General features: G+C 38.9%; 1 protein-coding gene across 1 annotated transcript; it reads right to left on the reverse strand.

The window, feature by feature from the left end:
• Positions 1 to 13,477: 13,477 nt before the first annotated feature.
• On the reverse strand, positions 13,478 to 25,497 carry LOC145028873 (structural maintenance of chromosomes protein 3-like). Its single transcript, XM_078977585.1, has 28 exons — positions 25,462 to 25,497; positions 25,283 to 25,358; positions 25,165 to 25,203; positions 25,013 to 25,080; positions 24,853 to 24,924; positions 24,680 to 24,759; positions 24,490 to 24,568; positions 24,287 to 24,404; positions 24,032 to 24,207; positions 23,677 to 23,922; positions 23,391 to 23,512; positions 23,129 to 23,273; positions 22,271 to 22,443; positions 22,092 to 22,191; positions 21,273 to 21,409; positions 20,998 to 21,202; positions 18,077 to 18,164; positions 17,839 to 17,988; positions 17,280 to 17,431; positions 17,002 to 17,193; positions 16,740 to 16,923; positions 16,377 to 16,447; positions 16,141 to 16,292; positions 15,671 to 15,839; positions 15,311 to 15,457; positions 15,134 to 15,229; positions 14,100 to 14,274; positions 13,478 to 13,774 (listed from the first exon to the last, which is right to left on the reverse strand). The coding sequence occupies exons 1-28, from the start codon at positions 25,474 to 25,476 to the stop codon at positions 13,584 to 13,586; spliced, it is 3,618 nt and encodes a 1,205-aa protein (XP_078833711.1). The 5' UTR covers positions 25,477 to 25,497; the 3' UTR covers positions 13,478 to 13,583.
• Between the last annotated feature and the right edge of the window lie 46,592 nt (positions 25,498 to 72,089).

The following is a 72,089-nucleotide window of genomic DNA, read 5'->3' on the forward strand; positions in this document are numbered from 1 at the left end:
GATACGATCACGCCTTTACCTTGCCACAGTCTCCTGAAGTACCTGAAAAATTTAAACCACAACTGTAAGCCCGAAAGCTTAGTGAGATACCCCTAAAATACCAACCACATATACCATACACATAGCATGTCATATCATAACAGAACACAGAACAACCATGCACTTCGGGTCTACTGTGTGACTGATCCGCCGCACCGGCCTACAGTCCACCTGGTCCACCCTCCAAGTCTAGCCATATACATCGAGTCTACAATGTGATTGGTCCGCCTGCACCGGTCCTTCAATCCACCTGATCCACTCTCTGAGTTTACAGTATGACTGGTCCGCCCGCACCGGGCCTTCAGTCGGCCTGGTCCACTCTCCGAGCCTCGGCACGTCTGGTCCGCCCTCTCGGGGCCTTCAGCCTATCCGGACCGCTCGATGGGCCTTCGGGATAACTGGTCCGCCCTGGGTATGTTGGCTTACAACACAAAGATGGACCCGCATCAACCTAACCCCAATCCGACAACCATGTGCACATAAACATATAATCATATAACAATCCACCTCCAATAAAACCGATCTAGCAGATCACATAACATAACATAACATATCATCATCCTAACAAGGATACCGACCTAACCGGTCACTAGCATATCATCATCCTATATACCAGGATACCGACCTAACCAGGTCTCTAACATATACCATCCTGACTACCAGGATGCAACATAGCAAAGCAATAACATAACAACAATACCCGGATTAAAATCCGATAAAGGGCCGGCCTTGGTGCCTTAGACCCTGTTGATATAGTGAGGATAACTCACCTCGCAACTGCTGACTGAAAAGATAAGATCACGCTGCTCTAACCTCTGACACGAACTCCACCACTGATAATACCAAAAGACTGAACTCAATAAATACCAATAATTACCAAAATACCCCTGGAAGTCAACTGGCCAACTCTTGGTCAAAGTCAAAGTCCTCAGTCAAAGTCAACCTTCCTGACTGACTCTACTCACCGAGTCAACCGTCTGACTCGTCGAGTCCCTATACTCAGAATCTCCCAATCCACGACTCAACTCGCCAAGTCGCCCCAAGACTCGCCGAGTCCAACCAACTCTGAGTCACTCCCTACTCAACTCACCGAGTCGTCCCTCGACTCACCGATTCACCGCTCAACCAAAAAGGTTAGGACCTTACGACCAGACTCGCCGAGTCCAAGGCAATCTTCAACAGACTCGCCGAGTTGTTCTTCCAACTCATCGAGTTCCTGCCTATCTTCATCCAACTCGCCGAGTACATCCATGTGACTCGCTGAGTACCTCTAGTTCTTAATCCATATAGTGGCTTTCTAAGCCATGCAGGGACTCCCAACCATAGATCTACTCTCCTACAACCCATCCATCACATAAAGTGTCAAACTTTACGTGAATCCAAAGAGATCTAAGCATAAAACACTCTTGGGCTAGGGTTTGGGACAAGAAGGCTTCACTAACAACTCAAGGACAGGGGCTTTATGCACTTTTGGGTCATCTTTATTCCAGATCTGAGGTAGCAACCTCAGATCCCACCTCCAACCCGAAATAACTCTAAATAAGCTCCCAAAAACTCTACAATGATAGATCTAGATGCTCAAAAGTTCCAGCAATGAATTATTACCTCAAAAGGAAGCTCCAACTGAAGAATGAACCAAATCTCTGCAAAGCCCCTTGCTCCAACCTTCTTAATCTTCAAAGATCTCTTCACCAAGCACTTATCTAGGTTCCAAATGCTCTCCAATGCTCTCACAAACGGATTTAGGGTTTATGGACTTCAAAAGGGGCTAAGGGGACTGAGGGGAGGGCATTAAGTCCTTTAAATAGGGTGCAACCCCGAAGATTAGGGTTTTTCTCTCTTCAGCACCAACTCGCCAAGTCCAGCCGCCGACTCGCCGAGTTGGCCACTTTACATGCGACCAGAATCACGACTCTACTCGCCGAGTCCACCCATGGACTCACCGAGTTGACCATCCTTATTTACAATTTGAACCCTGAACTTCCACTCCTGAACTCGGGATGTTACACAAGCAACTGCAGCCCTCTGCTTATTAAAATATGTCCTAGTAACGAGTCCCGGTACTGGAAAGCTCGACCAACTCGTTCCCCTGCCGTTGTTACAGCTGTTGAAGCTGTTGTGGCAGCCGTCTCAACAATGTCTATATAGCGCTCATCAAGGTATTCAACCATGGCAGTCTTGATAGACCCAAACATCTCCGGAATCTGACCCCAGACAAATCACGATCACCTCCTCCCAGATGATCTCACTGACACGATCCACTGATAATGCTAGCCTATCCTGGCTGCCAGGTCCCGATCCTAACTCGAATCCGCTCTCAAGACGTCTTGTAACCACCATTCTGGTAACACACCAGAAAGGTCTTTGATAACCCATATAATGACAAAGAGCCAATTCCCAACCAAACCCTAGGGGTTGTGACTTCCTTGCTACGCGTATGAGTCCTGTGCTTTCAGTAGTACGGGCCCATACTACCTTCCACACCTACCCATATTTGTCTCAAGTATCATCACAATGCCCTAACAATATACTTAAACATAGCGAGCGCTTAATCCTCACTCCTAGAGGAACGCTAAATATCTCATAATTGGCCTCCAGACCTCACACAACCCACCCATCCATGAAACTTCCACCAACCCTGCAGCACTAGTGTATGCTAGCCATACATAACACTGGACCCCATAGGCTTTTGAATATTCAATCCTACCCTAAGCCCTAATCAATAAGAATAGAACATAAGGCCAAATCAAACATTCCCAGGCTATAAGATCTTAATTATACACAGCCGTGATGCATACATAAGTAACTACAATAATGATGTCAATCTCATATAAGGAAACCCTAGGCTAGCATGCATCATGTAATCAGGCAATTCTATCATGCAATTGCTAAAGATCCCTAGCCTAGTACTAGCATGTTGTTCTAACATATCACATAATAAAATAAATGTATGGTATTTTGGGGTCTACTTATTGGCTCTAGCTGATCGTACACCCAATATCCTCCTGTACTTATTTTGAAAACCATTTAATAAATTCATTTTAAAATCCTTTCCTTGATTTGAGATTGGATTCACACGAGTGTTCCTCCAATTCACTCAAACCAAGGCTCTGATACCAACTTGTAACACCCATAAAATTCAAGCCAAATTAAATTTTTTTAATACATTTTAAAACCATAAAGTTATTATAGTTTGTTTTCAAAATAGTTTAGACATCAGAGTATCCCCAGAATTGATTCATAAAACCATAAAATATGAGGAGCTGTACGATCACGCCTTTGCCTTCCTGCGATCATCTGATGTAACTAAAACAATAAACTAAAACTGTAAGCCCGAGAGCTTAGTGAGTTACCCCTTAATACCAACACCATACCAACATAACCATATCATATAACCAATACATAACGACATGCATCATGAGCCTTCAACATGACTGGACCACCTCACAGGGCCTACATCCTATCTGGACCGCTTCCGAACCTTCGGCATGACTAGACCGCCTCGCAGGGCCTATAGTATATCCGAATCGCTCGCAGGGTATGTTGGCCTACAGCACAAAGCAGGACCGCCTCAACCCAACCCCCAATCAAACAAACATGTGAACATAATTATCATACACTAGCATACATATATAACAATCAAATCGATCTAATATATCATATAGCACATCAACATCCTATACCCAGGACACCGACCTAACCAGGTCACTAAGCATAAACATAACCTCATCCTAACTATCAGGATTCAGATCGAACAGATCAACAAGCATAGTGTCATCCTATCTACCAGGAGGCAGAACTAACAGATCACTATTTCTATCAAACAATAGGCATAATGAGCCTTCAGCCTAACTGGACTGCCTCGCAGGCCTTCAGCCTATCTGGACCGCCCTGGGTACGTTGGCCTTCAGCATAAAGCAGGACCGCCTCAACCCACACATACACATACATATGCCAACATACTCATAACACATAATCAATCAATAACAAGAACATATCATACATATCATACCAACATACTATAACCAAGATGTAATCAATAAACGTATCATGCCATAACCAAATACAATTCATAAGGGCCGACCTTGGTGCCTTAGACCCTATTGATATAGTGAGGATGACTCACCTAGCACTGCTGAAGTCCCGCGGATGAAACTCCAACTGCTGGTTGACAGATTCCCAAACTGCCAACATCAAACAACACCCAATTAATAATTGGGTTCAAAGCCCAAAGTCCAACTCACACTACAAAACCCAATAGTCAAGTAATGGGCCAAAGCCCAACACATGGACCAATTTTCCAAATTGGGACCAGACCTCTACATGGTCTTTCTTTATGGCCCATCACATTATTCCAATCCAATTCCCATGATCCAATATCACATAATCATGAAGGCCCAATTATGGCCCAACTTTCCAAGTTGGGCCTAAGTCCTCACATGGGCCTTACCCTAAAGCCCATCTAATTACTTTGGTCCATTAACTTGCTCTTGGATGGCCCACCAACAGTCCAATTGCAAAAGCCCAACAGGAAGGCCCAACTCAAAGCCTGAGTGATATTAAGGCTTTCACATGAAATGATAATTTGGGTTAAGTGTTTCTTACTTAACCCATTAACGACTTAATTTACTAAGGAATTAATTTATTAAGTCCAATATTGCTTTTAGGTTAATTTTGTCAATGATTATTATTTAATATTTCAAGTTATTAAATAATCTCGTGTGTGTCCCAATAAATTCTCAAAATTAGGGTCTTATGCCATTAGGGTTTTCCAAACCCTAATTAAGGTTTTCCAACCCCATACTAGCCCATTAGTCCATTGGTTGGGATTTTAGGTCACATTGGGCCTTATTGGGCCCATTAGGGTTCCATTGGGCCACTAGGGTTTCTTTGGGCCCATTAGGGTTTCATTGGTCCCATATTGTCCAAACATCCCCCAACCGAGGTCCAAACGCAATCAAAGCACACCGCCATCCGACACGGCGGCCGGTGGCGGCAGGAGGCAGCAACCACCACCTTACGGTGGTGGTGACAGATTTTCTTTTCCATTATTCCATTTTGTTACAATTTACAACACCATCCAATTAACACCCACTCACACATACTAATAAACACATACTAAGTACATACACACATAGCCGCACTGTGGTGGCAGGTGGTGGTAAACGGCGACAACCACCATGGCTGGCGACCATGGTGGTTCCCATACAATTTCCGACCTACAGAAGACGCGCACATATACACATTTACACGACTTCTGTTGTGAAATAACCCACCCGCCCACCTGGCGGCGATGGTAGCACAAGGAATCCGGTAGCAGCGGCGGTTGACAGGTCCTAACAGCCGCGAAGAAGAAAGTGGATGGAGCCACAGCAGCGGCGAAACGTCGGAACAGAGACGGAGAAGGGAAAGAAAAGCACGGCTGGGAAGTGACGGCGGTGGAATGCTTGAACTCGTTTTCAACCCGCCCACCTGGCGGCGATGGTAGCACAAGGAATCCGGTAGCAGCGACGGTTGACAGGTCCTAACAGCCGCGAAAAAGAAAGTGGACGGAGCCACAGCAGCGGCGAAACGTCGGAACAGAGACGGAGAAGGGAAAGAAAAGCATGGCTGGGAAGTGACGGCGGTGGAATGCTTGAACTCGTCTGACAGAGATGTCGCTCATTCAACCCATCACAACCCCGTCGTCCCAACATCTTCGAATCGTTAGACTCCCTCTCGTCAGCAGCAAACGTGGTGGGAGTCTAGTGGTCGCTATCACCGGCGGTCAACAGCTCTCGGGGCTCAAAATGTCTAGCAGCTACGCTGTGGCGGTACCCGGTCGTTATGGTGGTCGAATGACAATGGAATAGTGGCAGTAATTGCCCAAGCCGGCAGATGGTGCGATCGTTGGTGGTTCTCGATCTCTCCGCTGATGGTGGTGAGGGGTGGCGTAAGGAGTCAGTGCGGCGGCTGGAAGAGGGAGGCACAAGGATGGAGGGTGATGGCTACTCATATCTTTCGGCTTAGGGTTTGAGAGAGGATTGCGATGGGTTATATACCCGACTCCTAAACTCCAACCCATAATAACAACAATGACCCTCCCTTCTATATTTTCTTTCAAAAAAACCCTAATATTTACCCTTTTCACCCTTCCTGCAGAAAACCCTTACAAAGCAGATCCAAAACTTACCAATCAGTCCCTCCTCAACAAAATATTCTCATATAAGGTCCATCATTTACTCCTTAGTCCCTGCTTCCGTAAATCCTTACAAATTAAGTCCCAAAATTACACTTTAACCCTCGGAAATCAAAATTATATCATTTGGCCTTCCGAAACCAACACCACACTAATTATTATTTAATTTGTGGACAATAATAATATAAAATAATAATAAAATTACTTCTCGGGGTTCTGGATTTTTATTAAATTATTTTATTTTAAACGGGATGTTACAAATTGTTTATGAAAATTTTTGCTTTTCTTTTATTTAGTTTTTCTCCTTTTTCACTTCATTAATGTATTTGTTTGTTGCTCAAATTGGTGATACATAAACATCTTATGCATGATAAGTCCACCAACAAGTTAAACTAGTGTCATACCCGTCCGGTGGACAAGTTGACAAATGTATAAACAATATATTGATTTATCTTATTTTTATAGCATATATCTTTCATTCGTTCCTATATTAGCAATGATTATCTTTCTATCTCTTGAAATAATATCTATTATTATGTTGAATACATAACAAAAGGTCATTCTTACTAAAAAATACAGACATTGTTCATGAAGATCATCAAATGAGTTTTTCTTCGCACCTGGTTGAAGTAAGAAATAAGAAATAAAACTCATAATAGATATGAATGTTTCCGGTAAAAACATGTTTTTGCCTTGCAAAATATGTACACTAAATTTATGACAAGTTATATACCCTAATAAAAATGAGGGTAATATCATGCTACCACAACCACAGTTAACACATATTTTAATGTTATGATAAGTATTCTCATTTTAGAAAATGCTACTTTATATTTTTTACTTTTATACTTTCTATATGTTATAAAATCAGGTAACATGTACCGGAACCGTTTCGGTTCCAAAATTAAAAGAACAGATGTAACCGATATCCAGTTTCAGTTCCAACAATCCAATACTAATGACTAAAATTTTCCTATAGAAAACAATAGCGAAAAACATCAAGATTCAAAATAAAAAAGCATGATAACCTAATAATAACAATTTTTCGAGCTACATCTGGCAATGGAGCGGGTTTTGACCCTGATCCGATCCAAACCCTTAAGAATTATATGGGTTTGGAGCATAGTTTTTGATTCGTTTACCCGTTAACGATCCGTACCCGCTAACCCTTTTATTAAAAAGCTCGGATATGGATCATCACCGATCCGCTCCGTTTATAACCTGCCCCGTACAAATTTTATAATTATATATTTATCTTTTATACTGCCTAAAATTTACTTTTAATTCCAAATGAAAGCCCAAAAAGAAAAGGACAAAGACTAAACTGTTTTTACATAGGACTCGAGGACTCGACTTCTAAACTTACAGTCTTCTACCAAGAGTCATGATGTCATTTCATTTATACTTCATCAAGAAATCATAAATTTCATTTATAAATCAACAAATTCATTTATCAAATAGAAGAAAGTTTGCAATTGATAATCTCTATCAATGCAATCAACGTTCAAAAACCAATCGGAAGTTACCATAGCAATGATTTTATTTCCAATCAAAAGTCCTCGAGTACGTAATATGTTTTCTAAATCAACATTTGTTTTATTATAAATGTTATTTTATGATTTAAGTAAAATGTGTTTGATTATTCAAAAAACCTATGGCTTATGTGGTGGGTTTGGGTATGTGCTGATTCGGTGGATAAGGGTATGGGTTTGATTATTCAAAACCATGTGGGTTACGAAACGGGTTTGGATCAGATATTGAAATTTGTTAAAAGGGTTTGGATCAAGGTCGATTCGCTCCAAACCCGCCCCATTGCCAGGTCTAGTCGAGCATCATTCTTTCTAAATTTTCAATTGACACTTAACATAAATTCATTTAAATAAACAGAAAACTCGAAAATAAGAGCAAGATCAAAGTGGTTGAATGTGAATCATATATGCTATTGTTGCAAAAGTATATTGTTGGAATCTAAGAATTTTGATAAAGTACACTGCTATTTTTTTTGAAATTTTGATAGTGTACCTTATTATTATTAAACAAAAGAATGTGATAAAAGTTCTCCAAACACACCACTTGTAAATCGATTTTACTTTCTTATATAACATTGTGCTTTCATTTGTTCCAATTATAGCATTGTATTATGAAATTCAATATTTTTTTTTTTACTTATATCGTTCATTTGTTCCAATTATATAAACACCTACAAACTTATTTTTTGATCTATTGTGAAGGTAAGAAACACTCATCGCCTGAAATAAAAGCGTGAACAATAGCAAAAACAAATCAACTATAAGATAAATAAACTATGTTAAAAAATTGGCGAATGAAGAATTTGAAAGTACAATGCTATAAGACATACGTTTTCAAATTACATTGCCTTTATAAGAAATTTTGACAATACAATATTGTAATAAACAGAAAAGAAAGTAGAATGTTATAATGGGTATATTTTTCAATTTACAACAGAAACTTCAACCGGAATACCCTCATAATTCACAAAACTTGTTTGTCATCTACTTGTCTTGCTATTTGATTACATCTGAAGCAAATAGTCCATTTCAATTATCGCTCCTTTGATGTTTATTAGAGACAAAAATTCTGAAATAGAAAGTTCACCAAGATCTCTTTCAAATTATTTATATTTAAAAAAATTAAAGTTAATTCCAGTTTTACTGTCATAGGTGCTGGGGTCCACTCATTAGTGGTTGGATTCTCCTTGCATGAAGCATGATGCATATTGTCCAATTCATGGCCTAACTCAATAGTAAAGTGCTATAATTGCTAGATTTTATAGGTAGAATGTCTTGATATTAGAGAAATTGAAAGTGCAGTAAATCAAAATACACGTAATTCCATTTGCCTATAAGGAAAATGGAGACAAAAGTTTTTGGTTTTTACTATACACTGTTGATACACTTAAATTGCAAAAGGATAAGCATTTTAGATTCATTTATGCCCCTTTTATCTTTTATTTTTTCTGTTCCATAACTCATTTTTATGTTATTTTTGATATATATATATATATATATATATATATATATATATATATATATATAGAGAGAGAGAGAGAGAGAGAGAGAGAGAGAGAGAGAGAGAGAGAGAGAGAATGAAACATACCTACCATCGAAATTGAAGTTTCTTGATTGAAATTGAGCCAATCTTCTAGTTGTTATTCTTCTTCTCCATGGTTGATATCAACACCAAATAAAATTGAGGGGAAAGTGATATTTAACGTTATATAATTCAATTGGTCAAGTAAAACTGTAGTAAACCACAGGGAATGTTGGAGGAGGAATGAGGTACCTTATAGGTGAATTTGAGGTAAATAAACGAACCATAAAGAAACATTAGATGGGTTTGCGAATTCATTGCAGAAACACTACATGGTATATTGTAGCCTTTTTCTACCATCCACCATACAATATTGGATAGAAAATGAGAACATAAAGCATTACTTCTACTATAACAGAGAATACATGTTAAAAAAAACCCTTTAATTATTATCCTCTTGTTGTGTCAAGGAGTGAAACCAGTGAAGCAATGTTGCAAATATTGTTATTTTTGGTGTTAACAAAAGGCAGAAATAATCACTACAATTAACAAACACAGTTTCAGTAATCAATTTATTCTAAACCACAATAGTGGTCAATTTGTCAATTTGTCATTTAAAAGAAAGTACAATATTGTCAATTAACAAACATGTTGGGTAATTGATTCCATCTATTCAAAGAAAATAGAAGACACGAAAGGTAATTGGTTGGTCAATTTTGAGACCGTTTGAAGCATTTAATAATTTTTTTTTTTAATCACAGTTGCAGGTATTGAAGAAGACGGGTGAAGAAGACGACCAAAAAGGAAACCCGGTGATTGTCTCTTTTATTCTTATTATACCCTTTCACTTTTATTTAAATTAAATTAAACCCTCTACTATATAAAACTATATATGTTTATATAATTTTAAAAATTAATAATATGTTTATTTGAATTTTTAATTAGTAAATTGATTACTTAAGTTTTAAATTATGTTTTTTTTATTTAACTTAATGATAAAAAATTACAAAAATAAAAATATAAAATGATGTGGAGTGGTAACCATTTCCAATGGGTTGTTGGTGAAGTTAACGTGACGCAAATGTGGCAACACTTTTTCGGTGGGTTGGGTGTGACCACTCCCCACAGCCTGAACGTGGTGGAGAAGAAAAAGAACGCGTGAGGAGGAACTGAAAACGGCTACGATTAACCGTAAAGTTGAGTTATTACGGCTGTGATTGAAAGTTGGGGAGTTTGAACGGCTGTGATGAAGGCGACGGTTTTTAGACTCGCCCCGTCAATAGTATTAATAATTGTCAATTTACTCTCCACTTTTATGTTGACATATTACTATGTTGTCCTTATAAAGTGTAAACTATTTCCACGCTGAAATGCATACACTATATATAAAGAAGTACTTATCACATTATAAAGATACAATTACACACCTCCACACTATAAATTCAGAAGGTGGCATATAGTTCCTGCATTCCACATTATAGCAGCCTACTTTCGCTTGTTTTTATTGCAACATCACACTTTTATTATTTTTTTTCTTAATGAGGTATTGTGCTTTCAAAAAACTACCAACTATTATAGTGTAGTTTCAAAATTTTCCTCATTCATGTCTTATAAAATCAGTTCATTGATAACTTCAAAATTTTCATCACTAAATTCGAAAGAACATATTATATCACAATACACTCAATTCTTGCTACAATATTTTTTTGAAATTAATGAGTTTAATTGCAATTTTGATTGTTGTAGTTTGAAATAGACAAAATGACATAAATGATCCATGTGTGACAAAAAATTACATAAGTTGTACCTATGTAACACAATTACACAAACAATTACAATCTAAGACAAAATTACAGAAATGGTCCTAATGTAGAAAATAAATGAAGTTACAATTTTTTCTTCTGTGTACAAGAAAGTTATAGAAATGGTCCCCATGTAAGAAAGTTACATAAATGCACCCTATATAAGACAAGATTATGAAAATTGTCGTTGTATGTAAGACATTTACAAAAATGGTCTCGCCGCATGGAGGCTTAAATGCTCGTTCTCTTCTATTTTTAAATGAAATTGGACAACATGCTATGCGGTCAACTATAGGAGTACGTCCAAGATGAAGAACGGGATTACGACATCAGAGAGCATCGTTGATTTGGACATGGAAGACTAGAAAGATACGAGAGGAGTGGATAGAAGACAATAAAAAACATCACTCCTCCATTACTAGCAGCTGCTTCATCTTCATACAGTGACAACCTCTCCGATGAGATCTTAAAAGGTATTCTGGTGATATGCTCCGATTGATTCAGGGGTAAAAGAATAAATCGAGATGCACCTGTTATGTGTTCAAGAACTGATCATAACCTAAATCAAAAATCAAAGTTGCAGGTGGTTGAGGAAGATGGTGATGGACTACGAAAAGAACCAAACCTACCAGAGCGTTGTGAAACCGGAGCCGGAGCCTTGTGAAGGGTTTCTGCAAAAGAAGAATTTCTCAATGGAGATAACTGAGAGCATTTCGCCTGAGGATTTACAGCTGACTGTTAAGATCTGTGTTGATAGTCCGAGGTCGAGTTATGGAGGAATTAGAACGACGGGTTTCTTGTGAAGGAACAGGCGTTGCTGTAATCGGATTGCTGGAAATACCATTTAGCTCATGTTTAGTTTTTGTTTATGTGTTTCTGATTGAGTTATGATCGATGTTTATGTAAGGATTCAGAAAAGTGGATCCGGATCGATGGGAGGAAGTACAAGTGAAGAGGAGTGAGTGAGAGAAAGAGAGAGGTGGACCCCTCTTTTTTTTTTTTTTTTTTTTAAATAATTAAAATAACTATTAAATTTAAAAAATTGAAAGAAAAATGAAAAATAAATACCCTAATGGTATTATAGTCATTTCACTATTTGGAGGGACCAAAAACGCAACGAAACTAGCTCAAAAGGACCATCAATCCAAAAAAGTCGTGGTTTGGACTAAAACCCCAAAAAAATGCATACCACAGGGACCATTTTTGCAATTTTGTCTAATTATAATTGAAACAGTAATTCGAGAATAAATGGAATTGATCTTCAAACCCGGCAATCATGTACTAATTCATCAAATCAAACCTTGAGTATGAAAAGTCTAGTATCATCAAGAAGCGATCAAGAAGTAATGCCTTTCAGGCTAAACCCGACTGAATCGCTATTCCTCTAAAGATATCAACTCTTTAGGCCTCAGAACTCTATAAGTCGAGCTAATCAATTACTTCTTCAAACTTGAAATACTACTGATAACATCAAGTGTTAGGCTAGAAAGCCTAATGAGATCAAGTTTTGGATATAAACAAAATAAAGAAAATTTCAATGCAATGTATAAATCTCATGATAATGCATGTGTTGAAGTCATGATATATACAATGAAACTTGTCACACCCATCTTCATGATAATGCATGTATTGAAGTCATGATATCTAATGAAACTTGTAACACCAATATTATTCTGAGTTTACACACTCTACCTCTCATATCCTCCATTACCATATGGGAGGAGAAACCCATGACCAACGGAGGAAGGACTTGTCTGAAAACCCCAAGTGAAAAGGTCACACAAGGAAATCATCCGTGTGATGCATACAAAGCAAGCCATTTTATTGTCATTTATGGTATGAATGAGAATTCAAGTGCATGATATGCGTATATATGTGCGCGCATATATATGTATACATGTCTAGTAGTACGATTATGTTAGATAAAAGATAAAATCGAATAAAAAACACAAAGAGAAATTGAATATGGCTGATTAGGTTGTTCAACCAGCCTTGGCTTGCTAAGGTTGGTCTGTCCGTTTAACACATGTAAATTCTTATTGGATGCTTAATGTTTATTTTTGAAGAAAACTTCTCTAGTAGTAAACCAAACTTTATTTTTATTCAGAAAAACAAAATCCACCAAAATTCTTAAATCTTTTCATTTACAGATAAAGACTAATATCGCCACATTTTCTCAAAATTTGTAAATTTTATTTGTAGTTTGTTTTGGAATGATATAATTTTACATCTATATTCTTATAATATTAAGAAAACAAAAAATTAATAATATATGAATTTTTTATAATTAGAAGGTCGGGTCAGGTTGCTAATTGAACCAAGGAAAAACTGAAATTGGGTTGGGATTAAACATTGTATATATGTGGATGAGAAAGAGGGTAACTTCTTAATGAAAGATTGGGTGGGGTTAAGTTGTGAATAAAGATAATCTATGGTTTAAAAACTATTTTTGTGAGATTACAAGTTTATGAATGATATAAAGAAACAAAATGTGAAATTTTGCTTGGCCTACCTCATTTAGTATTATGTGATTGGTCATGCTCAATGAAATCCAACGCTTCTTCCACGGTGACAACATTTACACGACTAACATGGTTTTTGTGTGTCACACAATATATCTTGCTAGCAATTCTCACGAGTTCGGGCCTGAATGTTGTTGTAATGAATTGTGTATTTGCCATATCTGCCACACGACGAACCATATCTACAAACAAGTTGTCAAGAATAGAAACAATATAAAAACTAGGAAAAAAGTCAAGGTCCATAATCTTTTCAACTTGCTATCATTAAGGACAGATGGTTTTGTACTGTGTTTGTCATGCATTGGACTCGGACTTGTGAATGTGACAATTACTGCAATATTTTTTCCGCCCAAAAAGGTGGAACAGGGTGGCACAAAGACTCGCTATCAATTTCTCGTCTAGGCAAAACACGTGAATCCATATCTTCATTACCAAAAATAGCCTTCCAAATCTATTTCAGGCCTGTCCAATGCATATAAGCAAATTTTCAAATACTAGAAAGGATACTTCCGACTGCTGTTCGGTACTGAGGGTCTAGTGCAGCGTCGATCTCATCAAAAAGATAAAATGGAGCTGGATCACATCGCTGTATGGCAAATATGAGTGCCAATGCAACCACGGTTTTTTGGCCTCCAGACAATTGCTTCATGGACTGTGTCTCCCTTTGTCCAGTGAAAGAGACCTGAAATATTAATCCAAAACAATAATTGGAATATGAAGGAGTCAGAAATAAACATCATAATCAGTCACACGTTTTGAACTCCTCCACTCTTCCCTGGGAAGGGCGAAAGCCATAAAACATGGATTCAGAAGGATCGTGACTGAATTTTGGCAACCAAACCTGCTATAGAATAGAATCTCCAATTCCTTATCTGTCGGATTATGTGGGAATCCACAAAACAAACAAGCCCTAATTGTGTGTTTGGTTGGATGTAATGGAATGATGACATGGTATCATTAGAGTAATGGAATAAGCAAGGTACTGGAGTGAGTCATTACTTTCAATGTTTGGTTGACCCCGTAGGAATGGAATGAATCTTCATATGTTTTTCTCTTTTATATGTACTTAAATCGTATAGTTTTAACTCTAATTTGTACATTATTCAATTCTAATTAATGAGGTTTTTAATTTACAAAAATTAAAATTGAACATAATAAAATTATCAAAATTATCAAAATCCTAAAAGATTATGATGAAAAATATTTTGTAGAAATTTTAGAAAGTAAAACTATATTGTTGTTAAAAGTACACAACTAAATATGGGTTACATTGCAAAACATTCATTTCATTCCACGATGGAGTAATAAAAAGACTCCGCAGAGATTGAACTAAAATTAACAATATGCAAGAGTCACATTCCTTCAAGAATGGTCTATTCCATTCCATTAGACAATACAACCAATTTTCTTTTTATTCCAATGGAATGAAGAGTTCCATTCCTTCAACGATTCCACCACTACCAAACACTACCTAACGGAATCAGAACTAAAGTGGTCAAGGTTAATATGACGAGTTTGCTTCCAATTTAAATGATACATACCTTTACTTTCACACCGATGTATTTTTCTATGCGCCCCTCTCTATCAGCTACAGGAAGCTCATCCTCATCATAATCATTATCAGCAGGGTCACCGTTCTGCTTTAATAAAAAAACATAAGCAAGAAGTTAAAAAATCCAGATATTTAAAAGCTGCATAACAAAATGATAAATACCAACCTTATTCTTCATCATTATCAAAGATCCATGACCACCTTGGACAAGTTCAGAAAATACTTCTCGAAAATGTTTAGCCACACCTTTAAATGTACGTTCTATAGATTCGTCCTTACGTTGGTCTAGTACTGATATAAGTTCTTTGATTTTCTGATACACAAGATCACAGATAAATAATGTTTTAAAAACTGAAAATCTTATGGCATACTTGAGGAAATTGTAGGAAATAAAATGAGAGCAAATATGTAAAAGGTTTGGACTTAATGGTAAAGCCTCATTTCCTTTACTATCTTTGTAGTTCTGCTTACTACATCACTAATTATTTAAGCAAGATAGGATACATAATAAAGCGATGCTAATTACCTCATCACCAGCATCAAGTTCTTGTTGTCGTTTCTGAAGTTCTTCTTTTTGATCTATAAAGTCGGAATATTGATCAAGTGCTTTCTTGTTTACATGACTAAACTGCTTTAATTGCTCATTGCACGCATGCAACATTTTGTATAATTCCTTTATGCTCTTCCACCTGTGCCTGTATTTTGACAATGTTAACATGAAAAGTATACAAAGTTTTAAGCATGACATGACATGAATAGGACAGGACAGACTCCGTTTGATTGGACTAGGACTGGAATTTATTACAATGGGACAAAATTTGAATTTCTTTTCACACCCAAAAGTGGTACAAGAGCTCACTTCGATCTCTCTTCTGTGAAAAAAGACATAAATGCCCTCCTATTAGAAATCTTATCAATCTCATCCACTCCACTTAGCCAATATAAAAGGAAATTCAGTTACGCTAACTAAGATGGATCTTCAAATACTAGACTTACATTTCGAACACTTCTGATGATAAGGGACCCAATCCTCTGATTTTCTTGGTGTATTCTTCTTGTTTTGTGCGTAAAATGTTTTTTCTACTAATAAGTTGTTCTGCTCGTTTATCTTTATTTTGGCGGGTCTTTTTATACTCCTCCAAATGAGCCTGCACTCAAAGGAAATTAACGTATTACCAGTGAAGAGTGACAATTACATATACTGCAATATCTCATTAAGAAGCCTACATTACCTTCAAATCACTCTTCTTTTTGTTGATTTTCATGAGTTCCTTGTTTCGATCGTCTATGCTTTCACATACTCCTGGTGAAAAGAAAATTAATATGAAGCCTATCAATTATATTAGAAACTTGTTTCTTTATGACTTAATCAACTTAGTGGAGCTATGACTTTTATGGGTTTTTCTTTTTGACTTTATAAAGATAGTCAGAGAAAGGAGGCATTTCCAAGTCCCATCTTTCTTCAAATCTGCTCTAGTTTATTTATTTTTCCTTTCATTTACTCAATTATGCCGTCATTTCTTCTAATTACAAAAAAACATTATCCAGACAGTACTAAAGAGAAAAAAAAATTAAACAGGCCTAAGGCTCCTTACTTTTGAGCTGTTTTTTCACTTCTTCAACAAACATTTTTGCATCTTGCAATTCCTGCTTCTTTGCTTCAGCTTCAACATTTAAAGTATCAGTTTCTTGAGACTCTTTCACTTCCTCCAGTTCTTGTTTCCTTCTAGCAAGATTCGTTGATAGATTAGTCTCGAGCTCTGCTTTTCTTGTTTCAATCTATCAGTTAAAAAAGTACTCATATTATACACACTAAGTTATATTTTAACTGACTCCTAGTAACATTTATTAGCCAACCTCTACTCGGGTTCTCCTTCTTGTTATAAGCCTTTCTTTGAGTTCTGCTATTTCAGGATTCAATTGTGACAGGAGATCCTTTTCCTCTGGGGTTAAGTGATCAGCAAGTTCTGTTCCCATCTCATCTCTTTTCATAGCAATATTACTTTTCACCTGCTCAATTTGAGTCTTTACATTTGCAAGCAACTTCTTCTGCATATTGTTTAGACGCTCCAAACAGTTAAAAAAGAAGACTGAAAATAACTCATCAAGAGGGGAATGGAAAGTCTGGAGAAAACCTTCTTTTCTAGAACTTCGGAGATTTTCCGTGTGTTCTTTTTATAGTTAGCAATTTCTTGCTTAAGCTGTTCCACATCTGATTTCTCGTGACGCAGCTTAGCATCATCTTTCTGATGATCAGAAACAATTGCATTGATTTCCTTGTCTAGAAGTGTTGAAAGTCAAGTCAAAACAGGGACTATGACTGATTCTTGGATATATATATTGCAATTTTTTGTCCCACCCAAAAAGGTGGAACAAGATGGTATAGAGGGATCTCAAGTCTGTAAAAAGATGTTAATGCCCTCCTCATACTCATCATAATAAATAGCCTAACAAAGCTTGTGCTGTACAGTTTAACAAACTTAGTCTAACATAAGATGAAATGGGACAATCTTTTTTTCGAAAGAGAGAAATGGGACAATCTTGAAGGATAAACAAAACAAATGTTGAAATTGTCAAACTCCTTTTCCGATCGGAGGACACAAGGGACCCCACTAACGACACCTCACAAATAAACCAGTGTCAAAATTCAAATCAGTTTAAGAGGAGAAAAATATATGGACATATAAAGGATATTATCAAGTTGTGATCTGACATTTTGGAGTTCGATTTCCTTTGCAGTGATTGACATGGTATTTTGTCGAATGACTTTCATAAACTTTAGCTTTGAACATCTTTTATCATAAAATCCACCGGTCATACAACCTTTTTTGCTAACTTGGTCACCTGTAACAGATGACGACTGAGCTTAACAGAAAAAAAGGCAAGGATAAATTGCAGAAAAAGAGGGGTAAAACGGGAATTGAAGAGAGACCTCCGTATGTAATGCAGTCCAAGCCATGAGTACTAGCAGCATGAGTAGCAAGTTTCAAGTTGTCACAAAGCAATGTTCTAGCAAATACCTTAAAGAAAAAAAGAATTCAACTTTAGGAAAAGAACGGTGCATTGACATCAAGTAACTGTATCTGAATATTTGTATTTTGGAGATGAGTTTAACGTTTTTGGTGATCATAAATAGGTTACATGATCCATCGGAAAAGTAATTGTAAAAACAATAAATAAACAATAAATCATCGTTTGTTTCGGTCGTCCGCTTTTGAGATGTAGATTGTGCTCCTTGAGATGCCAAAAATAATTTATTTATTTATTTAATCAAAACCAAAGATAAATTAGCCTAGTCGTAAATCTTATTTATAGTATCAAATAAGCTAACAAAATGTAAATACCTAATATGCATGATTGCTGCCCGAAAACAGTCTTGGTCCAGCTAGATGTCTAGACATCTTCATATCTAGACCCATAGCATGACCGGAAACTTGAAGCCTAAATAATCCCTTAGAAATATGCTTAAGACATTTTACATCGTGCTAAAATGGATAATTGCAACCCGGTTTAAACTCCACTTGATACAACCGGTTTAAACTCAACTATCACCGGTTTTACATTGGTTTCTGAATCGGATTGAACTGGCTGGTTTTTAGAAAAATCCGGTTGAACCGGTCAAAATAAACCGGTTAAACCGAATAAAAACACATGAAAAAGAACCAATTACATAATAAACTTTGTTGATTTTTTTCAAATCTATTATTTTTCTTTAAATAAAAACATACGGTAAATGTTATAAAGTTTTTTGATGTGGTTGTATTCATCTAAATCTATATTTCGTTTCGGTATTATATATATTTTTTCTTTTTGACGTATATGGATTGATGTAAAACACTAAAAATTACGATTATGTGTTATTTTAATGTATTTGGATTCATTTAGAACTTGTTTTTATGTTTATTTTAATGTTTGAACTTATAAACATCAAATTCATTATATATATATATATATATATATATATATATATATATATATATATATATATATATATATATATAAATTGAAAAAACATGAGAAATATAGAAATCGGTTTACCTGGCGGTCGAACCGGGAAACGGTTGCCATACCGGTTCAACTAAAAAACCGGTTTTTAAAACATTGGATTTACGTGGCTTCTCCTTGACCAAGTTATTATTTCTTTTTTGTCATTTATTAGAAATAAAATAGTGGGGGTAAAGGGTAGCTAGTCTTTTGGGATTTTCCTTATTTTCAGCATTGTAAGATAGCAGTAAGTAGACTTAGTCATGGAGTTTTTTGTTTTGTTTTCTTTTTATTCTCGTGTTTGTAAGACTATATAAGGCATGGCTTTGACTTATTTAAAGTCGCCCAAGAAAAGAACCTCAGTGCACATCGTGAGTTTTGAGTGTGTGTAAGTGTGTGTTTTTGAAGGACTTGAACCAACATCTATGGGCTTTCATATGCGCCCCTGACACCGTACGTTCCACATCCATCTACTGTATCTACCTCGAGGATAGTCTTATTTCTTGGTCCTCGAAACTACAGATGACTATCTCCTGATCTAGTGTCGAGGCTGAATATAGGGTGTAGCCAATGTAGTTGCTGAAATTTGTTGACTTAGGAACCTTCTTCTTGAATTGGGATCCCATCCGCCTCGTACCTCTATTGTTTACTACGACAAAATTAGTGTTATTTACATTGGGATTGAGAAGGAATGCAATTTTGGCCGTATGTTCTATTAGGAAATTTGTGTGTGTATATATATATATATATATATATATATATATATATATATATATATATATATATATATATATATATGTATATATATATATATATATATATATATATATATATATATATATATATATATATATATTGATGCAATGTACACTTTGTATCAATTGAGATGATGAAATTCAAAGATTTCTCCATTTATCCTATTCAGTCAAGACCGAACCTGACCTTGATTTATATTATCATAAGAATCTAATAGACGAAAACTACCTAATTGTGCTATTCCTATCCTGAACCTAAGACAATGTATGTATGAAAACTAGCCAATATAATTGTATATAGTCATTCTTATCCTGATGGTTATCTTGCTTGGGTCTTTTCTTTTTGCTTACACCTAGTGTAAATCACCAGACTAGACGTAATAACAGACTTGTAATTAACGGTTGTGGACCTATGGAATGATAAGCCTAATCTAAACCCGATTTGATGTTTATAACCAGGTAGAGGTGGATCCTAAATTTGCATTTGATGTAATAAAAGCGCTAAAGTAGGCTATAAGTGGGCCCATTGCCGGCGTACATAATAAAATCAGGCAGTTATAGTTGGGACTCTCTCCAACAACACATTTTGAAACATAATGTAACTATCATATATTAATTAAATCTATAAATAATGTATTAAAATCCATTTATTTAAACAAACAAAACTTCATTGTCCGACTTAAAAACTTTCAGGGGATAAATACTATTCATAAACCAGTATAATATGGGATAACTGTTGACTTAAATCATTGAAGTGAATATATGCTCTATAATGGTAACTATTTATAAAAGCTATAATGCTAAATATATCAGTTTTTTGTGTCCAGGATATGGTAAAAGAGGTGTCAACTTTAAGTGGAAGACTTTAATATAAAAAATCGTTCGACGCCATGGTAAAAGTTCTATCAAGAAAGGGGAAGAAATGTTGGACCATGGAATGGAATTAAGTTTTGCTAAATCACCAAGAAGCTAGACCACTACCATAAATATAACAGAAATGAGGTTGACCTTCAACATTTTAAATCAAAGGAGGTATAATGGCAATAAGAGATGATGTGATGATAGCAATCATCACATCATCAAAAACAGAAAAATGAATGGAAAAATTGCTAACCTGAGAAAATGCTTGATCATACTTAGGGTGATATTTCAATTCCTTAAGAAGAGGCTTCACACCAAATGTTTCTAGAGGATAAGTTACATGAGGAACCTTAACCCGGTTAAGAGGTATAAATGTAACTCTTCCACCTTCCTTTGTGTTAAGGCGTCGAATCACTTTGTTAAATATTTCATCAGTTTCAACCACCATGTGGAATAAGCTGCAGAAAAATAATACCACAACTAATTAGCTAAGAAAGCATGTTTAAAAGACAATCGTCAATATACAACCTGTTCCCAGCAGTGACTTCAACAGCAGTAAATACATCTTCATTGCATTCCAGCAACTCGATAACTGAACCGAACACTCCACGAATGTTGTAGTCTCTGCAGATTCTCCGAACACAACTAATTCCCCTCCTTATATCCTGTTAATTGTAAGATAGAAAATAATATAACCATACATTTAAACCAAATCTACTTAGAAATAGGATGGGGACTGAGAGACATAGTGCTTTGGTGACTTGGTGAGGGAAATGGCTCTTGCAACTAAATCTAAACTAAAAACCAGTAAAGTTGTGAGATCAATGGGGCTCTATAGAGTTGCATCATCAAAAGATGCACATGTGTATGTGCGTACGTATATATCAATATGTACATATCTATGCATACATAATGAATGCAATAGCCATGTCATTTACTCTTTTTTTATCAATGTTGGAATTTTTTTTTGACGATAACCACAATGAATTTACATTTTTCATCCATAATAGCAAAATATTTACATTTTTTTTACAAACAACAACAACGTACTTATATTTTCTTCACACATAATACCATCGTACTTACGATTCCTTACCCATAATAGCAATGTTTTTACATTTCATTATTGAAATAGCAATATGCAACAAATAAGGTACAATGACCATATTGATAGCATATAGTAAATTGCTATATATTATGGGTAAAATAGAAGTACATTGATATTATCAGTAAGAAAATGTAAGTATGTTGCTATTATGGATAGTACATAAATTGATAGCAAGAGTAAAGCACATTGTTATTCTCTATAATTCACCGTAAAATTAATATGCTAATTTATTAACATACCCCAGGAGTAGAATAAGCTAAGCTTTTTTTCGCCTTCACAACTTCTACTTTAAGTAGCTCGATTTCAGCTATAAGTTTGCTTTCTGTCCCCCACAAAGACCTAAAGAGTCAAACCTTTAGCATCTGATAAATCAAATTAAACTATGCAAAATCCAAAGGACCAAAGAGCATAGGTATACTTCCACTTATCATGAAGCTCATCCCTTTTTGACTTGTAACAGTTAAGACCCTCGCGATAACCTGATATCCGAGTTTCTAAAGAAATTATCTCCCTTTGATGACTTTGAATATATGCATCTTGTTCTGCCATATCTCCCTCAAGTTTACCGATTTCATCCTTGAGTCGTTTCTCCTACAACATATAAAAGAAGGCAATTGTGTTATAATTAAAATCTCACAATAGCCACACATTATGCCATGTTATTGCATGAAGAAAAACCATCAAGAACACTCCCTTGACAGTGACCATATAGCCCATAGTGCTTTTACGTGAATCTTAACAACCACCAAAATCTAAATGTATAAATCCTTCCAAGATAAACCCTTTTTGTTTGAAACACAGGATAACCTCAAAGGTGACTTTCAAGTAGTGTAGCAACACCCAAATCTTTCATCTAAAAATCCTGAGACAATGCCTATTTAATATGCTCTTCTCCTTAATGCCAGGGATAGATTTTGTACCAAGGATTTTTCTAAATGTATCTTTTTATGAATAGGGGTTCCTTTGAAGGAAAAAAGTATAGGTATGTATTAAAAAATTCACTCCAAAATTAGAAAGCTAGTGAATGCCCTCGGTGGGTTGGGGGGTAACATAAGATTGAGTAGTGTGATCTCATTTGTTTTTCTTTTACTTGTTTTAGTTTCTTGCCCTTTTTATTTGCTACCTTGTCCTTGTGTGTTATGAAGTTCTATAAATTTTAGTTTTTCATTCAAGAAATAAAACTTAGGAGATCTACATCTACTCCATGGTTCTACAATATGTATGAATGTATGCATGCATTCATATTATTGTAATGCATGTGCAATATAATGATTACCTGCTCCTCATCGGAGGACAGAACCTTGTTATACTTATCGATAACGTTTTGAAGCCATTTATTACGTGCAGCTTTAGAACAGAACTGGGTTGCACCACCTTGTTTATGGTAGAGTATGCTGAGCTTCTTTTCCTTTTCCATAATTCTGTGGCATAAGCAGTTCAACACAAAGATAACAAGTAAGATATAGAGTAGAAAAGCCAAAAAAGGAAACAGAACAACACAACTTCGATTTCATCTGGAGTCAAATATGAAGAGGTACTCTTTGGTGATATCCTCCTCCTCTTTAACTTGCTTGTCATACAAAGGCCTGATTTTGTTTAGCTCTTCTGTGGACTCCATGATTTCTCTATGCAGAACCTCAAGCTGTTTTTCAGCTTCATCCTGCAGCATTAATTTTTAAATCAAAAAGTAAATCAGCTTTCCGGCATCCATAAGTATTTTTCCATATCCTCGGATTGAAGATGATTCTGTGATTTTATCATGAACTCCTTACACATTTACAAAATAAACGTCTATGTAATGTGTTTAAGAAGTTACAATAATACCTTGGCTTTAGTACTCCCAATGATTTTCTCTTCAAGTTCTTTGACATCAAGATCAACCTCTGTGTGCTTTTTAACAGCTACTGTTTGTTGTTTCTCTATTGTTTGTTTATCTCGAGTCAAACCCTGAACTTCTCTTGTGAGATCTTTAAATGACTTATCTAATTTCTCTAATTCTTCCTCTTTCTCTACAGATGACTTAGAATACCTAACTAATTCCTCGGAAATGCCATGTCGCTCCTTGTTCACCTGCATCAAATGATACATGTTTACATAAGGCATCATCACATGATTATAGGAATTCTAAGAGTGATCTTGGTCAAAGCCAAATAAATCAACATATAAAAGATTTTTTTACCTCATCCAACTCCCGTTGTGCATCATTTAATTGTTTATCATATATGGAGTATTCTAGAGACTTTCTCTGCTTGTCAAGCTGCTGATAATCCTTCAACTCTGCTTTCACTTCATCCAACTCTTTTAATCTCTCATCCACGTATTGCATCACTTGAATTACCTGGTTTCTCTTATTTCCTGGTTTCATAAAACATATAAGAAAGCATCCAACAAATACAACAAACAACCAACTTAACAATAACAATGAATCACTTGCCAATTTCTTGCATAATTTTCAAGCTTTTGCAACGACACTCTTCATAAACTCGAGTCCCACCAATTTCCTTCAGTAGATCAAGTCGTTCAGCATCTTTCATCAAAGTCAATGATGCAATCTACAATAAATGCATGGTTGTTATTTATTAATAAAAGTTTGATACTTACTATACACATCAAAACCAGACAAAAGAGATGACATGCCTTCCCTTGTTGCACAACATAATATGGATTGGAACGGGAGAACCCAGCACTTTCTAAGAGACTCATAACTTCAGTTTTCCTATAATGTTGCATTACCTTCTTTGTTATGTCACTCAACAAGATAAACAATAATTCAACAAGGGCATAACAAAGGGTAGAAGGAAACAAACTATCCTATTACAAAACGCACGTTATATGCTTCCCATCCAAAAAGTATTCATCCTTTTGTATACCAATTGTTCTCCGGAGGTGCACCTCCTCTTTATCAACCTTCAAATATTAAAAAAGAAAATACAAATTAGAGAAAATGTTGTAAATGCATACAAAGAAGACTCTGTTCATATGTAGGTGATGAAGATTTACCGGGATGCGATTGTCAGAGTTATCAAATACAATCTCAACAGAAGCTGATAGAACTTGGTGTCCTACTCCTTCCTGAGAAATGGTAAATAATAGATTAAAACCCAATTTAAGTATGTTAAGTTGAGAATTGAGATCATAGAAATGTAACCAAGGAGCATACATGGAGGAAAGTGTGTCTATCTTCATTGCGCAGATTATGAAAGAGGTCGCTTATTACAAAACGAATTGCTGTGGAGTCAATTTAAGTAGGTTAAGTTGACAAATAAAGCACCCAAAAGAAAACAGATAAAAATAATACTGAGCTACACATACCATGAAAAAAGTTTGACTTGCCAGATCCATTCGCACCAACTGAAGAAGAAATTCTTGTACATTATGTATTTATGTTAATATGAATAAACGGTATATTTAACAGGAAAAATATCAGTACCAACACAGTTAACTTTTGGACTGAAATCATCAGTAGCAACTTGTTCTTTATAGCTCTTAAACCCTTGGATGATGACCTTCAGTATAACCCATGTACAAATTAAAATAAAGATGATAGAAGGAGAAAGAATAAATCACAACAGAAAAGACCCAAGAGGCCAAAAGAAGTAGGACAAATACCTGCTTTATGTACATTTTGATAGACTTAGCTTGTTTGAACCTACAGAAAATCAATCATATTGAGAAAGGTGTCAACATAGGAGAACATAACCTATATGAATATATACCCAGACTCTATTACTGGGAGAAATGATGAGAGTTCTGATAATGTATATGAACAGAACAGTATTGAAAATTATTGGATTGCATATATAGCATGCGACTTAATTTTGGACTCAAATCAACACAAACGTACAATTAATCTTACAGTATACGAAATTTAGCATACAACACCATTTTTGATACTAAATTTAGCATAAGATCGTCTAAAGAAATTGAATATCAGAGGTAAAATGCCCCAAGTCTTGAACAGATAATGCTAAGATATTTACTTTAAAAGTATCTGGATCAAGCAGGCAATTAAGCAACAATTCTTCTTAATTAATCGCAAGTATATATTAGGCTGTATGTTTGACAATTAGTTTGGGTGAACAACGGAAAACTTACTCCGGCAAAAAGATAGCGTACCTTCAATGCTTACCGTTCCTGCGAGTCAGCGGCAGATAACAGCGTTGACTCAGCGAGTTGCTCTCTCAATCTCTTTTTCTATTTTTCCTCCCTCTGCATGTAGAGAACCGAATCCAGTGCAAACTTTGAACGTCTGACTACGTATATTTAGGAGAGAAAAGATTTTAGATAAAAATAGGGCCATCCTAATCCTTTACTTATCAATTTTCATATCCGCTTACCAAATTTCAAATAAGAAAGCAACATTATTTTGTCTCAATATGTATAAATTATCGATTATTATATATTATCAGCATTTATTATTACTATTATTATTGTTTATATAACTTATTTTTATCATATCATGTGTTAATTAAGTTTTATATATAACACTAGGTAGTAATAATCGAACAAGCACTTTTGAATGTTGACCTTGAGTACTAAACTTGGAATTTTCTTGAAATAGTTGATTTTTACAATGTAGATTTAGTTAATGGTGAGCATTCGGACCGGTGAACCGGACCGGACCGTTTTTTTGGACCCCCGGGCCGGTTCTCGGTTCTAGGAATCCATCAAAACAGGTCCGGTTTTTTCCAGTCCGGTCCGGTTTTTACCGGGTTTTACGTGTTGAGGTCCTTGTTCTTGGATTTTTTTCGTACACACCAGTTGTTCATGAAGTGCCCAGAGAGCAATGCACGTGTAATTATGTGTGTTTGCCCGGTTTTCTCCAAGATTATGAAGTCTTTATTGAAACCCAAGTGGTAAAATGTCATTATCTTGAATCGGAAGCATTTTTTGTTATATCACTACTCTACTTTTCCCCCAACACCACCATCAAGTGATCTTCAAAAGTTGTGCGATGTTGTTTCTCATGAGGTAGGCACTCTACACGACTAAGAAGCAACTCTTAACTTAGTCAAGGTTTCTTACTGGTCATCGAACATTACCTAAGTGCTTTGATTCAAGTAAAAAAGAAGCACCAACAAGACGACTCCTTAAGAATTTATTCTTAAGAATTTTATTCATTTTGCTGATATTCTGTTAGAATATTATAGTTATATTAAAATGTATTAGACTAATAGGCTGTAAGAATATATTTAAATTTGTATTTAAGTTTGGATGTGTATGAATATATAAGAATGTTATTATTCAACCACAAGTTCAAGAAATTTTTTATATTTCAATAATATTCTTATAGAATTACATTCTGACAAAACAATCTCATTGAACATTATTTAACAAAATCACATTTTGACAGATTTAAAATTAAATTAATTAAAAAATCATAATTCAAAATTAACATAATAAAAAATCCCTTAAAATTCGAAAATTCCATTTTTAAATTTGTGTTTCATAATTTGAAATTAATGGAAATGTACATTTTTACCCTTATTTAAATTAAATGGTATAATTTTATTTTTTAATTTAATAATATTGATAAATAACTTTCTTAAAATAAGTAAAATGATTGGTACACAATCATTCCTACATCCACAAAATAACTAGTTAGAACACAATAACCTAAACATACATACATACATACATACACACACACACACACACACACACATATATATATATATATATATATATATATATATATATATATAGATAGATAGATAGATAGATATAGGGTTAGGTTATATTGTTTATATTAACTATTGTGTGCTAGAATGCACAGATCTGGACCATCAGATGGAATAGAATCAAAGGTCATGATATAAGGGTCTATGATATTAGAATATGATAACATGTACCATATAATCACATTAATTTCATCATAAGGGCATTTTAGTCAATTAACCTATATTAAAAAAGGAAATTTTCTAAATTTAGGGACAATTAATTCTTTTATTTTAAAATTTTTGAATATTTTAAACTATTTCTAATTTAAAAATCCGATTTTATTCTGTCAGAATGATACAATGCCAACCATAAACTAGTAAATATTTTTCGATTTTGTTCTGCCAGAATGATAGAATGTCAACCATGAACTAGTAAATATATTTTCGATTTCATCTGTCAGAATGACATAATACCAATCATAAACTACTAAATACATTCTGAAATAATACACAAAATCGATTCTTGAACTAATAATATACCAAATAATTACATTGTATGATTGTGATTCATTGAATAATAACAACATTCTGAAAAAAATAACAAGTCTAATTGCTAAAAAATAACAACATTTTTAATTACATTCTATGAGTGTGATCATTCTTTAATTCATTCTTCAAACATTTCCCATCAGGCCTTCAAGCCATTCTTCAAGCCATTTCTATTACAAATTTATTGCAAAATATTTTGTAGTGATACACTTGTAACAACTGCACATTAAACATATAAACAATTAACTACAATTCTATCAGAATACAACAATAAATATTCTTACATAATAAATTATTCTTGCATAATGGTTTTGAATATTCTATCATAATCGCTATTTTACACATGTTTATTGTTTTTTACATTCTAAATCCAAACTGAATGACATTCATACTAACATGAAAACAAGCCTTGAGCAAGCTATATTTATAGACTTCAAAAACATATTACAGCCTTATTCTCCAATGGAGAAAGAAAAACACTCCTACATGGCGTGTTTATTAACATACTATTCACAAATATCATACAAATCAATCATATGCTACTCCATTCATAACATTCTATGTAGAAAAAGAATCAATGAATAATAACAAAGACTTACATGTGCATTAGTAAAAGATATGTTAACATCTTCCCATTGTCGGATACAATCGTGGGTTTACTTCAAGTTTTCTGTACTCCTTTCACAAAAAGGTATAAAAGTCTGCATTGTTACTCTCATTCGTTGAGGACTTTTCACAAACACTTTAAAGTCAGAATATTAAAGACCAAATTCTGAAGGTATACCTACAATATACAAGGTCAACAACAGAAATAAGTTGACAAACATTTTATTATAAAAGATTTGGAATCAGGTTAACTTTATTTGGGAAATTACATCAAGCATAACATGTTCAAGTTAATTATTGAGTACAAGATAAAGAATCAAGAAAAATTGAACCTGAGAATTAATAGAAACTTGAAAAGCAATTTAAAATCAAATTGTTCAACAGATGTGGTGAATAGAATGTTGGCTACGAAGGAGATAAGAATCAAACCTCACCCCAATTGGTGTTTAATTGGTTTTACATTATTTGGTTATACCCTTGTCCTCAAATTGAACCCCTTCCTATTCAAGATTCGTGTTGAAGCTATCTCTAATCAAACATCCATCGGTGTTCAAACTGAAACGAAAATCTAGAAGATGAAGGCTGATTGAAATGGTTTAGATTGATGACAGCAGACGGAAATGATGGCAAGAAACGAAGGTGAAGGACTAGGTAAAATATATTTACTTTATTTCCACAATTGTAGGATTTCAATTAAATGATTTCCTTAATTAAAAGTACAAAAGGTCCAAAATACCCTTTAATGTTTATTTAATTATTTATTATTTCTTGAATTCTCATTGGTGCATTTAGGCACACAATATTTATTGGAAACATTTGAACATATATATATATATATATATATATATATATATATATATATATATATATATATGGAAAAGTGAATATACCCTTAATGTAATGACCCGTTCCCGGTATGTTGATTTATTGGCAATTATAGTGAGTTTTTCAAGAGGGACTCGGTGAGTCCATATCCCTGACTCGGCGAGTCCATCTGTCTGGGTGAAACCCTAAAATCCCCGGGTTGCCCACTATTTATACCACCTTATAGCCCCCATCCTCGCCTCCCTCACCCTGAGAACGCAGTGTTAGAACCCTAAACCTCCCTTGAAGAGCTTATATGTGTTTTGGTGCCATTTTGTGAAGGTGTGAAGAAGGAGAAGAAGGAAGAAGCAAGGAGAAGTGTTGTAGTGCAAAGATCCATGGCCAAATCAGAGTTAATTGAGGTATTTTCGGAGTTCCATCTTGTTATATGCTTTAAACTTCCATTAGAGCTCTCCTAAGAGCTAGTTGATTGCTTGTTCCAAGCCTTACACTTGCATGAACGCCTTATTAAGTCGAAATAGCTATGGATCTGAATGTTGGGGTGTTGTAGAGCCCATATCTACTGTCTTTTTGGAGTTATATTGCATGATAACCATAGATCTACCCATTTTGTGCATCTTTTAGCCTTATTTCCCTTATTCATGAGGTTGTACACGTAAAGTTGGAAACTTTACGTGGTAAATCAGCTTATTGGACCCAGATCTATCAATTGTATGCGTTGGATTCAAACAAAATCAAGTAAAAATCAGTTGCATGGCGGCAACTCGGCGAGTCGGAAGAACGACTCGACGAGTTGGGTCGCGAGTCCCGAGTTCTTCAGTTTTATCAGTGTCGAGTGGACGAGGTGAGTTAGGGAGTGGACTCAGCGAGTTGAGGGTAAACTCAGTGATGGAGGGACTCGGCGAGTTGTTCATCAACTCGGCGAGTCCAAGGCAATCTTCTTAAAGATCAAGAACAACTCGTCGAGTTTGTTCATCCGGCTCGGCGAGTCAGATGAAGATTGTCTGAGTTCTTGGATCAAGAGGGTACTCGTCGAGTCGATGCCAGACTCGACGAGTAGCAGTGAGTAAGAGTGAAAAGGAGAGTGGGACTCGGCGAGTTGGGTGGCCCAACTCGGCGAGTCAGCCCAAAAGATAATTGACTTTGACCGAGGGTAAAAGAGTCATTTTACCCCAAGCGCAGTGTTTAGTATTTGATTGAGTGTGTTTATGGACTTGTAGCCGAGGAGATTCGGGAGCAGCCGCCGTTAGCTTTCCGAGCCACACACTCAGCAGCCAGCTTACGAGGTGAGTTTCCTTCCAGTAGGAACGGGTCTAAGGCCACAATGCCGGCCCGTTCAGTTAGAAGTAGTTTCCGGATTTAGGTCCGATGCAGTAGTTAGTATGTTCGATGCCTTCGTGGCTCGAACAGGATTTGTGTGCTATGTTTCATGTGTTAAGTATTATGTGTTCCGGGCCACGGCCTGATGTAGCATGTCGTATATGTGTTATGCTAGTTGATGTGTTATGCTATGCCATGTTCAGTCAGTCAGTTCCGGACTTCGGTCCGATGCAGTTAGTTCCGGACTTCGGTCCGATGCAGGGGACAAGGTCCCAGTCAGTTCCGGACTTCGGTCCGATGCAGTCAGTTCCGGACTTCGGTCCGATGCAGGGGACAAGGTCCCAATCAGTTCCGGGCTTCGGTCCGATGCAGTGGGCAAGGCCCAATATGTGTTTATATGTTATTGTATGGTATGTGGTAGTTTGGGGGATCTCACTAAGCTTCGTGCTTACAGTTTCAGTTTGGTTTCAGGTACTTCCGCAAGCAAAGGGAAGAGCTCGGGGTGACAGCATCGCACACACCACAGTATAGCTTTTATCCTGGGGATGTCTCTTGATGTTTTGGATTGATGTAGTATGATACAGTTTTCCGCACAATATTTTATTATGTTTTGGGGATACATTGCGTATGTTTTATGTTATGATACTTATATTATGGTTTTGATTATATGGAAAAAACGAAAATTTTTGGGTCGTGTTTTTGGGTCGTTTCAAGTTGGTATCAGAGCCCTGGTTTGAGGGATTCGGATACACTTCCGGGTGTATCTGAACTCAAACTAAGGGAAATAAAAGATTTTAGTAAAATAAAAATGTTTTACAAAAAGAATTTTGAAAGCACTTGGAAAGAAAGAATTGTTTTTAACAAGATAGAGGTGTGTGCATGCGGTCAGCCGAGCTCAAGTAAGTACTCCCAAATTACCCATACAAGTTATTTGTTCAGTTTCAGTTTCAGTAGAACAGCATGCTAGTATAGGGCTAAGGATCTAGGAGAATGCCTTATGTGCCTGCTTATGTGTTACAGCTTTATGAGTATTGCATGCTAGAATTGAGTAGACAGCAGTAGAATAGCCTGTTTAGGTTATGCCTGATAGTATGAGCTTAGCATCCTATGCTAGTACAGTTTCTTGTTATAAGAATAGTTTTGCCTGAGTCTATTTTCCCTTGTCCGAATGCTGCTTGCTTCGTGCTTGGTGGGGTTCTGAGTACTGGGAGTTAGCCATTAGGTGAACACGTCACACCACATGTAATCAGGTTTGAATAATCCCAGAGTGCTGGAACTGGCCCTATTGCGCAGCTCTTGTTTGAGTCCAACCGTTGTAGGGATGGATCTTTTACTTGAAGGATTATCTGATCCTCATCACATGTGATGGTGTTTAGGTGGTGGCTAGCTGGCATTATGAGGAGACCTACAGCAGCTGAGGACCAGTCGTGTTGAGCTTGAGGTTTCTCTAGGGCAAGCCTAGGATGAGAGTAGCAGAGAATAGCAGCGGTAGAAGTGACTTGGTGGAGTCAAGGTAGTTCTTGAGGAAAGTACGGATAGATGTGGAAGGTAGTAGGGGCCCATACTACTGAAAGCAGAGGATCCGTACTCGAATCAAGGAAGGCCAAGACAAGACCAGGAAGCTAGTAGTAGTATCATGATCCCTTGAGATATTTCAGTGTTCTGATGTGGTTATGATATGTTTCAGAATGGTAGTTTTGCGTCCGAGACCAGCAGTCGGCAGCTCAGATGCCGGAGGGGGATCAGGATCGGGATCAGGCTCGGAGGTCGGGCAGATGGATGAGCAGACTAGAGAGTTCCTTTCTTCTGAGGTTACCCGCATCATACTGGAGCAGACTCCTGTGATCTTCGGTTCGATCAAGGAGGGTATTTTAGAGCTGATGGATGAGAGATTGAGTACTTTCCGTGCTGAGATGGCGGCCGTGATGGGGTCGCGCAAACTTACGTTCAGGGAGTTCAGGGCATGCGGGGCTCCAGACTATCATGGGGCGCGGGACCCCATAGCGAGTACCAGATGGTTGGCGGATGTGGCCAACGCTTTCCGCACTAGCAGGTGTCCCGAGGGGGACAAGGTCAGATTGGCGTCCTGTCTTCTGAAGGACAGGGCACGGGATTGGTAGGAGGAGGTCGGACATGCCATCGGGGATGATGCGGCATTGGATGCCATGACCTGGGCTGATTTCTCTACCAGGTTCAGGGTGGAGTTTGCACCAGTCATTGAGGTGCAACAGTTAGCTAGGGAGTTTCAGGACCTTACCCAGACTACAGAGACAGTGGCGGAGATCACCGCCAAGTTCAGGGAGAGGGCCCTTCTTGTTCCTCAGTATGCAGCCGATGAGGAGATGAAGAAGGCCCGTTATCATGAGATGCTGCGGAGTGACATTCGCATGTTTGTGAGCCGGTCCAGTTGTAAAACGCTGGACGACATGATTGCCAGAGCTAGAGAGAGGGAGATTGATCTCGAGATGGAGAAGAAGAGGAAACCGGAGGCGTTTTCGGGTTCAGGCAGTGTGGGCAAAAAGCCCAAGGTTTCAGATCACAGGTCTAGGGGTCAGCAGAGCCACGATCGGTGTGGCAAGCGTGGGAGATTGCACGAGGGGGCGTGCAAGGCTGGGAGTTCCGGCTGCTACAAGTGCGGTCAGACTGGGCATTTGAGTAGGGATTGTACGGCCCCTGCTACTACGGTTACAGCATCAGATCTGATTTGCTTTCAGTGCAATCAGAGGGGACATAAAAGGTCCCAGTGTCCCAGTTTAGCTGCAGCAGGGAAGGTGGTTGCACCTGCCCCTGCCACCTTGAGGATTACGGATGGCCGGCAGGGCCGATCTGATGCGCCAGTGGCGAAGAGCAGGGCATTTCAGATGACAGCAGAGGAGGCGCGAGCGACTCCTGATGTGGTGACGGGTATGTATCTTTCCTCCATCTCTTAATTGTTATAATATCGTTTGAATATTACTTGATGATATGTTTTATTTAGGTTCGTTCTCGGTGAACGGCATCCCTGCTTTGGTATTGTTTGATTCGGGGGCTACCCGATCATTTGTATCACTTGCGCTTAGCAAGAGATTTAGCAGAGCTCCCGAGGAGCTGGATTGCCCACTAGAGGTTGAGATAGTAGATGATAGGACCGTGAGGGTCGGCAGAGTGCATAGAGGGTGTTCCCTCCAGATATTTGATGAGCAGTTTTCAGTGGACCTGGTTCCTATTCCCCTGCGTGGGAACAAAGTTATTGTGGGCATGGATTGGCTGAGCCCCAATGGGGCGGTGATTGATTGTGAGCTGCAGCTAGTGAGGGTTCGCACTCCCAGTGGGGGAGAGATAGTGATTCAGGGCGAGAGGCCCCAGCGAGGACCGATCTTTTGTTCCGCCGCAAGGGCGAGGCGGTATGTTCAGCAGGGTTGCGCCGGTTTTGTAGCTTACGTCTTGGATGCCCGGGAGAAGGGCAAGACGACGATTGATGATGTTCCTATTGTTCGTGACTACCCGGATGTGTTTCCCGAGGATTTGCCGGGGATACCTCCAGAGAGGCAGGTTGAGTTCAGGATCGACCTAGTTCCTGGTGCGGCTCCGATAGCCAAAGCACCGTATCGACTTGCTCCCCCTGAGATGCAGGAGTTGTCTACACAGCTTCAGGAGCTGTTAGACAAGGGTTTCATTCGGCCGAGCAGTTCGCCTTGGGGAGCGCCGATCTTATTTGTGAGGAAGAAGGATGGGTCACATCGTATGTGCATTGATTATCGGGAGTTGAACAAAGTAACGGTGAAGAACCGTTACCCACTTCCGAGGATAGATGACTTGTTTGATCAGCTTCAGGGAGCGTCTTGGTTCTCCAAGATCGATCTACGCTCCGGTTATCATCAGATGAGGGTTAGAGATGAGGATGTACAGAAGACTGCTTTCAGGACCCGATATGGTCATTATGAGTTCGTGGTGATGCCATTTGGGCTCACCAATGCCCCAGCCGCGTTCATGGATCTCATGAACCGCGTGTGCAGACCGATGCTGGATCGGTCGGTAATAGTGTTTATAGATGACATCTTGGTGTATTCCAAGACACAGGGGCAGCACGAGGAGCACCTGCGGGAGGTGTTGGAGACTTTGAGGAGGGAGAGACTTTTCGCAAAGTTCTCCAAGTGTGAGTTCTGGTTGCGCGAGGTGCAGTTTCTTGGTCATCTCGTCAACCAGAAGGGTATTTTGGTAGATCCAGCCAAGATTGAGGCCGTGATGCAGTGGGAGGTCCCGAGGTCTCCATCTGAGATTCGGAGCTTCCTGGGGCTGGCAGGGTATTATCGGAGATTTATTCAGGACTTCTCCAAGATAGCAGTGCCGCTCACTCGGCTAACCAAGAAGTTGGTGGTTTTTCATTGGGGGCCTGAGCAGCAGGCGGCGTTCGAGACTCTCATGCAGAGATTGTGCGAGGCTCCGATCCTTACCTTGCCAGAAGGAGTAGAGGATTTCGTAGTCTATTGTGATGCATCGATCACAGGTATGGGAGCAGTATTGATGCAGCGAGGCCATGTAGTAGCTTATGCCTCGAGACAGTTGAAGCCTCACGAGGCTAATTATCCTACCCACGATTTGGAGTTGGGGGCAGTTGTGTTTGCCCTCAAGATTTGGAGACATTACCTTTATGGGGTCCGCTGTACTATTTACACGGATCACAAGAGTTTGCGATATCTTATGGATCAGTCGAGTTTGAACATGAGACAGAGGAGATGGTTAGACGTGCTGAAGGACTATGACTGTGAGATCCTTTATCATCCAGGGAAGGCCAATGTGGTGGCCGACGCCCTGAGTCGTAAGGTGTCGACGGCCCCTATCAGAGATCTGTGTATGAGGATGACAGTGATCACTCCGTTGTTGGAGCGGATCAAGGAGGCTCAGATGGAGGGCCTCAAGGAGGAGAGGCAGAAGTGCGAGAGGATAGTGGGCCGGGTAGCTTCGTTTGATTACGACAGTCGGGGTTTGTTGACGCTTCATGGTAGGGTGTAGGTACCGTACTGGGGTGGGGTACGGCAAGTATTGATGGACGAGGCTCATAAGTCTCGATTTTCTATCCACCCAGGAGCAACGAAGATGTATCGAGATCTTCGACCTGATTATTGGTGGCCCTGCATGAAGCGAGATGTCGCTTGGTATGTGGAGAGATGTTTGACCTGCCGGAAGGTCAAGGCGGAGCACCAGAGACCTCACGGCAAGATGCAGCCGTTAGACATTCCCGTGTGGAAATGGGAGGATATCACCATGGATTTTGTCACCAAACTCCCCAGGACTGCACGCGGGGTGGACTCGATATGGGTAGTAGTGGATCGGTTGATGAAGAGTGCCCATTTTATTCCGATTCAGGAGAGTATATCGGCGGAAAAGTTAGCCGATATCTATGTGCGAGAGATTGTGGCACGTCATGGAGTGCCGGTATCGGTGGTGTCGGACCGAGATGTTCGTTTCACGTCCAGATTCTGGAAGCGATTCCATGACGAGATGGGTACTCGTCTCCATTTCAGCACCGCTTTTCATCCTCAGACTGACGGGCAGAGCGAGAGGACGATTCAGACTCTTGAGGACATGCTTAGGGCATGTGTTCTAGATTTTGGGGGTAGTTGGGATACGTATCTTCCGTTAGCGGAATTCTCGTATAACAACAGTTATCATGCGAGTATTGATCGACCTCCTTTTGAGATGTTATATGGCAGGAAGTGCAGGACCCCGATTTGTTGGGGCGAGGTCGGTCAGCGAGTTATAGGGAGCACCGAAGTGGTGCTCAAGACGACGGAATTGATCCAGTAGGTCCGTAGTAGGCTGCAGACTGCGCAGAGTCGGCAGAAGAGCTACGCCGACAGGAGGCGTTCGGACTTGGAGTTCCAGGTGGGAGATATGGTTCTTCTGAAAGTCTCACCTTGGAAAGGTGTCATCAGGTTCCGGAAGAGGGGCAAATTGGGCCCCAGATTTATTGGTCCTTTCAGGGTTTTGGCCCGGGTGGGTCGGGTTGCTTATCGGTTAGATCTCCTTGAGGAGCTTAGTCAGATACACAACACCTTCCACGTGTCGCAGTTGAGGAAGTGTTTGGTGGATGAGATAGCAGTCGTTCCCTTAGAGGACATTCAGGTTGATAGCGGCCTAAATTATATCTAGAAGCCGGTCGCGATTCTGGAACGTAAGACCAAGACCTTGAGGAACAAGGTAATTCAGCTAGTAAAGGTGCAGTGGCAGCACCGGAAGGGGTCTGAATGGACGTGGGAGGCTGAAGAGGAAATGAGAGCGCACTACCCGGAGTTATTTGCAGATCCAGCCGTAGCAGACTTCGAGGACAAAGTCTGAGACAAGTGGGGGAGAATTGTAATGACTCGTTCCCGGTATGTTGATTTATTGGTAATTATAGTGAGTTTTTCAAGAGGGACTCGGCGAGTTCTAGCCTGACTCGCCGAGTAGGGTCGCACCTGAGGGCACGCGTGAGCCGGGGACTCGGCGAGTCCATATCCCTGACTCGGCGAGTCCACCTGTCTGGGTGAAACCCTAAAATCCCCGGGTTGCCCAATATTTATACCACCTTATAGCCCCCATCTTCGCCTCCCTCACCCTGAGAACGCAGTGTTAGAACCCTAAACCTCCCTTGAAGAGCCTATATGTGTTTTGGTGCCATTTTGTGAAGGTGTGAAGAAGGAGAAGAAGGAAGAAGCAAGGAGAAGTGTTGTAGTGCAAAGATCCAGGGCCAAATCAGAGTTAATTGAGGTATTTTCGGAGTTCCATCTTGTTATATGCTTTAAACTTCCATTAGAGCTCTCCTAAGAGCTAGTTGATTGCTTGTTCCAAGCCTTACACTTGCATGAACGCCTTATTAAGTCGAAATAGCTATGGATCTGAATGTTGGGGTGTTGTAGAGCCCAGATCTACTGTCTTTTTGGAGTTATATTGCATGATAACCATAGATCTACCCATTTTGTGCATCTTTTAGCCTTATTTCCCTTATTCATGAGGTTGTACACGTAAAGTTGGAAACTTTACGTGGTAAATCAGCTTATTGGACCCAGATCTATCAATTGTATGTGTTGGATTCAAACAAAATCAAGTAAAAATCAGTTGCATGGCGGCAACTCGGCGAGTCGGAAGAACGACTCGACGAGTTGGGTCGCGAGTCCCGAGTTCTTCAGTTTTATCAGTGTCGAGTGGACGAGGTGAGTTAGGGAGTGGACTCAGCGAGTTGAGGGTAAACTCAGTGATGGAGGGACTCGGCGAGTTGTTCATCAACTCGGCGAGTCCAAGGCAATCTTCTTAAAGATCAAGAACAACTCGTCGAGTTTGTTCATCCGGCTCGGCGAGTCGGATGAAGATTGTCTGAGTTCTTGGATCAAGAGGGTACTCGTCGAGTCGATGCCAGACTCGACGAGTAGCAGTGAGTAAGAGTGAAAAGGAGAGTGGGACTCGGCGAGTTGGGTGGCCCAACTCGGCGAGTCAGCCCAAAAGATAATTGACTTTGACCGAGGGTAAAAGAGTCATTTTACCCCAAGCGCAGTGTTTAGTATTTGATTGAGTGTGTTTATGGACTTGTAGCCGAGGAGATTCGGGAGCAGCCGCCGTTAGCTTTCCGAGCCACACACTTAGCAGCCAGCTTACGAGGTGAGTTTCCTTCCAGTAGGAACGGGTCTAAGGCCACAATGCCGGCCCGTTCAGTTAGAAGTAGTTTCCGGATTTAGGTCCGATGCAGTAGTTAGTATGTTCGATGCCTTCGTGGCTCGAACAGGATTTGTGTGCTATGTTTCATGTGTTAAGTATTATGTGTTCCGGGCCACGGCCTGATGTAGCATGTCGTATATGTGTTATGCTAGTTGATGTGTTATGCTATGCCATGTTCAGTCAGTCAGTTCCGGACTTCGGTCCGATGCAGTTAGTTCCGGACTTCGGTCCGATGCAGGGGACAAGGTCCCAGTCAGTTCCGGACTTCGGTCCGATGCAGTCAGTTCCGGACTTCGGTCCGATGCAGGGGACAAGGTCCCAATCAGTTCCGGGCTTCGGTCCGATGCAGTTTCCGGGCTTCGGCCCGATGCAGTGGGCAAGGCCCAATATGTGTTTATATGTTATTGTATGGTATGTGGTAGTTTGGGGGATCTCACTAAGCTTCGTGCTTACAGTTTCAGTTTGGTTTCAGGTACTTCCGCAAGCAAAGGGAAGAGCTCGGGGTGACAGCATCGCACACACCACAGTATAGCTTTTATCCTGGGGATGTCTCTTGATGTTTTGGATTGATGTAGTATGATACAGTTTTCCGCACAATATTTTATTATGTTTTGGGGATACATTGCGTATGTTTTATGTTATGATACTTATATTATGGTTTTGATTATATGGAAAAAACGAAAATTTTTGGGTCGTGTTTTTGGGTCGTTTCACTTAAGGGTATATAAGCTTAGGTACCCAAACACACCATAATACGTCGTTTTGTTTGATATATCCATCATAATGTTCTTAAACTTCAACTACTAACTTGATTTACTTTCAGGATTTTTGAAATTTCACTATTACCTTTCTCTTACATCACATCTTTTTTCCGAACACCTACTAGGCTATATATATTGTAGTTGAAAATGAAAATTACGTAAGAGGAAGATAACCGTGTAGTTTATAAAAATCTTGGAAGTAAATTGTAATGCCCTGGTTATTTAAATATATTAATAAATGTAAGTATTGGACTTGTTTGTAAAGAATTTTGAAAATTGCGGGTTAAAAGTGTACGTTCAGGACATAAATTGAAAAGATTTGAAGGCTTAAGGGTTTATTGGTGATTTAGGGATCTTTTATGAAAGAAATATCTGGGATTAGGGTTTAAAAAGTAAGTTTTGGATTCAGTTGTAAAGAATTTCCTAGGGCAAGGGCTAAAGTGTAAGTTTTAGGGTTAAATGGAAAACAAATGGTGAGGAGGGGCTGAAGTTGGATTTTTTGGATTGAAGTTTGGATGGACACGGGTTTAGACCCGACACCATCCTTCCCTCCCGTCACCCTCTTAAGCTGTAACCATATTTAAGCAATGAAAACCCAAGGCAAACCCTAACCAATATGTTTCAGCCGCCACCATGTACTCGGAGCTTTCTCACCCGCCATTACGCTACCAGGCTCGCTGCCGTTGTTACTCCTCCATCGAAGCACCGCCACGACTGCTAGACGTCGTGCAGAATGTCGTAAGGGTTGCTGGGTTGGGTGGCGCGATCGCTGTCGTAGTTCTTTTGCAAGGACTTAACCTTCACCTCCAATTTCTCCTACATATCGGCTAGCCCATGCTGTTGCCGCCACCAGTCGCTGCTTACAGCGCCCTCGGCTGTCGCTGGTGCCGTTCCGACCACCGCCGCTACTGGGATCGTCCCAACAGCAGCTAGCTGCCACCTCCGTTTCAACGACATCCAACCGCTGCGTTCCCCGAAGGCCATCTTCTAGCCATCACGACACCGCCGCTGCTGCCTAACGGCCGACGAAGACAAAACATCGCCGCTGCGGACGTTGGTGTTGGTGTTGCTGTTGCTGCCTCCTCGTGTCACCATCGCCACTGTATGCCACCAAGTAGGTGGCTGGAGTTCGTTTGCAACAGAAAACGTATGTGTGGGTGTGTTTATTGCAGTTAAGTGGTGTTTGGGTGTTGTTTAGCAGGAATTTTCGAAGAATAGCCACAACCACCACCTTGAGGTGGTGGCTGCCGCCTTGTACCACTGCCGGCCACCACTAGGGTGGTTGTGTGTGTGTGTTAGTTAGTTAGTGTGTGTGTATAAAACATTGTAATTGTAATTTCCAAAAGATTAATGAAAAGAAATGGAAAACCACCACCTTAGGGTGGTGGCCGCCGTCGTGAGCCGTCATCGACCACCACTACCCGAGGTGGTAGTGGGTGGTGCCCCGCTAGCAAACCATAATGGGCTTAGATATTGGTTTTGGGCCTATTAGGCCATGTTTGGGTGGAAAACCCTAATTATGACTTTTGGACCTTAGACTTATTGGGCCCACTTGTGGGCCATTGAGATTGGATTGTGATATAAGTCCAAACTATTCCATGCCATTTATCTAGTAAAGTAAATGAATTAATGGATCAAGTCCTTAATGGACTAATTGAGAAAATCCTAATATTTGAGAATTTATGAGGACACACACGAGACTTATTTAAAAAGTGAAATATTAAATAACAATCATTGGCAGAAATTAATCTAAGTAATAATGGATTTAATGGATTAAGTCCTTAGTGGGTTAAGCCCTTAATGGGTTAAGTAAGAAACACTTAACCTTAATTATTATTTTATGTGAAACCCTAATTTTACTTGGGCTTGGTGTTGGGTCATCCAAGAATAATCAAATGGACTAGAGTAATTATTTGGGCTCTAGGGTAAGGCCCATATGAAGGATTGGACCCAATTTGAAAAAATTGGGCCATAGATGGGCCATAGTTAGGCCAAGATGATTGTATGATATTGGGCCCTTAGAATGAGACATGTTGGATTGGACTGGACAATTGGGCCTTAAGGGAACTCCATGTAGAGGGTGGGCCTAATTTAGAAAATAATGCCATATGTTGGGCTTTGATCCCTAGTTGACTTTGGGCCTATGGATTGGGCCTTGGGCTTGGGTAAGCCAAGCTAGGGGTAATGTAGTAATTACCCAAAATATGTATTTAGAGTTATGTGTTAGAACCCAATTATTAGTTGGGTGTTATTTTGGTGTTGACAGTTCGGGAATCTGTCATCCAACAACTAAGGTTGAGTCTGCGAGACTTCAGCAGTACGAGATTGCGTCTACGCGACGTCAGCAGTGTAAGGTGAGTTTCCCTCCAGTAGGAACGGGTCTACGGCCACAATGCTGGCCCATTTAGTTAGCAGTAGTTCCGGACTATAGTCCGATGCAGTAGTTTATTATGCTTGGTGTCTTTGTGATACATATAAGTTATGTGTTCCGGACTATGGTCCGATGCAGTATGCAGTATATGTGTTTATATTATATGCTATGGTTATGTTATGCTATGTTCAGTTAGTTCCGGACCTCGGTCCGATGCAGTAGTTAGAGTGCTTGATGTCTTTGTGATTCAAGCATGTTTTGTGTTATGTTTTTCGAACTTTGTTCCAATGTAGTATGCAATATACGTATTCATGCTAGTTGATATGTTACGATATGCTATGTTCAGTCAGTTTCCGGACTTCGGCCGGATGCAGGGGACAGTGTCCCAGTCAGTTTCGGACTTCGGTTCGATGTAGTTAGTTCCGGACTTCGGTCCGATGCAGGGGATGGGGTCCTAGTTAGTTCCGGACTTCGGTCCGATGCAGTGGTGTAGCGTATATTTGTGTTGCGTCTTGGGCTAAGTGTTTTGTAATCCGGATTGGGCCTGTCCATCCGTGTCTATCTAGATTAGTTACGTAGTTATCTAGATTGATTGCTAGGGTTATAGTATATATATGCATGCATGTATGCGTATATTGATTAGCTTTTCATTACGTTGATTTTTGTAACCCTAAACGCCTCTACAGATTGAAGTTCTTTATCGAGCTCTTCTGAGGTGTTATTTGCATTAATCATTCGACACATTTAACGCAATACTTGTGTTCTTATTACGTTCTTATTTTATATCTTGCTTAGAATCATACGATCCTAATAAAACTTTGTTCTAACAATTGGTATCAGAGCAGGAGACTGTGTAATCAATACACATTCCTTCTGTATACGTAATTCTTTAGGGTTTTCGCTTTTATCGTATAAATAGAAGCCGTCATCTTCATATCGACAATAACTCTATTTTTGATAAAACCCTAATCTCAAGTTTATAGGTTTGATTCTGAGCAGCTCACCATGTCTCAAGAAGATTCACATACAAACCCAATTAACATCTCAAACAGCATCGGATCAACAACAAGAGTACCCATACTCTATACTCAAGACTACGAAGTATGGGCTCATCACTTTAAAGATTACGTGGTTGGATCGGAAGACAATGGCTATCTCATCTGGGAAGCTATCACTCTTGGACCGTTTATACATTCGGAGACAAACACAATCGTTAAGATGCAAAAAGATTAGAACAAGTTGGTGACAGATGTTCAAAAGATGCCACAGGATGAGAAGGACAAGATCTTGTGTAACGTAAAAGCCACACGGATGATAAGATTCGCCCTGCAATCTGACACCTTTCGGCTTGTAGGTTCATGCACAACTGCTAAAGAAATCTGGGATAGGCTGAAGGAACTTTTCTCAACCGATGAAGATCTGGAACACTCCATTCAAACTCTGTTGCTATCAGAATTTGGAGTTTTTGAACAGAAACCTGAAGAGAAGCTTGTACAGACCTTTGATCGGTTCAATCATCTCTTAAGTAAGATCATCAAGCATGGGATAGAGAGGAAGCTGATCGAGCAGAAAGTAACGTTCATGAATGGGCTGAGACCAGAATGGATGGCGGTGGTTTCCACTGTGAAGGCGCATGAACAGTTCAAATCGTACTCGCTGGCAAAACTAGTAGGGATACTGAAGTCCCATGAAAGTGTTGTAACTAAGGAAGCGAAAGTGGTCTCTGGTATGGGATCATTGGCTCTTTTTTCTAAAGGAAAAAGTACTGCTGAAAAAGAAGAAGAAGAGTCAGACATGTCAGAGTGCGAGCTCACAAGTGAGGAATATGCCTTGATGATCACAAATCCAAAGAAATTCGCAAGGAGAAAATTTCCCGCAAACAAGAACCGAAACTGGCAGGGGAGCTACAGTTCTGAGAAGATGAAGGATGAACTGAAAGTCTTCTCTCAAAAGGATGAAGAGAAAAAGGAGAAGACACTTGCAGGAGACTCTGGATACGACTGCAACTATTGTCACGGCAAAAACCATTTTGCCAAAGATTGCATGTTGAAAAAGATGGATGAGAAGAGAGAGGGTGAAGATGACGAAGCGTATTATATGCGCAAATTAGAAGAAGTCAAAAAGAAAAAGGCGTCCAACAGCTCAATGAATGCCTTAATCGTATAGGAGAACGCTGAGGAAGATGAGTTCGATGGCGTAGAAGTATGGTCAACCGACTCTGAAGACGAAGAGGTTAGAAGACCCACTCATGGAAATGTGAATGTGGCAAAGAATGAAGGTTCGGGTGGAAAATGTTTTATTGTCACTGTTGGTCCATCAACCGAGAGTGCAGATTCGGAACCGAACCTGACTGAAAATAAGTGTTTTGCGGCCAAGCCAGTGAGTGAGAAGATCAACGACTGCGGTCGATTGATCAAAAAGGTACATTCTATTCTTTAGTCTCTTAAAATTGTAAAAACTGATTATCAAGAAGAATTAAATGAATTAAACTCTAAATTCTCTAACCTAAGTAGTAGCCTCATGCAAAACCGCTTAGCAAATTCTAACCTAACTGACCAACGCGACAGGGTGTCTTCAAAAAGTGAGGAGAGGAGAATCTGGATTGAGCTGAAGGAAGTAGAGTTAGTTAGGGCTAGAGATGAAAGTATTTATTTGCAAAGAGACAACTTAAAGTTATTAAAACAAAGAAATGTTTTTTGTTTGATTGCTAAGCGTCTTTATACTAATATTGCTCCATTACATTTAAATTGTGAAATTGGTAAGAAAATTCATAAGATGATTTTGCCCTTTCTTGAATTTAAAGAAGATGAAGTTATAGCAGAATGCGAATCAGAAGTGTCCTCTGAAGAAACGTCAATGTCGTATAGGCTAGGTTTGGATAAGATAGAAACTTTCATCGATTCTAAGGAACATAAAAGTATGTTAAAAGATATCTTAGATGAAAATGATAGGCTAAAGATTAAAACTGAAACTATACATACATTCGACTTGTCAAATGCTAAAATTGTTAAGGATAATAAAATAAACTTAGATAATTCGTCTGAATTTGATGCAGAAAGCGAGATGAGTGAAATCTCAGTAGAAGATGAGATTGATTGTTCTAAATTTATGAAAAATGAAACCGAGAGTGAAAAACCTCTAATATGTCACACCCCCAAACCAAGGATGGCGGAAACGTCCGGGGGTGGAGGACTTCATGTAGAGTATCACAACAATGAGTATAATAGTGCTCAAAGTAAATACAACCGACACAAATATAATTGAAAACGTTACATCAAAGCACATGTTTACATGATTCACATCAATTACATTATAATACAAAATGAACTATTTGACGATTTATTGTCCCATCCTCAAAACGTTGTTGATTTCCTGTTTTCACTGAATTACTGAGAATACAAGTAGTTTTTGAAAAGTGTCAACACAAAGGTTGGTGAGTTCATAATAGATTTCGTTGGAAAAGTAAATCGTTTTCCTTGTAAAAGCGTTAGAATATGTATCCAGAAAACCCGATATTTTCTTTAAAATCTACGTAATGTAGTCTTGTGACTGAAGACCAAAATGTATAAGTAACCTTTCTTATTAATAGAAAATATTATGCACTTAAATGGACATGGACGCGTTTGAATTAAATGAAATTTCTGTATGTTCTCATGTTCGTTAATACTTTATATATATGTAGTCCTAAATTAGAGGACCGAGAAATAACAAGTATTGACCATACTTAAAAGTATAAATGTGATTTCAAATGATGTGTAGTCGTAACTACCAAAACCAAAAGTTTACAGTAATATCTGTACTCATAGAGATAAAAAGGTGATTTTAAATTGACATAAAACTCGTTTAGGTTTTAAAAATAAAATTCCGTAAACTTATGGATAGTTATATCCCTATGTGAGTCGCTATAATCATACTATGACTATGTGAACCTGCCACGACGTTCTCAATGTCGCGAAAAATAAAATGACATTTGTCACCCGTAGACCTGCAGGTCCAACTGTAGCTAGCAGCAAGGTGTGGGGTGTCAAACCCAATATAGATCTATATACAAGTATCACGTTCTCCCTCAAGGAGATTCTGATTATAACTACCAGGAATTATATCCCGCACTCGGACGTACGGGGAGAGAGAGAGAGAGAGAGTCTCACAATATAGGTTAACAAGTTTACGTGAAATGTGTGTGAATATAAATCTTTCTTGTATGAATGTACCCTTCTTGTACGAGTGCGTTGAGTGATGTATCATAAACTATACCTATTATAGTTTATCTAAAATGTATGTAATATGTATGAACCCTTTTATGGAAATGTATTAGTGTTATAAATATATTCAAACTATACTTTTTATAGTTAAATAATACGTGTTCCAAAATGAATGAATAATATTTAATATGAATGTCTTAGTTTCAGTTCATAATGATAAACTAACAAGGAAACACATTCAAATATGAAAACTTATGATTATACACTTTGCTCAATATAATACAAAGTGTTATGATATTTACATGCTGTTGGCTAACTTTAGCCATTCTGCCCTGTTTTTGGAAAAATCATAGAAAAATCATACGAAGTCGAAAACTAGATCCGTAAATTCTGAGAGTTCACAAAACGTGTCTAGTTTACTCATAATTTTTATCACAATTTTTAATGACCTCCAACTTGGGTGAAAAAGTCCAAAATCACAGACTGGTCCGGATTGTCGTTTGAAATGATAGGCAGTTTTGTAAAAATCAACATAAATTGTAGAAAAATCGTATGGAGATGTGCAAGTAGCCATTTTAAAGCTAAAAACTTGAACTATTTGCACCTTGTACAGTTTTGAAAACAAAAATGTTTAAGATGCCCAAAACAGTCCGTGAATGGAGTTGAACTTTTCTGATGAAGGCTGTTAGAAAAATTTAGTTATGTTCTTAGTGTTTTAACTTGTATTCCCCCCCTGAAAACTTGAGAAAACATGAAAATGTAGGGGTATGAACTCACCTTGAGTGATTTCAGTAGGTAAGAGTTGAAGAAGAGAAGTGTTCAACCCAAGAACACTTGAAGAATCACTTGAAGATTCGAAGCTCTAACGCTAATATGATGGAGCTTGTGTAAGATATTCATGATTTGAGTAGAATGAAGTGAAATAATCATAAGGAGGATGAATTATACTTACTAAGAGTGGAAGAACACGTGAAGATCAGCCTTGAATCTCGAGTTTGGAGTGGGAAAAGTTTGAGAGAAAGTGGTGTTTGATACTTAGTGAAATGAGGGCAAATGAGAGAAAATGAGGAGAGAGGATGAATATTCAGCTCTCCAAAAACGTGGGGAGGAGTGATGATTGAGTGGAAAGGACTTTGATGTGACCTAGGTAAGGTGGGGAGGTGTGGTTAGTCAAAGAGTGGGTGTGGGGTGGTTGCTTGTGACATTGGATAAGGCAAAGTCAACACTCCACCTTTAATAATTCACCCATTTGATTTTTATTATTTAAATAATGATTTTCATCAAAATATGTTTAAATTATGAATATTTAGAGTTTATTATGTTAAAATATAATTTCTGGAGAAAATCCCGCTTTAAAATCACGAAAAACGGGCTTAAAATGTTAAAAATATCAAAAGTGGGCTAAAAGTGACAAATATGCGAATTCTGGCCGAGGCTCGGTCTTCTAGTGCTGAACCGAGAGAGAGAGAGAGAGGCAGAACCGAGAGGGAAGAAGAGAGAAAGGAAGGAACCGAGAGGGAGGAGGAGGACAGAGAGGCGCGAGACAGAGCGAGAGAAGGGAAGCGACAGAGACAGAGACCGAGCGACAGGAGGGAAGCGACCAGAGAGTGGGAAACGAACAGAGAGTGAGAAGCGAACAGAGACCGAGGCTCGGTCTCTGCTATAGTGATTCGGTCCTCCTATTTCGGCCAACAGAGGCTCTGTTCGGTCCTGCTCTCGGTCCTAGGTCTCGGCCTTAAGGAGCTTCGGCTCCTTAAGAAGGGTTTCGGTTCCTAAGGTACCGTTTTCTCGTTTTTACCCCGTTTTAAGCCGTTTTTGACCCGGTTAAGGGCCGGAGTGACCCGAATGATTCCAAAAAGTTACGGGAACTATTTGAGGGAGATTTAGGAGAGATTTCTCATACTTGGAGAGATTTGGGAGAGATTTGACATTCTTGGAGAGATTTCTCATACAACGAGATATTTGAGAGAGGTTTCACATACTTGGAGAGATTTGGGAGAGATTTGACATTCTTGGAGAGATTTCTCATGCAGAGAGATATTTGAAAGAGATTTCACATACTTGGAGAGATTTGGGAGAGATTTGACATTCTTAGAGAGATTTCTCATACAGAGAGATATTTGAGAGAGATTTCACATGCTTAGAGGGATTTGGGAGAGATTTGACATTCTTGGAGAGATTTCTAATACAGAGAGATATTTGAGAGAGATTTCACATACTTGGAGAGATTTGGGAGAGATTTGACATTCTTGGAGAGATTTCTCATGCAACGAGATATTTGAGAGAGATTTCACATGCTTAGAGGGATTTGGGAGAGATTTGATATTCTTGGAGAGATTTCTAATACAGAGGGATATTTGAGAGAGATTCCACATACTTGGAGAGATTTGGGAGAGATTTGACATAGAGAGAGATAGAGTGAAAACGATTGGGAGAGGTTCCATGTGGGACAATTGTGAGTGTCCGGCATCGCAATGCATGGTTCGTAAACCCTGTTAAGCCTTGTTTAAGGATCTTACACACTCCCGATGAGTATGCAACATTGTTTTATCGGTTTGGCTCGCCACGTACCACAGTTTTTAGGTTAAGGAGGTATAGGTGTTCGCACTTTTTGCTTTATGATTTCTCATTAGAATAGAGAGTTGCGTAGAAGTTTCATAGTGTAAATTTTAGTACTCACGGGGAAATCGAGTCAAAAGGTTTGACTTGCTGACTTTAGTTGACTTTGACTTGACCGAAATTTGACGGTTGTCACATCATCCCCCCGTTAGAGGGAATTTCATCCCGAAATTTGAATTTAGGAAAGGAGTAGGCATGAATAATCAAGCCGAGAAGTGAGGATACTTCTTAATCGACTGACTCACGCGCTCCCATGTGACTCTAGGTCCGTGGTTAATATTCCAGCGAACTTTCACTAATGGGAAGTGGCGTTGTTTCATCCGCTTGACCTCGTTCCATGGTCACCATGGTTCTTCTAAGAAGGTGAGGCTCTTGTGGAACTCGATCTCGTCGAGGGGAGTTGCAAGAGTCTCGACGGATAGATACTTCTTGTAAATTTGGGACGTGTTGGGTAGAGTGTACTTTACCAACTCGCGGGAGTAGATTGAAGGAGCGAGTTACAGGGCTGATTCTGACAAGAACCTCGAAAGACACAATTATTTGGGGTATTGGATTTCCATGCTTTCCGAAGCGTACTAAGCCTTCCCTGAGTGAGTGTTTCTAGAGGAATTTGGTCGGTTATAACAGAGTTCTAAAGGCTTCTTCTTCTTGTTTCTCTTCCTGTCAAGGTTTGCTCCCCTTAGGGTCAAAGTTGGGAGGGGGGTTCGTATTTTTCGAGAAGTTCCGAAGGAGTTAAGACGGTAGGTCAGCGAGACCCATAATCTTGGCGTATTTCTGCTAACGCCTTCGGTGCTGACTGTTTCTCAACGATTATGATCAATTGAAAGGGTCCTTATGAATTTCCACCTTGGTAATGATGTGTCTTGAGAATTGAACCCCTCAATTCCAAAACTCGTATCTAGAGAACATCGGGTAATACTTCTCTGATCGTATTTCTTCCGTGGTTTGTTGTAGCTGCTCTCCTTGGTTTCCTTCTTACTACGATGGTAGATAAGTAAGTCATTTGTAATGACTATGATGAGTTGATCCTAGCAAGAAGGGTATATCCTATTTATCACGTTCATGAATCCAACGAGTGGATCTGGTCCTATCCGAGGGTTATCACAACGAACTTTCAGCGTTCTCATCGAAATTGAAGGATTGTTCTCAGATATCCTTCTTCAATACTCGTGACTGGTGATATTCAGATCTCAGGTCCAATTCCTGAAGGGTACCTCGTCTCTTGAGGTTGGCCGGCCTATTTGTCAATGCGAGGCAGATAGTAAAGGTTTCTATTAGAGATGTTGTCGGGGCCTCTGAAATCGATGGAATTGTGAGCAATTTGTCTTTCTAATTTGAAGAATAAGATGAGAGCTTTTCAGGGTGAGAAACTTGGTTCTTCAATTTCATTGTTGAGTAGTTCGACAGGTTTGACCTGACAGCTCTTGTAGCTCGGTAGGAAGTATGTGGGTTTGGTCCACACGACTATGACTTTTTGAAATGTAGGGAATTTACTCGTCCTTCTGGGCAACTTTAGCCCGAAGCTCATGGCAGGACTCGTACTCTATCTGTCCCAAGCTTCTATGCTTGAATTTTGTCTGCTACATGCGCGACATTCCCAAAGGTCTCCCGTATATACTTGTGATAAGGCTTCGGGAAGTATGACACTCCTCTGGTTTGTGTTTTGGAGTTCCACAGCGAGAGATGACCCAAAGGTCCGTGCTGGGTGTTTATGAGAGACGATAGTTTCGATATTCAGGGGTTAGGCGAAAGGCCCCCCTTTTTTTTTTTTTTTTTTTTAGTCGTTTAATCAGGAAGACGAGGGCAATATCAATCAAAATTGGAATACGACAACACTATCTTTTTAGATAACATGAGATAAGTTGTATTTGAAGGAAGAGATCACTAGAGTGATAGAGTGTCCTGTATTTCTTTTCTGTGTGTTCCATTTTGTTTGATGTTATGATTATTGTAGATGATTCCTACCATAGTGTCTAGTACTGGTAGTGGGTGTGTTTTCGATAGCCAGTAATGATACTTGATATCATGATTCCTGACAGGTCTCCTTACGATCGAGCGGTATATGATTGTCGTATGTAAATTGACATCGTGAAATTTGTCGAGTGGGTGACCCCACTCAACCCCTAATACTAGACATGGAATCGGAGTCAAGATGGAATTTTCTATTTCAAGACTTAAGTACTTTGATTTTAAATTAACCCCGATGTATGGACATGGTCATTACAACTTATAGGTAATGCTTCTAAAGTCACATATGAATGTCTTTGGTTTGATTTGTATGAGAGAGAAAATATTTTAGCTACTTTTTAGAAGGAAGGTTACTTTAGTAAGCGTACCAAATTCATTACAAACATATAGTACTTAAACGTATTGTCGTTGGGAACATTACAAAAGTCCTAACATGGTTCCCTTGCTGCTCCTATTGGTGTGTTCATCACATTCCTACTGTTCCTTCGTCGTTCTTCTCAGTTGGACATTCTCTCTTGAAGTGTCCCGTTTCACCGCATAGGTAGCATACTGGGCCTACCTTGGTGCAGTTAATTGAAGGGAGGTGATGGGCCGAGGCCCTACAGAAACGAACGGTATGCCCTTTCCTGTTGCAGTTTTTACAGTGCATCTCCCGGCAAGCCCCATGGTGGTGAAAGCCACATTTGTTGCACTTTGGGAGTGATCCCTCATATGGTCTGGCAGGCATTTGGGTGGCAGACCCCGAGGCTAGTGTCGAGGCATTTGTCATGACTGTTGTTGTAATGGTAGAGGCGGCCTTAGGCTGTTGTCTTTTAGTGTATCCCTTTGATTGGTGGCGCTTTTTCATGTCCCAAAACTTTCTCTTCTTGTTCGAAGGTTCGTGGCCTGATGAATTCTTGCTGGTAGGTACCCATTGGTGTCCCTGATTGTTACCACAATTTGTATTGTAAGTATCGCTTCCACCCTTGTTGATGTTGTTAGTATTGAAATGCACCATGACGGCTGACACGGCTGCCGTGACTGCAGCTTGAAATGTAGCAGCGTCTATCTGAAGTGTTGGCATCTTGCTAGTTGGTTTGTTGCCTCTTGGTGAAGACATAGCTCTGTTTCATGACGAAAAACGACTTCGTTAGTGGAAATGATTGTCTTAAGTGCATCCTTACAATTTATATTTACGCATATAAATTTTTGCACATTACTGTATAATCCTTAGTGTCTCTGCTAACGCTCCCGAGATACAGTTATGGCAGTAGGTAGGAGTAGGTTTCATATGGACGTTAAGCTTTACTCCTCTTAGAATCATGTTTGTCCGAACACACTTGGCTGAGGAATTTTTGAGGGGGTCCGGTGCATTAGTGCTGGTATGATCGCACCCATAGGTCTATGAAGAAGAAACTTCTCAACAAATGCTTAAAGGTGAGACGATAATGAGTTTCTAGGATGGCTATATGTCGCGAGTTTTCTAACTAAGTTTATCTCATATCGATTTGTATCAATGTTCAGTTGTTTAGGGTGTTCTGAAAACAATTTATAACGAGATTCTTTGTATAATAAACTCATGTATTTTAGTAGTTCTGTTTCCAAGTGAAACCTTATACTTGACCCAAGCTAGGTCCTTATCACGACCTATTGATGTATGCTTAGTTATATAATTAAGGCTAAATAGTCCTTCGAGTCTGTTAGGTACATCCTAAACCCATCCTGTTAATATGACTCATGGTTTCAGTGAAAATTTTGACCTCGATGCAGGTCTACATCACATTTGTGCATGGGCGGTTTTGATAGTAGATAGATTTCTTGATTAATATGATCACTTAATTTGTAGTGTCGTGATTTTACTTACAATAGAGTAGCACCAACGCATACTTATGGAGCTAATTTATTAGGTCTGGTGAGCGGCATGAACTCTACTTACGATGATCCATCCCTTATGATGCCTGAGGCAAGGTCGATGCAATTTTTGTAGCTTTGCCAATCAACGCTTGGCTACAATCATCCTTTCCTTGAATGATGTGTGTCCTACCCTGTTACTCTCTTTCCTCTTCACGAGTGGCGATAAGGTCCTAAAAAGAGAGTTGGTCTCGGGAATAGTAGTACAATTCTGAGTCACCGGTACATGAGATGGTGGGGTCTATAGTAGTGCACAGTTTTCTGAACTCAGATTGTAGTCTTCTTGTTTTAATCCCCGATGATCGCGATCCGCCGGGTCTTTGCCGGGAGGGCTCTGTCCGTCGGTCCCCCGTGGTTGAGGTCATAGCACCCTCGTTGGTCTCCACATGGTGGTTGTTTTCATTGTTGTCGACATTCAACCCTCGATCACGATTGCCCAACGGTTCACGGGTTCGTTATAGTCGAAACGGTTCACGGAACCCTTGCTATGCATGGAGGATTGATTACCTCCGGTCCCACTTATGATTCTTCTCATAATCATTCACCATTCCTCGAGTTCGGATTAGGAAAGTAAGGGTCGTCCGCTAAGTAGGATTTTGCTATGCTGTATTTGCGAGAATAGAAGGGGAGGAGATAAGTACTATGCGTCTAACTCTATTATCAATTACTTAAAGGGGGGTAATCCAAATTAGTTACTTCTATAATGACATAGTGCACACTAATTACATATAACAAGATACGATAGACCTTTGAATAAGTGATCCCACTCTAGATCCACATCCAAACAAGGAAAAGGAAGTAAAGTAATGACCACAAATTCTAAGTCTATAATTTCTAAGTTATATGTAACCTTAAGTATCCACTTAGGGACTATAGACCTATTATTAAGGATCTATTTAGTTTTCATATAAGTTATGATATTACAAAATACTCCTATAGTATTTTAAACTCATGTTCTATTCTATTGTTCTCATTGTGGTAGTGTTGGTAAGTTTTAGACTTGTTGCCATATCACAACTATCCTTGGGCATGTACTAATCACTCCTCGGACCAACATAGTTGATCAGGCTATGCCACTCCCAGGACTGACCATGCATCCCCGAGCTTACCTGTGATATTCAACAATCATTACTTTTGTTTTGTTCTAGAGTGGTGCTGACCTTAATATGTATGTATGCATGTATACCTTTAATAAGAAACTATTTATTTCTAAAAGTATAGTTGTTTTGAAACTTTAAATCAGAGACTTAGTCCCAATGTATTTATAGTTTGTATATCGTATGTGGTTTGATATACTGAGTTCACTATAAACAATGCTCTGATACCAATCTGTCACACCCCCAAACCAAGGATGGCGGAAACGTCCGGGGGTGGAGGACTTCATGTAGAGTATCACAACAATGAGTATAATAGTGCTCAAAGTAAATACAACCGACACAAATATAATTGAAAACGTTACATCAAAGCACATGTTTACATGATTCACATCAATTACATTATAATACAAAATGAACTGTTTGACGATTTATCGTCCCATCCTCAAAACGTTGTTGATTTCCTGTTTTCACTGAATTCCTGAGAATACAAGTAGTTTTTGAAAAGTGTCAACACAAAGGTTGGTGAGTTCATAATAGATTTCGTTGGAAAAGTAAATCGTTTTCCTTGTAAAAGCGTTAGAATATGTATCCAGAAAACCCGATATTTTCTTTAAAATCTACGTAATGTAGTCTTGTGACTGAAGACCAAAATGTATAAGTAACCTTTCTTATTAATAGAAAATATTATGCACTTAAATGGACATGGACGCGTTTGAATTAAATGAAATTTCTGTATGTTCTCATGTTCGTTAATACTTTATATATATATAGTCCTAAATTAGAGGACCGAGAAATAACAAGTATTGACCATACTTAAAAGTATAAATGTGATTTCAAATGATGTGTAGTCGTAACTACCAAAACCAAAAGTTTACAGTAATATCTGTACTCATAGAGATAAAAAGGTGATTTTAAATCGACATAAAACTCGTTTAGGTTTTAAAAATAAAATTCCGTAAACTTATGGATTGTTATATCCCTATGTGAGTCGCTATAATCATACTATGACTATGTGAACCTGCCACGACGTTCTCAATGTCGCGAAAAATAAAATGACATTTGTCACCCGTAGACCTGCAGGTCCAACTGTAGCTAGCAGCAAGGTGTGGGGTGTCAAACCCAATATAGATCTATATACAAGTATCACGTTCTCCCTCAAGGAGATTCTGATTATAACTACCAGGAATTATATCCCGCACTCGGACGTACGGGGAGAGAGAGAGAGAGAGTCTCACAATATAGGTTAACAAGTTTACGTGAAATGTGTGTGAATATAAATCTTTCTTGTATGAATGTACCCTTCTTGTACGGGTGCGTTGAGTGATGTATCATAAACTATACCTATTATAGTTTATCTAAAATGTATGTAATATGTCTGAACCCTTTTATGGAAATGTATTAGTGTTATAAATATATTCAAACTATACTTTTTATAGTTAAATAATACGTGTTCCAAAATGAATGAATAATATTTAATATGAATGTCTTAGTTTCAGTTCATAATGATAAACTAACAAGGAAACACATTCAAATATGAAAACTTATGATTATACACTTTGCTCAATATAATACAAAGTGTTATGATATTTACATGCTGTTGGCTAACTTTAGCCATTCTGCCCTGTTTTTGGAAAAATCATAGAAAAATCATACGAAGTCGAAAACTAGATCCGTAAATTCTGAGAGTTCACAAAACGTGTCTAGTTTACTCATAATTTTTATCACGATTTTTAATGACCTCCAACTTGGGTGAAAAAGTCCAAAATCACAGACTGGTCCGGATTGTTGTTTGAAATGATAGGCAGTTTTGTAAAAATCAACATAAATTGTAGAAAAATCGTATGGAGATGTGCAAGTAGCCATTTTAAAGCTAAAAACTTGAACTATTTGCACCTTGTACAGTTTTGAAAACAAAAATGTTTAAGATGCCCAAAACAGTCCGTGAATGGAGTTGAACTTTTCTGATGAAGGCTGTTAGAAAAATTTAGTTATGTTCTTAGTGTTTTAACTTGTATTCCCCCCCTGAAAACTTGAGAAAACATGAAAATGTAGGGGTATGAACTCACCTTGAGTGATTTCAGTAGGTAAGTGTTGAAGAAGAGAAGTGTTCAACCCAAGAACACTTGAAGAATCACTTGAAGATTCGAAGCTCTAACGCTAATATGATGGAGCTTGTGTAAGATATTCATGATTTGAGTAGAATGAAGTGAAATAATCATAAGGAGGATGAATTATACTTACTAAGAGTGGAAGAACACGTGAAGATCAGCCTTGAATCTCGAGTTTGGAGTGGGAAAAGTTTGAGAGAAAGTGGTGTTTGATACTTAGTGAAATGAGGGCAAATGAGAGAAAATGAGGAGAGAGGATGAATATTCAGCTCTCCAAAAACGTGGGGAGGAGTGATGATTGAGTGGAAAGGACTTTGATGTGACCTAGGTAAGGTGGGGAGGTGTGGTTAGTCAAAGAGTGGGTGTGGGGTGGTTGCTTGTGACATTGGATAAGGCAAAGTCAACACTCCACCTTTAATAATTCACCCATTTGATTTTTATTATTTAAATAATGATTTTCATCAAAATATGTTTAAATTATGAATATTTAGAGTTTATTATGTTAAAATATAATTTCTGGAGAAAATCCCGCTTTAAAATCACGAAAAACGGGCTTAAAATGTTAAAAATATCAAAAGTGGGCTAAAAGTGACAAATATGCGAATTCTGGCCGAGGCTCGGTCTTCTGGTGCTGAACCGAGAGAGAGAGAGAGAGAGAGGCAGAACCGAGAGGGAAGAAGAGAGAAAGGAAGGAACCGAGAGGGAGGAGGAGGACAGAGAGGCGCGAGACAGAGCGAGAGAAGGGAAGCGACAGAGACAGAGACCGAGCGACAGGAGGGAAGCGACCAGAGAGTGGGAAACGAACAGAGAGTGAGAAGCGAACAGAGACCGAGGCTCGGTCTCTGCTATAGTGATTCGGTCCTCCTATTTCGGCCAACAGAGGCTCTGTTCGGTCCTGCTCTCGGTCCTAGGTCTCGGCCTTAAGGAGCTTCGGCTCCTTAAGAAGGGTTTCGGTTCCTAAGGTACCGTTTTCTCGTTTTTACCCCGTTTTAAGCCGTTTTTGACCCGGTTAAGGGCCGGAGTGACCCGAATGATTCCAAAAAGTTACGGGAACTATTTGAGGGAGATTTAGGAGAGATTTCTCATACTTGGAGAGATTTGGGAGAGATTTGACATTCTTGGAGAGATTTCTCATACAACGAGATATTTGAGAGAGGTTTCACATACTTGGAGAGATTTGGGAGAGATTTGACATTCTTGGAGAGATTTCTCATGCAGAGAGATATTTGAAAGAGATTTCACATACTTGGAGAGATTTGGGAGAGATTTGACATTCTTGGAGAGATTTCTCATACAGAGAGATATTTGAGAGAGATTTCACATGCTTAGAGGGATTTGGGAGAGATTTGACATTCTTGGAGAGATTTCTAATACAGAGAGATATTTGAGAGAGATTTCACATACTTGGAGAGATTTAGGAGAGATTTGACATTCTTGGAGAGATTTCTCATGCAACGAGATATTTGAGAGAGATTTCACATGCTTAGAGGGATTTGGGAGAGATTTGATATTCTTGGAGAGATTTCTAATACAGAGGGATATTTGAGAGAGATTCCACATACTTGGAGAGATTTGGGAGAGATTTGACATAGAGAGAGATAGAGTGAAAACGATTGGGAGAGGTTCCATGTGGGACAATTGTGAGTGTCCGGCATCGCAATGCATGGTTCGTAAACCCTGTTAAGCCTTGTTTAAGGATCTTACACACTCCCGATGAGTATGCAACATTGTTTTATCGGTTTGGCTCGCCACGTACCACAGTTTTTAGGTTAAGGAGGTATAGGTGTTCGCACTTTTTGCTTTATGATTTCTCATTAGAATAGAGAGTTGCGTAGAAGTTTCATAGTGTAAATTTTAGTACTCACGGGGAAATCGAGTCAAAAGGTTTGACTTGCTGACTTTAGTTGACTTTGACTTGACCGAAATTTGACGGTTGTCACATCATCCCCCCGTTAGAGGGAATTTCATCCCGAAATTTGAATTTAGGAAAGGAGTAGGCATGAATAATCAAGCCGAGAAGTGAGGATACTTCTTAATCGACTGACTCACGCGCTCCCATGTGACTCTAGGTCCGTGGTTAATATTCCAGCGAACTTTCACTAATGGGAAGTGGCGTTGTTTCATCCGCTTGACCTCGTTCCATGGTCACCATGGTTCTTCTAAGAAGGTGAGGCTCTTGTGGAACTCGATCTCGTCGAGGGGAGTTGCAAGAGTCTCGACGGATAGATACTTCTTGTAAATTTGGGACGTGTTGGGTAGAGTGTACTTTACCAACTCGCGGGAGTAGATTGAAGGAGCGAGTTACAGGGCTGATTCTGACAAGAACCTCGAAAGACACAATTATTTGGGGTATTGGATTTCCATGCTTTCCGAAGCGTACTAAGCCTTCCCTGAGTGAGTGTTTCTAGAGGAATTTGGTCGGTTATAACAGAGTTCTAAAGGCTTCTTCTTCTTGTTTCTCTTCCTGTCAAGGTTTGCTCCCCTTAGGGTCAAAGTTGGGAGGGGGGTTCGTATTTTTCGAGAAGTTCCGAAGGAGTTAAGACGGTAGGTCAGCGAGACCCATAATCTTGGCGTATTTCTGCTAACGCCTTCGGTGCTGACTGTTTCTCAACGATTATGATCAATTGAAAGGGTCCTTATGAATTTCCACCTTGGTAATGATGTGTCTTGAGAATTGAACCCCTCAATTCCAAAACTCGTATCTAGAGAACATCGGGTAATACTTCTCTGATCGTATTTCTTTCGTGGTTTGTTGTAGCTGCTCTCCTTGGTTTCCTTCTTACTACGATGGTAGATAAGTAAGTCATTTGTAATGACTATGATGAGTTGATCCTAGCAAGAAGGGTATATCCTATTTATCACGTTCATGAATCCAACGAGTGGATCTGGTCCTATCCGAGGGTTATCACAACGAACTTTCAGCGTTCTCATCGAAATTGAAGGATTGTTCTCAGATATCCTTCTTCAATACTCGTGACTGGTGATATTCAGATCTCAGGTCCAATTCCTGAAGGGTACCTCGTCTCTTGAGGTTGGCCGGCCTATTTGTCAATGCGAGGCAGATAGTAAAGGTTTCTATTAGAGATGTTGTCGGGGCCTCTGAAATCGATGGAATTGTGAGCAATTTGTCTTTCTAATTTGAAGAATAAGATGAGAGCTTTTCAGGGTGAGAAACTTGGTTCTTCAATTTCATTGTTGAGTAGTTCGACAGGTTTGACCTGACAACTCTTGTAGCTCGGTAGGAAGTATGTGGGTTTGGTCCACACGACTATGACTTTTTGAAATGTAGGGAATTTACTCGTCCTTCTGGGCAACTTTAGCCCGAAGCTCATGGCAGGACTCGTACTCTATCTGTCCCAAGCTTCTATGCTTGAATTTTGTCTGCTACATGCGCGACATTCCCAAAGGTCTCCCGTATATACTTGTGATAAGGCTTCGGGAAGTATGACACTCCTCTGGTTTGTGTTTTGGAGTTCCACAGCGAGAGATGACCCAAAGGTCCGTGCTGGGTGTTTATGAGAGACGATAGTTTCGATATTCAGGGGTTAGGCGAAAGGCCCCCCCTTTTTTTTTTTTTTTTTTTTTAGTCGTTTAATCAGGAAGACGAGGGCAATATCAATCAAAATTGGAATACGACAACACTATCTTTTTAGATAACATGAGATAAGTTGTATTTGAAGGAAGAGATCACTAGAGTGATAGAGTGTCCTGTATTTCTTTTCTGTGTGTTCCATTTTGTTTGATGTTATGATTATTGTAGATGATTCCTACCATAGTGTCTAGTACTGGTAGTGGGTGTGTTTTCGATAGCCAGTAATGATACTTGATATCATGATTCCTGACAGGTCTCCTTACGATCGAGCGGTATATGATTGTCGTATGTAAATTGACATCGTGAAATTTGTCGAGTGGGTGACCCCACTCAACCCCTAATACTAGACATGGAATCGGAGTCAAGATGGAATTTTCTATTTCAAGACTTAAGTACTTTGATTTTAAATTAACCCCGATGTATGGACATGGTCATTACAACTTATAGGTAATGCTTCTAAAGTCACATATGAATGTCTTTGGTTTGATTTGTATGAGAGAGAAAATATTTTAGCTACTTTTTAGAAGGAAGGTTACTTTAGTAAGCGTACCAAATTCATTACAAACATATAGTACTTAAACGTATTGTCGTTGGGAACATTACAAAAGTCCTAACATGGTTCCCTTGCTGCTCCTATTGGTGTGTTCATCACATTCCTACTGTTCCTTCGTCGTTCTTCTCAGTTGGACATTCTCTCTTGAAGTGTCCCGTTTCACCGCATAGGTAGCATACTGGGCCTACCTTGGTGCAGTTAATTGAAGGGAGGTGATGGGCCGAGGCCCTACAGAAACGAACGGTATGCCCTTTCCTGTTGCAGTTTTTACAGTGCATCTCCCGGCAAGCCCCATGGTGGTGAAAGCCACATTTGTTGCACTTTGGGAGTGATCCCTCATATGGTCTGGCAGGCATTTGGGTGGCAGACCCCGAGGCTAGTGTCGAGGCATTTGTCATGACTGTTGTTGTAATGGTAGAGGCGGCCTTAGGCTGTTGTCTTTTAGTGTATCCCTTTGATTGGTGGCGCTTTTTCATGTCCCAAAACTTTCTCTTCTTGTTCGAAGGTTCGTGGCCTGATGAATTCTTGCTGGTAGGTACCCATTGGTGTCCCTGATTGTTACCACAATTTGTATTGTAAGTATCGCTTCCACCCTTGTTGATGTTGTTAGTATTGAAATGCACCATGACGGCTGACACGGCTGCCGTGACTGCAGCTTGAAATGTAGCAGCGTCTATCTGAAGTGTTGGCATCTTGCTAGTTGGTTTGTTGCCTCTTGGTGAAGACATAGCTCTGTTTCATGACGAAAAACGACTTCGTTAGTGGAAATGATTGTCTTAAGTGCATCCTTACAATTTATATTTACGCATATAAATTTTTGCACATTACTGTACTATCCTTAGTGTCTCTGCTAACGCTCCCGAGATACAGTTATGGCAGTAGGTAGGAGTAGGTTTCATATGGACGTTAAGCTTTACTCCTCCTAGAATCATGTTTGTCCGAACACACTTGGCTGAGGAATTTTTGAGGGGGTCCGGTGCATTAGTGCTGGTATGATCGCACCCATAGGTCTATGAAGAAGAAACTTCTCAACAAATGCTTAAAGGTGAGACGATAATGAGTTTCTAGGATGGCTATATGTCGCGAGTTTTCTAACTAAGTTTATCTCATATCGATTTGTATCAATGTTCAGTTGTTTAGGGTGTTCTGAAAACAATTTATAACGAGATTCTTTGTATAATAAACTCATGTATTTTAGTAGTTCTGTTTCCAAGTGAAACCTTATACTTGACCCAAGCTAGGTCCTTATCACGACCTATTGATGTATGCTTAGTTATATAATTAAGGCTAAATAGTCCTTCGAGTCTGTTAGGTACATCCTAAACCCATCCTGTTAATATGACTCATGGTTTCAGTGAAAATTTTGACCTCGATGCAGGTCTACATCACATTTGTGCATGGGCGGTTTTGATAGTAGATAGATTTCTTGATTAATATGATCACTTAATTTGTAGTGTCGTGATTTTACTTACAATAGAGTAGCACCAACGCATACTTATGGAGCTAATTTATTAGGTCTGGTGAGCGGCATGAACTCTACTTACGATGATCCATCCCTTATGATGCCTGAGGCAAGGTCGATGCAATTTTTGTAGCTTTGCCAATCAACGCTTGGCTACAATCATCCTTTCCTTGAATGATGTGTGTCCTACCCTGTTACTCTCTTTCCTCTTCACGAGTGGCGATAAGGTCCTAAAAAGAGAGTTGGTCTCGGGAATAGTAGTACAATTCTGAGTCACCGGTACATGAGATGGTGGGGTCTATAGTAGTGCACAGTTTTCTGAACTCAGATTGTAGTCTTCTTGTTTTAATCCCCGATGATCGCGATCCGCCAGGTCTTTGCCGGGAGGGCTCTGTCCGTCGGTCCCCCGTGGTTGAGGTCATAGCACCCTCGTTGGTCTCCACATGGTGGTTGTTTTCATTGTTGTCGACATTCAACCCTCGATCACGATTGCCCAACGGTTCACGGGTTCGTTATAGTCGAAACGGTTCACGGAACCCTTGCTATGCATGGAGGATTGATTACCTCCGGTCCCACTTATGATTCTTCTCATAATCATTCACCATTCCTCGAGTTCGGATTAGGAAAGTAAGGGTCGTCCGCTAAGTAGGATTTTGCTATGCTGTATTTGCGAGAATAGAAGGGGAGGAGATAAGTACTATGCGTCTAACTCTATTATCAATTACTTAAAGGGGGGTAATCCAAATTAGTTACTTCTATAATGACATAGTGCACACTAATTACATATAACAAGATACGATAGACCTTTGAATAAGTGATCCCACTCTAGATCCACATCCAAACAAGGAAAAGGAAGTAAAGTAATGACCACAAATTCTAAGTCTATAATTTCTAAGTTATATGTAACCTTAAGTATCCACTTAGGGACTATAGACCTATTATTAAGGATCTATTTAGTTTTCATATAAGTTATGATATTACAAAATACTCCTATAGTATTTTAAACTCATGTTCTATTCTATTGTTCTCATTGTGGTAGTGTTGGTAAGTTTTAGACTTGTTGCCATATCACAACTATCCTTGGGCATGTACTAATCACTCCTCGGACCAGCATAGTTGATCAGGCTATGCCACTCCCAGGACTGACCATGCATCCCCGAGCTTACCTGTGATATTCAACAATCATTACTTTTGTTTTGTTCTAGAGTGGTGCTGACCTTAATATGTATGTATGCATGTATACCTTTAATAAGAAACTATTTATTTCTAAAAGTATAGTTGTTTTGAAACTTTAAATCAGAGACTTAGTCCCAATGTATTTATAGTTTGTATATCGTATGTGGTTTGATATACTGAGTTCACTATAAACAATGCTCTGATACCAATCTGTCACACCCCCAAACCAAGGATGGCGGAAACGTCCGGGGGTGGAGGACTTCATGTAGAGTATCACAACAATGAGTATAATAGTGCTCAAAGTAAATACAACCGACACAAATATAATTGAAAACGTTACATCAAAGCACATGTTTACATGATTCACATCAATTACATTATAATACAAAATGAACTGTTTGACGATTTATCGTCCCATCCTCAAAACGTTGTTGATTTCCTGTTTTCACTGAATTCCTGAGAATACAAGTAGTTTTTGAAAAGTGTCAACACAAAGGTTGGTGAGTTCATAATAGATTTCGTTGGAAAAGTAAATCGTTTTCCTTGTAAAAGCGTTAGAATATGTATCCAGAAAACCCGATATTTTCTTTAAAATCTACGTAATGTAGTCTTGTGACTGAAGACCAAAATGTATAAGTAACCTTTCTTATTAATAGAAAATATTATGCACTTAAATGGACATGGACGCGTTTGAATTAAATGAAATTTCTGTATGTTCTCATGTTCGTTAATACTTTATATATATATAGTCCTAAATTAGAGGACCGAGAAATAACAAGTATTGACCATACTTAAAAGTATAAATGTGATTTCAAATGATGTGTAGTCGTAACTACCAAAACCAAAAGTTTACAGTAATATCTGTACTCATAGAGATAAAAAGGTGATTTTAAATCGACATAAAACTCGTTTAGGTTTTAAAAATAAAATTCCGTAAACTTATGGATTGTTATATCCCTATGTGAGTCGCTATAATCATACTATGACTATGTGAACCTGCCACGACGTTCTCAATGTCGCGAAAAATAAAATGACATTTGTCACCCGTAGACCTGCAGGTCCAACTGTAGCTAGCAGCAAGGTGTGGGGTGTCAAACCCAATATAGATCTATATACAAGTATCACGTTCTCCCTCAAGGAGATTCTGATTATAACTACCAGGAATTATATCCCGCACTCGGACGTACGGGGAGAGAGAGAGAGAGAGTCTCACAATATAGGTTAACAAGTTTACGTGAAATGTGTGTGAATATAAATCTTTCTTGTATGAATGTACCCTTCTTGTACGGGTGCGTTGAGTGATGTATCATAAACTATACCTATTATAGTTTATCTAAAATGTATGTAATATGTCTGAACCCTTTTATGGAAATGTATTAGTGTTATAAATATATTCAAACTATACTTTTTATAGTTAAATAATACGTGTTCCAAAATGAATGAATAATATTTAATATGAATGTCTTAGTTTCAGTTCATAATGATAAACTAACAAGGAAACACATTCAAATATGAAAACTTATGATTATACACTTTGCTCAATATAATACAAAGTGTTATGATATTTACATGCTGTTGGCTAACTTTAGCCATTCTGCCCTGTTTTTGGAAAAATCATAGAAAAATCATACGAAGTCGAAAACTAGATCCGTAAATTCTGAGAGTTCACAAAACGTGTCTAGTTTACTCATAATTTTTATCACGATTTTTAATGACCTCCAACTTGGGTGAAAAAGTCCAAAATCACAGACTGGTCCGGATTGTTGTTTGAAATGATAGGCAGTTTTGTAAAAATCAACATAAATTGTAGAAAAATCGTATGGAGATGTGCAAGTAGCCATTTTAAAGCTAAAAACTTGAACTATTTGCACCTTGTACAGTTTTGAAAACAAAAATGTTTAAGATGCCCAAAACAGTCCGTGAATGGAGTTGAACTTTTCTGATGAAGGCTGTTAGAAAAATTTAGTTATGTTCTTAGTGTTTTAACTTGTATTCCCCCCCTGAAAACTTGAGAAAACATGAAAATGTAGGGGTATGAACTCACCTTGAGTGATTTCAGTAGGTAAGTGTTGAAGAAGAGAAGTGTTCAACCCAAGAACACTTGAAGAATCACTTGAAGATTCGAAGCTCTAACGCTAATATGATGGAGCTTGTGTAAGATATTCATGATTTGAGTAGAATGAAGTGAAATAATCATAAGGAGGATGAATTATACTTACTAAGAGTGGAAGAACACGTGAAGATCAGCCTTGAATCTCGAGTTTGGAGTGGGAAAAGTTTGAGAGAAAGTGGTGTTTGATACTTAGTGAAATGAGGGCAAATGAGAGAAAATGAGGAGAGAGGATGAATATTCAGCTCTCCAAAAATGTGGGGAGGAGTGATGATTGAGTGGAAAGGACTTTGATGTGACCTAGGTAAGGTGGGGAGGTGTGGTTAGTCAAAGAGTGGGTGTGGGGTGGTTGCTTGTGACATTGGATAAGGCAAAGTCAACACTCCACCTTTAATAATTCACCCATTTGATTTTTATTATTTAAATAATGATTTTCATCAAAATATGTTTAAATTATGAATATTTAGAGTTTATTATGTTAAAATATAATTTCTGGAGAAAATCCCGCTTTAAAATCACGAAAAACGGGCTTAAAATGTTAAAAATATCAAAAGTGGGCTAAAAGTGACAAATATGCGAATTCTGGCCGAGGCTCGGTCTTCTGGTGCTGAACCGAGAGAGAGAGAGAGAGAGGCAGAACCGAGAGGGAAGAAGAGAGAAAGGAAGGAACCGAGAGGGAGGAGGAGAACAGAGAGGCGCGAGACAGAGCGAGAGAAGGGAAGCGACAGAGACAGAGACCGAGTGACAGGAGGGAAGCGACCAGAGAGTGGGAAACGAACAGAGAGTGAGAAGCGAACAGAGACCGAGGCTCGGTCTCTGCTATAGTGATTCGGTCCTCCTATTTCGGCCAACAGAGGCTCTGTTCGGTCCTGCTCTCGGTCCTAGGTCTCGGCCTTAAGGATCTTCGGCTCCTTAAGAAGGGTTTCGGTTCCTAAGGTACCGTTTTCTCGTTTTTACCCCGTTTTAAGCCGTTTTTGACCCGGTTAAGGGCCGGAGTGACCCGAATGATTCCAAAAAGTTACGGGAACTATTTGAGGGAGATTTAGGAGAGATTTCTCATACTTGGAGAGATTTGGGAGAGATTTGACATTCTTGGAGAGATTTCTCATACAACGAGATATTTGAGAGAGGTTTCACATACTTGGAGAGATTTGGGAGAGATTTGACATTCTTGGAGAGATTTCTCATGCAGAGAGATATTTGAAAGAGATTTCACATACTTGGAGAGATTTGGGAGAGATTTGACATTCTTGGAGAGATTTCTCATACAGAGAGATATTTGAGAGAGATTTCACATGCTTAGAGGGATTTGGGAGAGATTTGACATTCTTGGAGAGATTTCTAATACAAAGAGATATTTGAGAGAGATTTCACATACTTGGAGAGATTTGGGAGAGATTTGACATTCTTGGAGAGATTTCTCATGCAACGAGATATTTGAGAGAGATTTCACATGCTTAGAGGGATTTGGGAGAGATTTGATATTCTTGGAGAGATTTCTAATACAGAGGGATATTTGAGAGAGATTCCACATACTTGGAGAGATTTGGGAGAGATTTGACATAGAGAGAGATAGAGTGAAAACGATTGGGAGAGGTTCCATGTGGGACAATTGTGAGTGTCCGGCATCGCAATGCATGGTTCGTAAACCCTGTTAAGCCTTGTTTAAGGATATTACACACTCCCGATGAGTATGCAACATTGTTTTATCGGTTTGGCTCGCCACGTACCACAGTTTTTAGGTTAAGGAGGTATAGGTGTTCGCACTTTTTGCTTTATGATTTCTCATTAGAATAGAGAGTTGCGTAGAAGTTTCATAGTGTAAATTTTAGTACTCACGGGGAAATCGAGTCAAACGGTTTGACTTGCTGACTTTAGTTGACTTTGACTTGACCGAAATTTGACGGTTGTCACATAATATCAGAAAATTCGGTTGAGTTTGCTCGTCTGTCAAAAGAACAGAAACCAAAACTCAAGGAAAAAGCTTTGGTTTATCAAAAGGTCCAGACCGTGCCAAATCAGGTCTATGCTATGACTGGAGTCACTCAAAAGCAGACGGCAGAATTAAGAACAATGGTTGACGAAGATAATGTTGTAGGTTGCAAAGACTATTTTTGGTTTGCTCCTATTGATAATGCAAACGAAATTGTGGGACTATCGGAGAAAACCACATGGAGAGTCAAAGGTCGATACATACCAGAACCTCTCAACAAACCCTCCAGTTTCGATATTCCAAGCACAAGTGGAACCAAAGATGTTCCTAAAGAACCGATGGTTGAACCTGATGTTCCTAACAAGAGGGAAGAACCGAAAGTTCTGCTCAAGAGAGAGGAAGCACCGAAAGTTCAAACTAAGTCACCTGCAACCCACCAGAAACAGAAAGCAAAGACAAGCTTCAATATTCACAAATCTCAGAAGGAGCTGGTTGAACAGAAACGCCTGAGAAATCGAAGATACTCCACGAATCCGAATGAACGTAAAAGGCATTGGAATTCTCAAAATCCCAACTATGAGATTCCCAGGAAAGAATCCATGGACAAGGGAAAGGAAAAGATGAAGGAAAACTTTAGTCCAAATTCCTATTATTCTAAATCCCAGAACCGAAAGTCTAGTCTCGGTCCTGAACCCACTTTCGGTCCTCGACCCACTTTCGGTCCTCGATCCAGATCCTAAAACCAGATTTGATTCTAATCCAAGTTATGGAACCTCCAAGTCCCAAGATAAAACAAATTCTTTGAAGGACATCAAAGGAAAAGGAAAGTTGGTATCAGATTCTGAGAAGGAAAATAAGATACCCTCTACTAAACCTAGGAATCAAACGAAAAACACTAAACCATCAAAAGCAACACCAAATGATACACTAAAATTTAAAGAAGATAAATCAAAAATCAAGGTGTATACCATTAAAAGAAAAGATCAAACAACTCTAATTAAACGAACTTATTTGGTTGATGCTTCTGTTGTAATTCCTTTCTCTGTGAAAAACTCACAAGGACCCAAGAAACTTTGGGTTCCTAAATTTGCTTGAATTTACAGGTAATCAGTGACAAGCAGTTTGACGAAGAATGGTATATAGACAGTGGCTGATCACGTCACATGACAGGAAGGAAGGAGGAGCTAAGGGAGTTTCGGTCTCTGAAAGATGGTGGGTCTGTGAAGTTTGGAAACAATTTCTATGGGACAATCAAAGGATACAACATGATAACAAATGGAGATTTCTCAATCAGAAAGGTGGCTTATGTGGAAGGATTGCAGCACAATCTCATCAGTGTATCGCAATTAGTAGTGGGCACAGGTTTGAAGGTATCATTCGATGATGAGGGATCGGAGATAATTGAAAAACAATCAAATAAGGTTTTGCTGAAATCTACGCAGAAGGGAGAGATGTACCCTTTAAATATTAATCCAATACGAGGGCCACCAACTATCTGTCTTCTGTCAAAGGCAAACACTGATGAAAGCTGGTTATGGCATCGACGACTATCACACCTGAATTTCAAAGATATCAACAAATTGGTGATTGGAGATCATGTTCGAGGCCTTCCTCTTCTCAAGTTCGATAAGGAGCATTTATGCGCAGCATGTGAAATGGGTAAGCAAAGCCGAAAAAACCACCCAACACACATCAAACTAAGATAGTGGAAGCACTTGAATTGTTACACATTGATTTGTGTGGACCTTCTGCTATAGAGAGCATCGGTGGAAGTAAGTACATTCTTGTTATTGTAGATGACTTTTCCCGCTTCACTTGGGTTTTCTTTCTTAAACAGAAATAAGATGCAACTCCCAAGCTGAAGGTGTTCATTAAGCAAGTGGAAGTGCAATTAAGGAAGATAGTCAGAAACATCAGAAGTGATAATGGACTAGAATTCAAGAACAAGGACTTTGAAGACTTTCTGGCTGATAAGGGGATAACTCACAATTTTTCGGCCCCCTATACACCACAGCAGAATGGGATCGTTGAAAGATGAAACCATTCTCTATGTGAAGCAGCTAGAACCATGCTCAGTTATGCTTCTCTACCCTTATACTTCTGGGCTGATGCCATCGCTGCTGCTTGTTATACTCAAAATCGGTCTCTGCTCAACAAAAGATTCTCCATAACTCCTTATGAGATCTTAAATAATAGGAAACCGAACGTGAAATTTTTCCATATTTTCGGTTCACGATGCTTTATTTTTAACTCTAAAGAGAACCGAAATAAGTTTGATGTTAAAGCTGGTGAAGGCATATTTCTGGGTTATTCTCTATTATCAAAAGCATATAGGGTGCTAAATAAGAGGTCAAGAAAAATTGAAGAAACTTATTATGTTACTTTTGATGACAATTATATGAAGAAGGTTCAAAGGACTAACATTTCTTCAGGAGACATATTCCCAGAATCTGGACAGGTCTTGGTTCCAATATCCAACCTGTTTGAGGAATACATTCGGCTGTTCGATGAACCAGAAAAAGCAATTCATTCGGAGGCAACAACAGCAGACAACAAAGTAGATAATCTCAAGAAGGTTATAGATGAAGCCACTAAAGGGATGGAAAGCGAACCACCAAGTCCTAAGTCACCCAAAGGCTCTCTAATTAAAGCTTCAACGTTCCAGGGGGAGAGCTCAACTACTCCAAAGACAACTGAAGTTTCTGTTGAGGGGGAGAATCCAAGTTCATCCCAACATCTAAATGTATCAATGATAAAGATACAACTGATCCAAAACTCACAAGTGAAAATCCAATCGAGGGGGAGACACCCACTTCAACAAGCAATACAAACTCTGATGATGACAGAGACTTCACTTTGCCAGTCGAGGGGGAGAAGGAAAAAGTAAGTGATAGTTCTACTGACAAAGGAGAAGGTGATCCGTCAGATGTTGAAATAGAAGTAGAAGCTGAATTACATCTAGAATATGATCCAAGCTATCCTCCATTAGTAAAATGGACAAAGGACCATCCCAAAGAGCAAATTATTGGTGAAGCTTCCGAAAATGTTCTTACTCGGTCTCAACTGAAGGCGAAACAAACTGCATTATTCTCTAAAATGGAATTTTGTATGTTTAATTCGTTTATCTCCAAGATAGAGCCGAAAACTGTAAATGTTGCACTTGATCATTCTGATTGGGTTCAAGCAATGCAGGATGAGCTCAATGAGTTCGAACGCAACAAAGTTTGGAGGTTGATTCCCACACCGAAAGATGCCTCTGTTGTCGGCCTAAAATGGATGTTTAGAAATAAGCTGGACAAGGAGGGGAATGTCATTTATAACAAGGCTCGGTTGGTAGTAAAAGGTTATTGTCAAGAAGAAGGGATAGATTATGAAGAAACCTTTGCTCCAGTAGCAAGGTTGGAATCTGTTAGAATCTTTCTTGCATATGCTGCTCACAAGAACTTCGAAGTCTTCCAAATGAATGTCAAATGCGCTTTCTTGAATGGAGAATTAGAAGAAACCGTCTATGTTGAACAACTTCCTGGTTTTGTGAATGAAAGACACCCCGATCACTGCTATGTGCTGGATAAAGCTATCTATGGGCTAAAACAAGCACCGAGAGCCTGGTATGAAACACTAACTCGCTTCTTAAAAATCTCAAAATTTAAACAAGGTTCGGTTGACCCAACCTTCTTTTGTAAGAAGGAAGGCGAACATTTGATGATTGTTCAGATTTATGTTGATGATATCATCTTCGGCTCCACGAATCCTAGCTTAACAGCTGAATTCAGGAAGTTGATGGAGACTAAATTTGAAATGAGCGCAATGGGTCCAATTAACTTTTTCCTTGGTTTAAATATTAGATAGGGACCATAAGGTATTTTTATAAACTAGGAGGCATACACCAAGAACTTACTAACGAAATTTGGAATGAAGGGTGATTCAAAAGTGAAGGTTCCTATTGCATTCGGCACTAAAGTAACCCCATCTCTAGAGAAACCTGCTGTGGACATAACACTTTATCGAAAAATGATAGGGCCTCTTATGTATCTGACAGCTAGTAGACCAGATATTATTTTTTCTGTTTGTTACTGTGCCAGGTTTCAAGCCAATCCAAGAGAACCTCATATGCTCACTGTGAAGAACATTTTTCGATATCTGAAGAAAACTTCATCTCTCGGTCTCTGGTACCCTGCTAAATCAGGATTCTTCATTCAAGCCTTTTTTGATGCTGATTTAGGAGGATGTGGACTGGATAGAAATAGTACTACAGGTGGATGCCAATTTCTTGATGGAAAACTTGTGAGTTGGCAATCCAAGAAACAAACTTGTGTTTCATTGTCCACAGCCGAAGCTGAATACATCGCTGCTGCATCTTGTACCTCACAAGTGGTTTGGATTCAAAGTCAATTAAGGGACTATGGATTAAGTATGAAAAAGATTCCTCTCTACTGCGACTCTGAAAGTGCAATACGGATTTGTCATAATCTAGTGCAACACTCAAAAACTAAGCACATTGCACTTAGGTATCATTTCATCAAGGATCATGTAGAAGACGGAAACGTGGAAGTTCACTTTGTTCGATCTGCTGATCAACTGGCTGACATCTTTACTAAAGCCTTACCCGAAGCAATCTTTAACAAAATCTTACAAGGCTTGGGCATGATGGAAGGAGAGTCGGTACTGAATCTTCAAATCTCTCATTAAAAATTAGACAACCGAAATGGACAGACCGCTCGGTCTATTTCGGCTCTCGAATTTTAGGGAACAGAAATGGACAAAACGCTATGTCTATCTCTGCTCCGTGATTTTCTGGAACAAAAATGAACCGAATGGTCAATCTATTTCGATTCTCTCAGATAAGGTTTCGGTTGTATATTTTGTGCATATCTTTTGTTTGCTTTGAACTTTATATATTTTATTTTTCTGTTTTTAGTCTTTTTCAGAAAATTTCAAAAATCCAAAAATATTTTATTTTTCAGTTTTTACTCTTTTTCAGAAAATTTCAAAAATCCAAAAATATTTTATCTTTCTGTTTTTATTCTTTTTCAGAAAATTTTAAAAATCCGAAAACATTTTATATTTTTTTGTTTTTATATTACTTTATCTATCTCGATCGTTTGTTTGGTGTTTCTCTTTATTTTTCTTAGGCTAAATGGGTAACAAGGACAACCGATTGTGGATCTAAGGCAGGTATGATTTAATTTCAATATGAACTAGTTAAGGGTCCCTAGAAGCATGCTGCTGCATGTTGTCTTAAGCCTCTATGATCTTGAGTAGGCCTTAATGATTCGATCTATACCTATCGTTCCTTCCAAATCAGGCTAATTTATGCTACTCGGTCTAGAGCTACCTTACTCTTATCATATGAGTTAAGAGTTTCTCTGCTCTGTCAGGATTATCTAGCAGAAGGTACATTCGGTCCTTAACCCACCTCTTTACATTCTCCATCCACTTTCGGTTCACCAACGTAACCCTTGAGACTCTCGGTCTTTAACACTGAGGTTTATGGTTACACAACATCTGTGTTTATGATCTTAGATACATATACCATGTGCTGAGTGAAACCCAAAATCCAACACCAAAAATGAATTGACGGTGAATTATACATTCAAGATTTACTGGTTACCAAAGGAAATCTCTTTTTATTTTTGAGAGATCTTTATGAAATTGTCTACAACCAAGGCATTTCTTCCCAAAAAGATCCAGTTTATTTTTTTGAGATTTTCGATTCCAATATAGTCACTAAAATAAAATATCCAACCTACCTGTTCAACAGACC

Source organism: Lactuca saligna, chromosome 2, assembly GCF_052625555.1.
Source record: "Lactuca saligna cultivar CGN05327 chromosome 2, ASM5262555v1, whole genome shotgun sequence".
Classification (NCBI taxonomy): domain Eukaryota; kingdom Viridiplantae; phylum Streptophyta; class Magnoliopsida; order Asterales; family Asteraceae; genus Lactuca; species Lactuca saligna.

Excerpts from the sequence above, each read along its gene's own strand:
- LOC145028873 (XM_078977585.1), bottom strand. Across the intron at positions 16,293-16,376 it reads AAAAGAAGAGTGATTTGAAG|GCTCATTTGGAGGAGTATAA; the intron begins GTAATGTAGGCT and ends CTTTGAGTGCAG. Across the intron at positions 14,275-15,133 it reads ACATCGGTGTGAAAGTAAAG|GTCTCTTTCACTGGACAAAG; the intron begins GTATGTATCATT and ends TTAATATTTCAG.